The sequence below is a fragment of the Crotalus tigris genome, unplaced genomic scaffold (assembly GCF_016545835.1).
Source record: "Crotalus tigris isolate CLP2741 ecotype Arizona unplaced genomic scaffold, ASM1654583v1 scf7180000018982.274923, whole genome shotgun sequence".
Classification (NCBI taxonomy): Eukaryota; Metazoa; Chordata; class Lepidosauria; order Squamata; family Viperidae; genus Crotalus; species Crotalus tigris.
Window position 1 is genome coordinate 104,270 of NW_024097311.1, and position 72,089 is coordinate 176,358.

Genomic DNA, 72,089 nt, shown 5'->3' on the forward strand with positions numbered 1-72,089 from the left:
ATATTTCTTCACACATTTAAACTTAAGCTTAATAAACTCCATTTATTTAAAAACATTATAATCAAACTAATATCTTTCTAAAACCAATTCATTCACTAATATAACATTTCATCCAAATTATATAATTAAAAATAAACTAACATTCTCTATCTATTTATATTGTTATAGGCTCATTAAAACATTTCTAAAACAAATTTTCATTAAATATATCACTCTATATAAATTTCATTAATCAATAAAAGTTTACAAACTCATTATCCATCCCAAAGATCCTGTATCATGCTTTCTTACTTTTGTAAATATTTAATCTTAAATAACATATTCATTTACTATTCAGGCGCCCCAAGTATTTTTTTTATTTAAGCATTATTAATTCCAAAAATAAATTCTTCTCTTTCTCAACAATCTTCTATTGTTTTTCACTGTGTCTCCAAATCTCTAATAATTAATTCCATCATTTCCCATATTTCACTTCTTTTCTCATTATACCATCTCTAATATTAAAAACATATAAAGCCCTTTTAACAAAGTCTAAATCCAAATCAGTCCAGATTACTATAAGGCCTTTACTACATTACTATAATCAAATTTAATATTTGTATCTTACTCTAGGTTTCTTTCTAGTCCAAACAGGTTTCCATAATCGGGCCTTCACCTGCCACACTAAACGCTCCAAAAAGAAAACTCCCATTGTGCAATTTGTTAAATTAATACAAAAGTTATAATTAATCTGAATGGCTCATAGCAGAACATCATTTCCTCTTTCTTTTAACATTGAATAAATTTCATTTAAAATCCTTTCTTTTATATTGTCCTATTTGATCACGTGTTTCTTTTCTTCTCATGTTTTTTTCTCTATCTCAAATTCAAATGGCGTCTGCAAGCTAACTTGTCCTTCTGAAACGAAATCATCCAGTTCCTTATCATAAGTCCTTTGTTCGTTGATATCAAGTCTTTTTTCCAAAATCAATTGATTATCCAACTGTGGATTTACTTCTTCCACCTCAGTAAGTAGGGCACAAGCCTCTTGTGTATAAACTGATGTTTCATTTAGTCCTTGTCTTTTACCTTGTCGAAACAAAGAAATCTCCTTTGAACAAGCAATTATCTTCTCCATATTTTCCAAAATTTTGTCCAAAATATATTTATAAGTAATATCTACACCAATTTCCTCCATTTTTATTATCTTTCAAGTTCTTATCCTTTTAGAGGAGACTATATTTAAAAAACGATCACAATATCTATCTCCTCCCAGTTTCCTCGCCTTTTTCCTTTGTACAAAATAAAGCCTTTCCAGCGAAGAAAAGATAGCAAGTACAATGAATAAATTTGTCAGAGAGTGTCCCCCAGAAAGTAATCAAATATTCAATCCTTCCAGACACCATAAAAATAAAAGCAAACAATATTCTCCAAATATTAAAAAAAAATTCTTGAGGCTCCCAATATCCAAAAATAAAATCATCCATTAAAACAAAAATAAATTTAATCCTTTGTGCCTCTCTTCCCCCATTTAAAAAGCCGCTTCACCAGAAAAGGGAATAAATCCAAGAAAAAAAAACTTTTCACAGGCATAAAGGAAATAGAGGTGAAAGGAAAGTCTTACCTAGTTCTCCATGGTGGGTCCATTTGCTTAGCTGATCTTGTGGTTTGCAGTTGGCGTAGCTAAGTGATCAGTCATTTTACTGGCCGATCTTTATTCTGTCAGCCCAAAGGAGCTACTCGGTGCACAGAGGATGCCGCCGCTCCTCTGCAACAATCCGAGAAGTCTCCTCAATGGTAGATGCTCCTCCAGAGCATCTTTTCGACCCTCTAAGGCACAGGTCAGCAACCTACAGCTCCAGAGCCACACACGGCTCTTTGAGCCTTCCTCTGTGGCTCCCAGCCTCCTCTGCCATTTGCAGAGAAAGACAGAGACAGAGAGAGGCACTTGCGCCTCCCTGCTTCTCTCTCTCTCTCTCTCTCTCTCTCCCTCTCTCTCTCTCTCTCTGTGTGTGTGTGTGTGTGTGTGTGTGTGTGTGTGTGTGTGTAAAAGAGAATGGACTCACAGTGTTCTCTGACAAGCTGAAAAGCTTTTTGAACGGGGCTCCTCCCTTTGCTACATCTCTGCAGGAAACAGGAAGGGCAGGAGAGAGCTAGCTAGCCCAGCTATGCTGACTCAGGAATTCTGGGGGTTGAAGTCCATGAATCATAAAAGAGCCAAGGTTGCCTACCCCTGAGCTTGTTGGAGAACAGATTGAAGCCAGCTTGCCAGGTGAGCAGAAGATCAGAGAGAGAGGGGAGGGAGAGAGAGAGAGAGAGAGAGAGAAGAGAAAGAGAGACAGAAACAGAGAGGGAGAGAGAGAGGGGGAGAGAGGGAGAGAGACCCTTCTGACATCTAAAATATACTGCATATATCCTTTTTTACCTTTATGAGATATATATAATGTAAAAAAGGATATATGCAGTGTTATCTTCATTTTAGATATTAAAGGGGTTTTGCAGCTCCCAGTGTTTTGTTTTCAGTGGGAAATGGGTCCAAATGGCTCTTTGAGTGTTTTAGGTTGCCTACCCCTGCTCTAAAGGGTCTACCGGCAGGGGAAACTCGATCGCAAAGGGACAACTCCCTTCGCTTGACCGCACCGCTGCAAACTGGAACAAGCCTCTAGAGACAATATTTTATGTATTGTAACTGATGAGCCCATTTGGGCATTTGTTTTCCTTTTATTAGGCACTTAAGCTTTTAACCACCAGTGCTAACTCTATTTACTATTTTCTAAACTCATTCTTTGGCCTTTCAGAGAAATTTTGGAGAATTTCAAGCATTCAAATAATATCAAACTAACAAATGAAGTACATTGAAGTATTTAATGGTCACTCATGTGAGGAGATTATGGGTGATAATATTATTGTTCTGTGATCCTGGAAAAAAGCACACTATGTTAAGGAGTTGCAGTTACATGCTATAGTTATATTCCTGTTTGTGCCAAAATATCTTTTTGCTTTCAGATCCAGAGCACTGTACAGCTCTAATTTTTAAGTGACAGGTTTTCTATAGTGAAATAAAATGCTGCCAGGAAATAGGGTACAATGGCAAACCTTTATAGGTGGAGCTTATTTGGGATGTTGAAGGGTCAGCATGTTGATTCCAGGGTGATACTTGAAGGGCGCATGTGTCTGTATATATAGGTATTGCCAGAACCTTATTTCCCTTATTCCCCATTTCTCTTTTTTGGGTTCTGCCATTCTATTGAGGGAGGGATATGGGGGCTTTCTGCAGTGTATTTCCTTTGCTTTGTTCTTTCTCTTTGAATTGTCCTGTCGGTTTCTTGGGGTGAGAAAGGAAAATGCCTCCGGCCATCTGCCTTATCTCTGGGTGGAGGGAAGATAGCGCAAAGAGACCTGACAACCTTGAGAGCAGCACCTTATCAATTTGTTCCCAGAACAAATTGGCTCTATTTGAATTGACCGAATGGACAGTTGGGGTGGGGTTTTGGATTCCACCTTTGAATGTATTGTTTTGCATGGGAAACCCTCAGATCCTACCTTATTTCCCTGAAGTTAGCAACCCCAATGAAAGTTCTTATTGAAATAATCATTTCAAGAGTTCTGTTTTCTTGGGAGGTTTAGCTGAGGCAGGTCCTTACATTAGGCAAGATCTGCAAAGTGGTCAACCCTGCTGCAGAGACCATGTAAACAATGTCAAACCACAGAAGATAAAGAAGAAGGAGAGCGCTGGGTGGAAGCCCCCCAAAAGCTTGCCCGAGTGACAGCGGCTCAGCTCCTCCAGCTATGGAGAGGAAGCAGAGATGGGAGAAACCCTCACCAACTGAGATGGTCTATCTGCATGGAGATGAAGGAGAACTGGGAAGGAAGGTTCAATAAAATAACCCTCCAATGTGGTAGCCACCAGCTGGGGTAAAAGCAGAAGATGGAACAGTCACTCGACCTCAGCAAGGAAGAAGACGAGATACCAACCTGGTCTGACCATTTTCTCAAACAAGCAATAAACGTGATGCTGAAAGCTTTTAAAAGTCTTAAGGAGGAAGAAACAGATCCCTGCCATGGCTGGATCAAGAGAAGGCTGTAGGAGATAGAGGAAAGGGAGGAAAGGGAATCTGCCAACCCCGTCCCTTCCACCAGCGTCACTAAGACTGCAGGAGCTGTAAGCACTGCAGCAACCCTGGCCTGAGCAACCCCAGCTACAGGCAATGAACACAGGGCTAGGAGGAGGGGAGGCCACTGACCCAAATAGAAACACACACACTGTGTAAATTACAATGGGGACCTGCAGCAATTGGGATTCTTTCTGGCCCAAATCCTAAGCTACATGCATGGGTATGGCTGAGAAATTCCAGTGAGAGCAAAGATGGAGAAGCTCTATACAGTCAGTAAAAACAAGACCAGGAGCTGACTGTGGCTCAGATCTTGAGCTTCTTGTTGCAAAATTTAGGCTTAAATTGAAGAAAGTAGGGAAAAGCACTAGACCACTCAGGTATGAACTAAATCATATCCTTGATGAATATACAGTAGAGATGACAAATAGATTTAAGGAATTAGATTTGATAGACAGCGTGCCTGAAGAACTATTGTACAAGACGTAGCAACTAAAGCCATCCCAAAGAAAAAGAAATGCAAGAAAGCACAATGGCTGTTTGAGGAAGCTTTGCAAATAGCTGAAGAAAGAAGGGAAGCGAAAGGCAAGGGAGAAAGAGAAAGATACACCCAATTGAATGCAGAATTCCAGAGAATAGCTAGAACAGATAAGAATGCCTTCTTAAATGAACAGTGCAAAGAAATAGTAGAAAACAATAGAATAGGGAGAACCAGCGATCTCTTCAAGGAAATTGGAGATATGAAAGGAATGTTTCATGCAAAGATGGGCATGATAAAGGACCAAAATGGCAGGGACCTAACAGAGGCAGAAGAGATTAAGAATAGGTGGCAAAACTACACAAAATAACTATACAAGAACGAGCTTACTGTCCCAGAGAACCACAAAAGGGTGGTCACTGACCTCAAGCCAGACATCCTAGAATGTGAAGTGAAATGGGCCTTAGGAAATCTGAGCAAAAACAAAGCTAGTGAAGGTGACGGTATTCCAGCTGAGCTATTCAAAATTTTAAAAAATGATGCAGTAAAAATGCTACACTCAATTTGCCAGCAAATTTAGAAAACTCAACAGTGGCCACAGGATTGGAAAAGGTCAGTTTACATTCCAATTCCAAAGAAAAGCATTGCCAAAGAATGTTGAAACTATTGCACCATTGCACTCATTTCACATGTCAGTAAAGTTATGCTTAAAATCCTACAAGCTAGACTCCAGCAGTATGTGGATCAAGAACTACCAGAAGTACAGGCAGGATTTCGAAGAGGCAGAGGAACTAGAGATCAAATTGCCAACATATGCTGGATCATGGAGAAAGCTAGGGAGTTCCAGAAAAACATCTACTTCTGCTTCATTAACTATGCTAAAGCCTTTGATTGTGTGGATCACAATAAATTGTGGCAAGTTCTTAAAGAGATGGGAGTACCCGACCATCTTATTGTCTCTTGAGAAACCTATATGTGGGTCAAGAAGCAACAGTGAGAACTGAACACGGAACCACTGATTGGTTCAAAATTGGGAAAGGAGTCCAGCAAGGCTGTATATTGTTGCCCTGCCTATTTAATTTATATGCAGAGCACATGAGAAAGGCAGGGCTAGATGAATCAAAAGTTGGAATTAAGATTGCCAGGAGAAATATCAACAACCTAAGATATGCAGATGATACCACTCTAATGGCAGAAAGTGAAGAGGAATTAAAGAACCTCTTGATGCGGGTGAAGAAGGGGAGTGCAAAAGTTGGCTTGAAACTCAACATTAAGAAAACCAAGATCATGGCATCCGGCCCTCTTAAATCCTGGCAAATAGATGGGGAAGAAATGGAGGTAGTGACAGATTTTATCTTCCTGGGCTCCAAGATCACCGCAGATAGGGATTGCAGCCAAGAAATTAGAAGACACTTGCTCCTGGGGAGGAAAGCTATGGCAAATCTAGGCAGCATACTAAAAAGCAGAGACATCACCCTGCCAACAAAAGTACATATAGTCAAGGCCATGGTTTTCCCAGTTGCAATGTATGGCTGTGAAAGTTGGACCATAAGAAAGGCTGAGCACTAAAGAATTGAGGCCTTTGAATTATGGTACTGGAGAAGACTCCTGCAAAGCGTTGGACTTGGAGTGCAAGGCGTTCAAACTGGTCAGTCCTAAAGGAGATCAACCCTGACTGCTCTGTAGAAGGTCAGATCCTGAAGTTGAAACTCAAATACTTTGGCCACCTAATGAGAAGGAAGGACTCACTGGAAAAGAGCCTAATGCTGGGAAAGATTGAGGGCAATAGAAGAAGAGGACAACAGAGAATGAGGTGGCTTGATGGAGTCACAAGTAGTAGACATGAGCTTAAATGGACTCCAGAAGATGGCAGAGATCAAGAAGACCTGGAGGAATGTTGTCCATGGGGTCGTGATGGGTCAGACATGAATTTGCAACTAACAACAACAACAAGCAAACAAGCCCTTCAGCACCATGGAGAGAGATTTTGATGGATTTTATCACAGAACTGCTAGAGCAGTGGTTCTCAACCTTTTTAATGCCGTGACCCCCAACCGGTCGTAAGTCGAGGACTACTCAACTGGTCGTAAGTTGAGGACTACTCAACTGGTGCAGCACCATTTGCAGAATGGGACTTTTGGTGGGCTCAGCAGGGCAGAGACAGCCTGGACAATTCCTATTGGCTTTTGAAAGCCAATAGAATTAGACTCTATTCAAGATAATCTATTCTACTGGCTTTCAAAAACCAATAGAATAAAAGGGAGTAGCACAGCTAAGGAAAAGGGGGAAAAAATGGCAGACTGCGTTGTTTGGCGACCCCGGTGAAATGGTCATTTGACCCCAAATGGGGTCCCGACCCACAGGTTAAGAACCACTGTGCTAGAAAGTGCTGGAAATATTGTCATTTGGGCAGTGACAGATCTGTTCTCCAAACAGATCCACTTTATACCATGTCAAAAGATCCCCACTGAAAAAGCTTTGAGACAGGCTCATCCAGTGTTTCACTGTAGCCTGTTAAAAACTGAACTAAATTCACCTTTAAGGCCAGCTGCATCCTCACCCCCACAGCCTATTATAGTGGAAGGCGAGCAGCATTTTGAAATTAAGGAAATTTTAGACTCCAGAAAACACCATGGTTCCACCCAATATTTAGTAGCCTGGAAGGATCTCCTAGCTCCCCCAAAATGAATGGGTCTGTAAAAACCATGTGAGGGCCCCTAGATTATTAAAAAGATTCCATATATATTACCCTGACAAACCGGACTAACCACTCTGTTAATCTCCCTATTGTTGTTTTCACTTTCTCCAGGTGGATCTGTCATTTTTTTTAAGAGGGGCGGCATGTCAGAACCCTATTTCTCTTATTCCCCTTTCCCTTTTTCGGGTTCTGCCATTCTATTAGGGGAGAAGGCATGGGGGCTTTCTGCAGTGCATTTCCTTTGCTTTGTTCTTTCTCTTTGAAATGTCTCCTCCCTTTCTTGGGGTGAGAAAGGAATGTTTCTCCAGCCATCTGCCTTATCTCTGGGCAGAGGGAAGACGGTGCAAAGAGAACTGACAACCTTGAGAGCAGCACCTTATCGGTTCATTTCCAGAACATTGTGACACCTTTCGATTGGCTTTATTTGAACAGATGGGGTAGGGTTTTGGATTCCTCCTTTGAATGTATTGTTTCATGTGGGAAACCCTCAGATCCTGCCTTACTTCCCTGCAGTCAGCAACCCCAATAAAAGTTCCTATTGAAATGATGCATGTTTCAAGAGTTCTGTTTTCTTGGGAGGTTTAGCTGAGGCAGGTCATTACAGGTATGTTTAATCTTGTGACCATGCACTTCCTTTGGGAGACCTAATTTAATTAACTGTTTGTGTTTGCAGACCTTATTCTTTGATATGTGGATTATGTCTAGGTAATTTATTTGGAGGTTGAGGAAGTTTGCTAATTTTAGTTGATTAGCTTAGGTTCAGCTTGACTGTTAATGATCTAGTGGAGACATTGATTCTCAGACCATTGTGGATTCTGTTAATATTTTAAGGGAAGATGGAAACAGTATAAAAAATAAAATACATTTGGATATAAAACTTCTCACAAAACGTACAGTTTGTTCTAAATGACACATTTTGGTATGCAAATCTGCACTACAAAATTTGGAGAAGTATGGATACAGAATGATAACTATCTGGAATTGAAATCATAAATAGACTACTTATCATTTTAAAGAGATGATACTCTACAAAGTTATTGCAGTTAGGAAAAGTTCATCAAAAGAAGCTTTCTTTACAGCTTATTTTCTTTATGATTTTGAAAGTGCATCTTTCTGTCCAGTCTAATTTCTCAGCAGCAGATGCATCTAAAATTGTTTATTACAAAGAGCAAAATTATTAGATTATTATTCATATTCTTCTTGAAGATTTTATGACATTGCTTACACACAAGTTCACTCGACTTCAGCATTGACAAACAGACCAGAAAACATATTGTGCTCTGTAGTGAAAACACCCTTTAAAAAACCCTCTCTGTCACAAATGAAGGCAAAAGATTAAATGATTATTAACCAGTCCTTTTTAAAAAATCAATCCCACCCTTAGCTGATTGCTTATGAAATAGATTCATTTTTCCATTCTTTCTCAAAACCATCTTATCTCTTCAGGAGGTGCATAATTAGTCTTGATTTCTGCAATGAAATCATTCTCATGTATCATTTGCTAAATTATCTATTAGGAATCATAGCATATTAATCCATAACACTACTTGAATAAGTTATCAAACCCAGCAATTTTTCCACATTTCATGCATTATTATACCAGAAGGAAAGAGAGGGATCTGTTTGTCTTTTTGGCATCTTTCTTTTTCATTTGCTATTGTTCCATTCCCATTTTTGTTTTGTTTTCAGACTCAAAATAAATCATTTCATGATGCATGAGCTATCCTGAAACAGTCTGTGCTAAAGCAATCACAAGGCATCTGTTTATTTTTTTACAGGCATATTTAAGGAGCTGAATTATAGTCACCTCCATTTAGATTTCCACATGGCACATAGATTGCCTGAGTGCACTAGGAAAACTTGCATGGCCAAAATGGGGAAGAATGAACTGTTGATATTTCAGGAGGAGTCATAATTTTTTCATTACTTATTCTTTATTCTTCACCCACTGAACACAATACAGCTTTGAAGTTAAAATCAGGTCCACTGCCTTACTATTCAGTTTATGCTTTCTAATAAATGAATGCATCTAAATTATGGAATTCTAATTCCATAATTTAGATGTCTTCTAATAAATGAATGGCACCTATATTATGGACTTTGAAATATGACAGTGCAAAGAATGTTCCTGATATTGAATCACGTCTAATATGCCTAGGTTCATTGCACATATTGTATATTATTCTTTTATTAAGAACTGCCATTGTTCACCATATAACCTGGCTATCCTTAGTTATAGTAAAGTGGAATGAAATAGAATAACATAGAATAAAAATGAATAAAGTATAATAATAATAATAATGATAATGAAAAAAAATCACTAAAAACAAAATGATGTGTCTGCATAATTCCTGGAAGAAAGCTGTGTTAGCAAAGCTGTGTTAACTGACCTAATGCATATTGAGAAACATTGTATAAAGTGAAACCTTCTATTCATTGTATGCCTGTGAGAAACTAACTGAATGATATACAATGTAGATTCCATATACAACGTAAGATTCCATGAATACTCCCTTTGTTCCTTAGAAAGGGAGAGCTATAAAGATTGTAGTTTGGAACCGCCCCCCTCTTCAGAATTGCCTATCTCTTAATTGCTTCTGAATCTTTGCGCAAATAAACCTCTCTGTTTCACCCTTTGGAATTCGTAAAAGTCCTTTTACTTTTTCCACAAGAATAGATTCAACTGATATGAGAAATGGACAATTAATCCTGCTAAAATTAACAGTTTTAAAAAAATTGAGATTCAAACATCAATAAATTGAAGAAAATGGTTACTGACCTACTTTCAGTTTGAATTTTTTTCTTTATTTATACTCTCATATTAATAAAAGAAAGGTATATAATTTAAAATACTAAAAAGCTAATCATGAAACAGTTACTAATGTGCAGAAGATACAAACAACTCACAGCTATTGCTAGAAAATTGACAAACGTTTTAGTGCAAACCCAAGTTAAGTCTTGTGGAAGCAATTTTAATCTCTTACTTAGGAAAATAACTGTAATTTCTGACAGTTGGAATTATGACTACCAGATGGCATGAGTGGTACAATGAGCAGTATAACAATATATGTATTCTAACTTAAATAACTTCCAAAGTAGAAGCATCTTTGTAAACACAAAGCTGTGTACAATATAGCAGCAAGTCCAGAACATTTGCTTTATAAAATTTATACAATTGAAGAAGGAACATTATTATTGCCTTGATAAGCAACATGTTTTAAGGTCTGCAAATATATATATATATATATATATATATATATATATATATATATATATATATATATATATATATATATATATTGTATATTTGATTTAAAAAACCCACCCTACTAATTTGATTATACCAACAAGTGGAAGGTTGGAAGTAGATGCCTAGATATTTAAAAAATTTAACCTGATCATTTGTTTCTGTAATTTTCCATCTAATCAGGACTTTTTTTAATGGAAAACCAGACGTTTTCTTAACTTTTTTTATATTTAATTTTAAGAAATTCCCTAAAGCAATATCTTAGTAATTAAAGATCAGCTTGTCTCAGGGACAAAATATTCATGTCATCTCCATACAAAAGTATTAAAAGAGGTCAATGACCTACAGTTGGAGGGCAAAACCCTGTTTAGTATGGGCCATATTGATATAATTCACAATAAACAATGAAAAGGCAAGAATACAGCTCTACTGTATTTAAGGATAGAAATGGGGTGGTTAAATAGCTATTACAGTTGCATGTAATCTATATGTTATTTGAACAAAATTATCAAACTGGTAAAGTAATTATCAGTGGATGTTGCAGTTCATTCCTATAAGAAAGGTTGGCTTAGAACATTGAACTCTTAATATGCCTCATTTTACAAATACCTATGTGCATATAATTTGTGCAATTTTGATAGTAAATAACTTTATTAAGATCATTGTCAGCAATACATAGCATGCATCAAGTAAGGATATGAAAAATGTAGTGTATTTAGAGATGATAATACTATTTTGCTGGATAAATAAAATTCACTTATCTTGCAAGTAATAAGGCTATTTATGTTTCTTACACTTTATCACATAAAAAGCCTGCCTTGTGACTTAGTGTTGTGCAACAAAAATTAGCTCCTAAGAACTTTCCTAAGAATAGGAAAGTTAAATAAAGAGACAGAGGGGTAATTTTTGTTACACAACACCAAGCTTTAAGAATAAATGTATACAAAGCCAGAATTGAGAAGAGAGCAACAGACATCAAATGTTTCCTCGGCAAAGAAACTGAAAAAACAGTGGACCACCGTGCAAAACTGTCTACAAATAACAGCATGACAAAATGGCAACAATGGTGTAATGGAATATCTGCAAAAAGCATCATTTACCTGCAAGCAAGAACTGGCAGGACCACAAAATAGAGAAAGTAATAAAAAATGAAGAAACTAAAGTGGTCTGGCACTTTGGAATTCAGACAGATAAGCACTTGCCACTTGATTTCACAGAATTAACAATTATTTACAAGAAAGACAAAAAAAGTTGGCTAATGCACATTGCAAGTTTCAAGAGTTCTGCTTTCTTGGGAGGTTTGCTGAGACAGGTCCTTACATTAGGCAGGATTTGAAAAGCGGTCAACCCGGAGGAAGGAAAACCCCTACCATGAGGACCGTGCACATGATGTCTAATCACGGCAGTGAGAGGGAAAAGAGCAAGTGTTGGGTAGAGGTCCCCTGAAGGCTTGCCCCAGCAATAGCTCCCTCAACTCCATTGACTCGGGAGATGAGGCACCAACTGGGGAGACCCTCTCAAAGCCGAGATGGTTGATTGGCATTGGGAAAGAGGACTGGGAAGGAAAGTCCCAGAATGTGACCATCGACCGTGGCAGCCACAAGCCAGGCTGGAAATATGAAATGGGGTGTTCAATCTTAGCAAAGAAGAGGACAAAAGGCCAACCCAAGCTGATTGCTTCCTTAAGCAAGCCATAAACCTGATGGTTTTAAAACCTTAAAGAGGAAGAGATAGATGCCTGCTGAGACAAGGTCAAGGAGAGACTGGAGAAGGAAGTTGAAAGAGGGGAGAGCAAACCCTCCAACCCAGGCACTTCTGGCAGTGCAACCAACAACATGGGAGCCACAACGCAGTTATGACCCAGCTCGAGCCACACTAGCTGCTGGTGATGAGCGCAGAGCCAGAAAGAGGGGGCCCACCTCTTTCCCAAGCGTAAGACTCACCTCTTGGCATGAAATATGATGGGGATCCCCAGCAACTGGGTTTCTTCCTGGCCCACATCCTGAGCTACATGCAGGAGTATGGCTGAGAGCTCCCTAGTAGGGACACCCAGGTCAGGGTCATCACCCTGTCTCTGGAAGGCACAGCTGCCCAATGGATGTTCCCCCTGCATAATGCTGAGGAACCTGAGCTTCAAAACGTCAACCAATTAATGGCAGCACTGAGATGATGGTTCAATGATCCCTTGTCTGACCAGATAGCCAGGATTTGCGTTAAGACTGTCAGGCAGGGCCACCGCCCCATAGCAGAATACACCAAAGAATTCTGAGATCTGGCTTGCTGTCTCAACTAGCCAGAGGACATACTAGTGAGCTGCTTCAAGGATGGGCTGAACGATGACCTCTACCATGCTTCTATTGCCCAAGGAGGCCCTGCCCACCTCCATGACTGGTACACCTTAGCTGAGGAAGCAGAGATCGACCAAGCCCGAAACCAACATCGTTTCAGTCGAGCGTGGAAATGTTTCCCACCAGAGAGGAAGCAAGAGGCAATAAAAAACCCCTCAGTGATCCTGCACTCAACTGCCTGCTTTAAATGCAGGAAAGAGGGTCATTGAGCCGCACTCGAAAACTCAGGTGAAAAAAAGAGACCAGCCTTGAGGGAGAGAACTGTTAAAACCCACAGAACCCAGGGAAACAGCTGTCAACTCTGAAATGAACATGAATGTTTTGAATTGCCACTAGAATGGGAGGGGGTGGAATTTTTCTGCTAGCTTAAACAATTCTCTGTCCTGTGGGAACCAAGGTCATTGCTGTTTATTAGACTGGGAGGCTGAGTTTTCTGTTAGAAAGCCCACCAAACTAATATTTTGAGAAACATAGTTGATTGCATAGTAATGGGGTGGGAAGTTTAACTTTGTAAGCTGTAACTTTTTGGAGGGAATAATAGTCTTGGTTTCACTTTTGACAGTGCCAATACTTTGTAGATAATAAACATGTTCTTAAAGGAAACCTCAAGCCTCAGAATTCTGTTTTAGTTGGTCTCATCTATTGGAACCATGACATTAAACCAAGACTCCTTAAAATATTTGGGGTCCTGAGTGCCAGTTGTCTACCTCACTCTGAGGTTGACAAAGACTCAGGGAAGAAATGGAGAGGAGAAGAGAGTTGTCCTCTGACCTCAGCACAACAATGGCAATCATAATGCAGGCTATTGCCCAGGCAAAGAGTGGAGCTCCTGCTACTGAAGCTGCTGAAGCAGAGCTCCCACTGGTTTCATCCCATGGCCTTCATTTACCTGTACTGAGAAAGGTGAAGTGGCCAGCTGGCTAGGATGAATCAGGGGAGTGGAAGTACCTGACCACCCTTCACAGCCACTCTGTCAAGAAGTTGAGAGAGGAGTCCAACTGATTCAAAGTGGGAGTTGTGGAGCTGACTGCTCGCCACCCGATCTGCAGTGGACGAGACCACAGGAGCTACCCAATGCTCCTACCACCCTGGTGAAATCTGCACTCAGTCACAATGGCTCACCACTACCCCATCCAGTCTTGGCATTGAGTCCAGTGAGCCAGGGTTTGCATCCCTCCGACCAAAAACCTGCCAGCTGTATGAAATCTCATACTCCTCAGGAAAAGAGGTGGTGGAGATGCATAACCACAAACCTCAGTGGTCAATGGACATTGGAAAGAAAGGTGAGTGGGAAAAGAGATTGAGAAAGGTGACCCTGAGATGGGGGCCCCACCAACCAGAATGGAAGCAGGAGATGGAGAAATCCGTGCACGTTAGCAAAGAGGAAGAAATTTGGGCACAGCACTCAAACTGGATCCTGGAGAAAGCTATTGACCTGATGAAAAGAACCCTCAGCTCTCTAATGGAGGAGAATTCTGAGCCCTGCGGCTGCACCAGCACCTGGAGCTGCAGCTGGAAAGACAATGAGGGGAAATTGTAACCTGTAGTCCTGGGATGCCTGGTGATCCAGTAGCAACCATTTCAGCAACCCCCACCCCACCAACCCACAGGTGGTGATCCAGATGGAAGACAATACCACCAACAGTTGAAGGCACCTATCCATTCAAAGAATCCCGCTGCTGGACGCAAAATTCAAGAGGGAACTGACACACTTGGGGTTTTTCCTAACCCAAGTCCTCAGCTACATGGAGGAATATGGGTGGCACATCCCTAGTGACAAAGCCAGCATCCGTATCATGCAATCCGCTCTGGATGGACCAGCCACAGATTGGGTGGTGAATTTGCACGATTCCGATGCCCAAGAGTTCAACGATTTCAACCGTTTCTTGTCTTCTCTGAAAAGGTGATTTGAGGACGCCCTGGCTGATTATAAAGCTTGCAAAAGAATTAAAACAGTGAGGCAAGGCAGACGCCCGGTAGCCGAATATATGCAAGAATTCCGGGCCATTGCCAGCAAGCTGAACTGGCCGGAAGACATCTTTCTTAGTCATTTCAAAGATGGCCTAAATTATGAGTGTTTCCGGTGTCGTCGCTGGGGAGTGATTGTCCGTTCCCCAGGTCTGAATTTCCTTTGCTGGCGAGCCTGTTTGGGCTAAAAGCCACCCTGGAGGGGTGGCTGCTGAAGGGTGAACCTTTGGAGAATGGGAGCCAGCAGTAGCCAGCTCTGTGAACCCAAAGCAGCTGCTGGAACCAGCAAGAGAAAGGCGGATCGCATTTATGGGAGCCGCTACCAACAGCTGATTGATGGGAACAGAAGAAAGCTGATTTTTGAGAGCAAGTAGCCAGTCCAGTGAGATTATTTTCTGTTCTTTGTGGAAAGTGGATTTTTTTTTTGTGAAAACAGCTTATCTTTAACGGAAAGCTGGAAACTTGAAGGAGGAAGGAGGAGGAGTTTTGTCTCTTCCCCCCTCCATATAGGCGGCATTTTAAGTGATTCCATTGTTAAGGAAGAAATTTAATTGGGACTATTTTAAAGTTGTCTATGGTTGGAGAAATCTAAAAAAAACAGAGAGAATTCAATTGGAAGCCATTCTAACTATTTTTCCTTTTTTAAAAAAACTTTAAAACTGTGTTTTTACTCTGAATATTTTTTTAGGGGGGAAACCCTGGGAAATAATCAGTGCTCCCCTGGTAGTTATATTGTAGACCTTTTCCCCCCTTTTGTTTGCTGTGGTTAACCTTGTGTATTCAACTGTGGAATTTGGCTCAACGCCCAGACACTTGGCTGCATGCCCAGACATTCTTGTCTCCTTTTAAAAGTGACTGAGAGAGTCTGTTCAGCTTTTTAATCTAACTTTCTGGTTAGCTGTACATTTCCTATAACAAGGGAAAATACAAAAGAAGAAGGGAATTTTTTTGGCTTTTCTTTCATTTTGGCTGCAGATAAAGTTTAATTCGATTATAACTTGGATATTATCAATTTTTTCTTGACAAATTTTTCTTTTTTATTTTTTGGCTGTTTATTTGAAGTTTCCTCTTTTCTCTCTTTTTTTGATGGTTTGATTTTTTTTCTATCTGCCCTTTTAGAGATAAATTTATTACTATTTTTAGATTGTTTTTTCTTTTTTTTCCTCAGTTGGTTTCCTTTTCAAAAAATTTTTTTCTTCTTCTACTTTTTTATTCCTGTTTTCTCTTTGGATGGTTTTGAGATTTTTCTCTTATTTTTACTCCCTTAAAGGATTTGTTTTAAATTTTTTGCTTAAACTACCCTTGGCCTTTTCTCCTGGTAATAGGAGGGCACTGGATTATAATTGGCCATCGGGCTACTTGGTGGATTATAATTAGCCATTGGGCTTTTTGGTGGATTACAAATAAGTATAATAATTAGAAGATGAGTGTTTCAAATTTAGCTAAAGGAGCAAGGAAAGGTTCCTCAGCCCCACTTCAACTTCGGTGAATCTAGCTCCTCAGAAATCAATTACTACTTTTTTACAACAAGATTTTCAACAGAAAGACATAAAAGCAATACTCCAGGCAATTTCAGCTCAAACTAAAAATATTGATGATCTGAAAATGGAAATGAAAAATGATTTGGAAAAAACTTATAAAGATTTGAAAAGTGACCTTCTTAATATGGATCAAAAAATGGAAGCCTGTAAACAGGCAATGGCAGACACTCAACAAAGAATGCAAAAAATGGAAGATAAGTCAGTGGCAGTTGATCAGAAAATTGAAGCGTTGCAAGAGGAAAATCAGAGATTGGCGCAAGCTAATGCGGAATTGGAGGACAGCATGGCTGTGATGGAGATGGATAATGCATCACACTTTCTAAGATTTCAAAATATTGTAGAAGAAAAAGATAAGAATTTGTTGGAGTTGATGAGCGAATTATTAGCAGAATTGCTTGGAATGGAAATGGATCAAATGAAAAGAGAAATAGATCAGGTTTTTAGAATCAACTCAAGTAATGCAAGAAGAAATAAAGTTCCTAGGGAGGTCCATGTAAGATTTCTTAAAAGATTAATACGTGATGAGACCTTGAGAGCAATAAGAGATCAATCACTGAAATATAAAGATAAACAAATTGTAGTGCCATGGTTCCAAAAGAAGCAGCTTTTCAAAGAACTTTGAGGCTTTGTTTACCTTAAAGAATCCTTTTATTGCTACATAGCTTCGACACATGCATAATGAAGCCAAAAACTGAATCCCCCTCCCCCAATCATCCATAACAAAGCATAACTCACTCCTTCATTTAAAGTCATCAATCACTTTCTCCAATTAGTTTGAAGTGTGAACTTTCCCTCCCATAACTCCTCTAGTTACATCTGACCTTGGAAATACTGTACTGAGATATGGTTGTAGCTATCTATTCTCCGTTTACATAATTTCCCACCCGCTATTCTAACATTGTTTGACTTTAACTCTAGAAGTGATATACTGGTTCAATAAAACAGGTTTGATTTTTCATTTATGTCAAGCAAGAACATCCGATGTTAGCAGTCTTGACATCCGGCTCCCCTTACAAAAAGGACAGATCCTGCAGTGTAAACAAAAGCATAGGTTAAGGGTTAGATTTTGGTTTGTTGGAGTATTCCACATGAAACCTTTTGATGAGCCTGTCAGCTTTCACCTCACTGGATTTTACCCAGGTGGCTTCAGACAATGGGTATCCCTTCCATTGTACTAGGTACTGCAATTTCCCTTTAAAAATTCTAGAGTCAAGAATACGTTTCACTTCATAGTGGGTCTGTCCTGCAACTACGAGGGGCCCCGGTGCCTTCTTCAGGGGAGGTCTTAATGTGGAGCCCCAATAAGGTTTCAACAAGCTGCAATAGAAGACTGGGTGAATTCTCCCTAAAAGTTTAGGCAGTTTTAGTTCTACTGTGACTGGATTGATGATCCTTACTATGGGGAAAGGCCCCAAGAATTTTGGTCCTAATTTCTTGCTGGGCAATTTGAGGTGTAAATATTTAGTTGACAAATAAACCTTTTCCCCAACTTAGAATGTTCTTTGGGGAGCCCTCTTTCTATCAGCCTGCTTTTTATAGGTTTCAAAAGTCTTTTTTAAAGCAGTTTTTGTTTTTCTCCAAACTTCTTCCCACCCCCTCACCCTTTGGTCAAGTGTCTGGGAAGCGGAGGGCACCTGAGGGTATTCAGGTATTGGGCTGAACTCTTTTCCTGTGGCCACTCTGAAAGGTGTGTAGCCAGTGCTGCTGTGCACAGAATTGTTGTATGCCACCTCCGCAAAAGGGAGGAGGTCAGTCCAATTTGTCTGCTGGTAAGAAACATAGAATCTAAGATATTGCTCCACCATTTTGTTAGCGGATTCTGCAGCCCCATTGATGGCCAGATGAAAAGCAGATGATAGACCTTGTGATGATCCAATTAATTTGAGAAAACTCCTCCAAAACTTCATTGTAAACTGTACTCCCCTGTCCGAGATTATTTGCTGAAGGGCGCCATGCGTTTCAGGAACAATTTGGTCAGTCATTGGGCAGATGGGAGTCCTTTTCAGGTGATGAAATGAGCCTGCTATCACAGTCCAGATGATAGTATTTCCTCTACTTTCAGGAAGGTCTACTATAAAGTCCATAGCTATTTCTTCCCAGGGTTGAGAAGGGTCTGCCACTGGCTGCAGTAACCCGGGGTTTTTTCCTGGGATTGTCTTCATTGTGGCACATACAGTACAACTTTTTACATAGTTTTCCACATCCTGTTTCAGCCCCGGCCACCAAAATTAATGGCGGGTGAGGTGTAGGGTTTTCAAATATCCAAAATGTCCAGCTTGTTTCACATCATGGCTGTGCTTGAGAGCATTAAGACAGAGGGCTTCGGGCAGATATAATTTTCCCCTTTGTAAGCCAAGCCATCCCTGTATGTCAGGGAGGTTTGATTATCACCATTGATCGGTGAGGAGCTCTCATTTTATTTTCTTTACTCCAGGGTCATCAGGATTGGGGACCCTGCAAGGTGTAAGTTGAGTTGCAGTTTGTGGATTGGGGATAATAGCCTCGTTAATCTCCCCCCGTTCGCTTTTGTATTGTGGTAGCCAGGATAGCGCATCAGCTAGGAAGTTTTTTCCTCCTGGTATGTACTTTAGAGTGATGTTGAAGCGGTTGAAGTACTGTGCCCACCACACTTGCTTGGGGGACAATTTACAGGGAGTTTTCAGTGCTTCTAGATTTTTGTGATCTGTCCAGACCTCAAATGGCACCTTACTCCCTTCTAGATAGTGTTGCCAGTTTAATATCATGAAGGCTCTTTTTCCCAGATTGCCCATCTCGGCTCGCTCTCAGTAAATTTCTTAGAGGTGTAGGCACAGGATTGCAGGACCCTACTCCTGTTCTTTTGCAATAACACAGCTCCAACTGCCACATCGCTGACATTGGCTTGAATTAGAAAGGGCTCCCCGGGGCAGGGGTGCTCTAGGACCTATTCAGCCACAAATAGTCTCTTTAAATTCTCAAAAGCTATTTGACAGTCCATTGTCCATACTAGTGGTTGGCCCGGTCCTGGCTTCCCTCCTCCTTTGCCTGTTTTGAGTAGTTCTGTAAGAGATAAGGCAATCTCAGCAAAAGAGGGGATGAATTGACGACAAAAGTTGGCAAAACCCAGAAAGCTTTGGAGTTGTTTGCGAGTCTTTGAGGGCTACCATTCGATTATGGCTTTTACCTTGGCTGGATCCATTTCAGTACCTCCATTGGAAATTCTCTAGCCAAGGTAGTCTAATCGGGTCTGGTGAAATTCACATTTTGACAATTTGGCATAAACCTTGGCATTCAATAGTTTCTTTAACACTTCTCTCACCAGCTTTATGTGATCAGTCATATTTGTGCTATATATCAGGATGTCATCAAGATACCCCAAAACCCGTTTGTACAAGTGATCGTGTAGGATCTCATTAATCAACTACATGAATACGGCTGGGGCTCCCTGTAGTCCAAATGGCATGACCTTGAATTGATAGCTCTCCATGGGGCAGTTGAAGGCAGTTTTCCACTCGTCTCCATCCTTTATTCTCACCCGGTAATATGCCTCTCTCAGGTCTAATTTAGTGAAAACACTCCCCTTAGCCAGATGGGTTAACAAGTCCTTTAGGAGGGGAAGGGGGTATTTATTTTCCACACTCACAGCGTTCAGACCCTTATAGTTTACACAGAGATGAAGAGATCCATCTTTTTTCTCTTTGAACAACACAGGAGCTCCCATGATAGATTTGGCCCATTCAATGAACCCCCTTGCTAGGTTTTTGTTTACGTATCGCTGCATCTCCTCCATTTCAAGGGGGGACATAGCATACATTCTTGATCTTGGGATTTTGGCTCCTGGCACCAGTTCAATGGAGCAGTCATTGGGTGTGTGAGGGGGTAGGGCATCACATTCCTTTTCACTAAATGCCTCCGCCAGGTCCCAGTCGTCATTGGGGATGAGTGGTTCATCTGGTGGCAGTGAGGCAGCTATATGTGCTCGTTCATTGGGTGGCCTAAGGTGCCCCGCAACATCTGTTGAATCAATGGGGAGATTAGGCCCTATAGGTAGTCTCACACTTCTCATTCCTTTCTCCCACCAGATAAAAGGCTTCCATTTGTCTAACCAGGTTAGTCCTAGGATCACAGTCTCAGTTATTTTTGGAGCCACTAGGAAGCGAATAAACTCCCTTTCTAGGCGTAGGGGCTCAGTTAATTGTGTGACAAGAGTCCCTCCCATGAGGGAGCCATCAGCTTGCTCAAATCTCATGGGTTTGGAGAGCAATTTTGCTCGTATGCCCAATTTCATGGCAAAGGGTAAGCTAATAATACATCGGGTGTATCCAGAATCAATTCGTACATTTAAGTTCATTTGTACCCCCGATTTAGGGATTATAAATTTGGCAGCTAGCGAAAAAGGTGGGATTTGTCGACTCACCATTGGGTCATTCTCTCCTTCGTCATCGCTGTCAAAAGATGGTAGAGTGGGGATGGATCTAACCTTAGTCTCCACGTCCTCCTGTGGGGGGGATGTGACTTGGGCAACCAGTTCTTGCTTAATCCAATTGGATTTTTCTCTCGCTGGCTGCTGATCAGACGACTTCTTCGCTGCAGGTCTCGGTCTGCTCTGCTACTGGGGGTAGGGAACTGGGCAGTTCGCTGCTCGATGTCCCTGTTGTCCACATTGGAAGCATGTGAGTGGTGGCCCTGCAGGTGGCCTGGGTCTTTCGATAGACATAGTTATTGGGGGTTTCCAGGGGGGTAGTTTTCGTCTGGGTCGTTCTGGTTTCGGTTCAATTTCAGGTGAGGGAGGCTTCTTATAGTGAGTGAGCTTAACATCTAGCTTCACTGCTGTCTGGTACCACTCTTTTAGCTGATCAGGTACTGCCCAAATGATGCAAGCCTGAGAAAGGTTATCGTCTAATCCCTCAATGAAGTAATGGATTAGGGATTGCTCAGGCCACCCCTCTATTTGACCTGCTATCTTGAGGAACTCTTGCATGTACTCAGGGCAGGCCTGCCGGCTTGTTTTATTTTGTGGATCTGATCTGCTGCTTTGAGGCCTATGGATGGGTCCTCAAATCTTTCTCTCAGTCCTAGGAGAAAATGGTGGGGATTTCCCAGTTTGGGGGCTTGCTCACTATATAGATTGTTCAGCCATTCAGATGCTTCTCCCTCTAGGTTGGACGCAATGACATCAGCCATGGCACCTGGTTCCAGGTAGAGATAGGCCCAGCGATTCAAGTGAGAACGCACTTGGTTAAGAAAAAATATCAGCTTCTCTTGGTCCCCATCGAAGGTTGCTCTGAAGGGTGGTGCAATTACAGGCTGTTGTGGCCCACACTGGGGTTGTTGCTGTGGGCCCCACCCTGGCTGCCGATGTCATGGCTGCTGGACTCCCCTCTGCACTTGTGGCCCTCCCAGTTGCTGTTGGCCCCATCCTGCCTGCTGATCCAATGGCTGCTGAGCCCTCCGCTGTCAACGTGGCACCCCAAGTTGCAGTTGGCCCCACCCTGGCTGTTGTTGCAATACTGGTAGTACTGGCCTCTCAAGTCATGGGGGGGGTCTTCCAAATGTTGCCATCTGGGGAGGTTTGCTGCTGTCTTCTCTGCTGCTGGCCAGCAGGGGCTGGTGGTGCCCTCTGCTGCTGCAGGCCCCTCAATGGCTGCTGGATGAGTGGGGGTTGTTGCTGGGCCTCCCTCATCTGTGGGCCCACCGGCTGTTGCTCTCCTGGCTTTTGTACCACCCCAAGCTGCTGCAGGGCCTCTATGGCTGTAAGCTCAGGGATGGCTGTGGAGGTTGCCAAATTTTCCATTGTTGTAGGGGGCCCAGACTGGGGTTTCCTCTCTCTGTGGGGCTGGAGACCCTGGCAGGGGACCCCAGGGTTTGAAATGCTGTTTGATCTGTGAGGGAGGGGCTGGGGGTCTCTCTCAATGGGAGCTGCTCTTCGCTTCTAATTCTTCAAATCTTTCTGCCAAGTATTCTGCTGACCCACTGCGAGCTGCAGATATGTATTTCCACTCACCTGAGTCTTCAGTGACAAATGGCTGGGCAGCTCTCCACTGGTGTGGGGATGCAATATGTAAGAATCCCTTTGTCGTGACTCACGTTCATCTGCTGGCAGAGCTGTATGGAAGCCTCCAGAGCCTCCGCTCGGCTTATCCCAGTCTGATGACCAAATCAGCTCTCCTGATAGTTTTGGCTTTGCTCCCAGCTGGGGGATCTGCAAGAATCTCTTCTCCATTGGCTGGCTAGCTATCGCTCCCCTCCCTGGGGAAGCTGCTGCTGCTGTCGCTCCCCCCTGCAGGCATTTCTTCCTCTTCCATGATGAGATCTTCCCCAAATCTTTGTCAAACTATCCCCTAAGTTTAGGGATAGTGACTGAGGTAAGGGACCCCTAAATGGTTTTAAAATTTTGTGGGTTTTGGCTTGATGTCATGTTCCAAAAGAAGCAGCTTTTTAAAGAATGTTGAAGCTTTGTTTACCTTAAAGAATCCTTTTATTGCTACATAGCATCGGCACGTACATAATGAAGCCAAAAACTGAATCCTCCCTCCCCTAATTATCCATAACAAAGCATAACTCACTCCTTCATTTAACAGTCATCAATCAAGTTCTCCAATTAGTTTGAAGTGCGAACTTTCCCTCTCATAACTCCTCTAGTTACATCTGATCTTGGAATACTGTACTGAGATATGGTTGTGGCTATCTATTCCCCGATTACATAATTTCCCACTCACTATTCTAACATTGTTTGACTTTAACTCTAGAAGTGATATACTGGTTAAATAAACAGGTTGATTCTTCATTTATGTCAAGCAAGAACATCCAATGTTAGCAATCTTGACATGTAGTTCTTAAATAGATTCCCAAAACGATAAGAGAAGTGTGAAGAGAATATCATTTTTAATGAGGAAACTCTTTAATAAGGGAGTGAACTTTAGATGGTTGGTCCCAGAAGGATTATTAATCTTCTGGGACTCGAAAAGATACAGAGGAATTTTTTAACAATCACAGAGCTTTTTAGAAAAAGGCGATGCTGAACCCAAGAAACCAGAAGAGAGGATAGGCGCAGGAGCACTGAAACAATTGGAGGACAGGGAATCAAAAAAGATGCAATCAAAGGAAGATGTAAGATCAAAAGACCAGAGACAGATAAGCTCCCCTAGAAGACTGAGGTCTAGATATAATTGAAATTATGGAGGAGATTGGAATTTTTTCAATAAATATAAATGGTCTTAACTCCCCATCAAAAAGGAGTAAAATATTTAATAGACTACAAAAATTGAAAATGGATATAATTTGTCTTCAGAAGACACATATTAAAAGACAACATTCCAGAATTTTAATACAACCAAAGATAGGTAAACTTTATTTTTCTTTAGCACGGCAAAAGAAAAGAGGAGTAGCATTTTATATAAAAGAAAAGATGAACCCAAAACAAATTTATGTGGATGAAGAAGGGAGAATATTAATGGTGGAAATTACATGGGATCAAAAACAAATTCTGATAGTTGAGATATATGCTTCCAATGAGAAGCAGGAACAGTTTTTTCAGCAATTATATGATAAACTAGTGGAGTTAAATTATATTTTTTTGCATACTTGATGATTTTAATGTAATATGGGACTATAAAAGCTACAAGCAAGGGAAAAAGGGGGAAATATCTTACCTAAGTCTTTTTTAAAGATGAAAGATGAATTGTGTATAAAAGATATATGGAGAGAAATGAATCCAGAGAAAGCACAATACACATTTTATTCAAATAGGCATAAATCCTGGTCAAGAATTGATATGATATGGACTACATTTGATTTAAAGACTATGATACAAGAGGTGGAAATTGAACCCAATATTTGGGCTGACCATAATCCAATTAAAATGACTTTGAAGGGAGCTAGGAAAAAATTAAGATGGTCATTGAATAAATCTATATTGAAAGAAAAAAGAATTTCTACAGTTTGCAACGAAAGAAACAGAAATCTTTTTTAAAATAAAGAAGAAAGAAGAAACCTCTTTCAAAATGTTTGGGATACTGTAAAAGCTTATTTTAAAGGTCTGTCTATAACTTACCTTGTTAAAAAGAACAAAGAAAAGAGACAAACAGTTTAATTTGAAAGAACATTTTAGGAATTTGGAACTTGAGTTACAAAATGATCCACAAAAGAAAAAGCTGAAGACACAAAGGAAATTAATAAAACATAAATTAAATTTATTGGAGATGGAGACAAGGGCACAACAGATAAAACATTCTAAACAGAATTTTTTTGAAAATGCTAATAAACCAGGAAGATGGCTTGCATATCAATTGAAAAAAGAAAGAGAAAAAAATTGATAAGTAAATTACAAAATTCAAAAGGCGAAATACATTATCATAATGATGCACTGAAAAAAATTGCTAAAGCTTATTATGAGACACTTTATAAGGCAGAGGTGGCTTCCAAGGAGGCAATACAGGAGTATTTAAGAAAAGCGAACCTCCCAAAGATATCAGAGAACATGCAACATATGCTGAATGAGAAAATAACAATGATAGAAATTACAGAGGCAATAAAAAGACAAAAAAAGGATAAAACTCCGGGACCTGATGGTCTCCCAGCGGAATTTTATGTAGCCCTACAAGACATAATAAGCCTGATATTGAAAGATCTTTGTAATGAAACATTTTTGGGGATGAAAATACCAAATTCTTGGATAGAAGCTAACATCTCCCTTATGCCCAAAGATGATACTGATCTTACACAAATTAAAAACTACAGGCCAATATCATTACTAAATGTGGAATATAAAATATTTACAGCAATAATAGTGGAAAGAATGAAGAAATTTTTGAATGAATTTATTCATTCAGATCAAAATGGTTTAAGGATTATTTTAAATGTGCTGGAATATTATGAAAAACATCCAGGGAAACAAATGGTACTTATATTTTTAGACGCACAAAAAGCTTTTGATAATCTTAATTGGCAATTTATGTTTCAACAGTTGTGAGTGATGGACTTCGGCGAAAATTTTATAAATGCAATTCAAGCAATTTACAATAAACAACCAACAAAGATATTTTTAAACGGAGACTATATAGACAACTTCGATATTAAAAAAGTCACAAGACAGGGATGTCCATTGTCCCCCTTGTTATTTATCCTTACATTGGAAGTGCTGGCCAGGAATATTAGACAAGATCTGGAGATTAAAGGGCTGGAGATAAAAGATCAGAAATATAAATTACAGGACTTTGCAGATGATTTCATCTTTATCTTGGAGGAGCCTTTGGAAACAGCCACTAAATTGTTGCAGAAAATAGAGGAATTCAGAGAAGTGGCTAGGCTGCAAATGAATAAGGAAAAGACTAAAGTACTTACAAAAAATCCAACAGAAAAACAAAAAGTTCAACTTGCTAAAAAAACAAATCTTCAGATAGTAAAAAAAATCAAATACTTAGGTATTTACTTAACATCAAAATACACAACAGTAAAAGAAGACAATTATGATAGACTATTGAAACAAATAAAAATAGATTTGGAAAAATGGAAAAATTTCCAATTATCATTGTTAGGAAGGATAGCGACTATTAAGATGGATATTCTACCTAAACTACTATTTTTATTTCAGATGGTTCCTGTCAAATTAAGCCAGAATTTTTTTGATGATTTAAATGAAACAATAATGAGATTTATACGGCAAGGGAAAAAAGCAAGAATTAAAATTAAACTGTTACAAGAATCAAAAGATAGAGGGGGTTTTGGCCTTCCAGACTGGAGACTTTACTATCAAGCCACTATTTTGCTTTGGCTTAAAGAATGGATTACACTGAGAAATAAATGACTTCTTCATTTAGAGGAACATGATTTGCAACTGGGTTGGCATGCTTTCTTGTGGTACGAGAAAAATAAAGTACATAAATACTTTCAAACTCATGCTATAAGGAATGTATTACTCTCAGAGTGGGAGAGAATAAAAAATAAAATTTATATGAAAATACCTGAGTGGCTTTCAACAATGAAGCATTTGTGTATCCAAACTTAATTAATTATGACAAACTTGTGGCATATAAAGACATTTTAGATAAAGAAGGAAAACTTAAAGATAGGCAAGAGCTTCAACAACATGGTATCAATTTAACATGGTGGTCATATCTGCAAATTCAAACAAGATATGAAAAAGATGTAAAACTAATGGGATTCTACAATGAACAGATACCACTAGACAAAATACTTTTGAAAACAGATGAAAATTTAATTAAAAAACTTTATAAATTTTTGTTAAATTGGAAAATGGAAGAAGAACAAGTGAAAAAAACAATGATAGTGTGGGCAAAGAACTTTGGTCACTCCATAGACATAGAAGAATGGCAAAAACTATGGGACTGAAATATTAAATTTACCAAAGCAGCTGCATATAAGGAAAACTTATATAAAATGTTTTATAGATGCATATGACACCAGTTAGATTAGAGAAAATGTTTTAAAATGTTTCAAATACGTGTTGGAAATGTAAACAACAACCAGGCCCTTACTACCACCTTTGGTGGATTGCCCTAACGCTAAGAAAGTTTGGTTTAAGATTCATATATGGCTAGAAAAGATGATTAAAATACAGATAGAATTTAAACTAGAATTGTGTTTGTTAGGAATATTAGGTTTGCATTATGGAAAAGAGAATGAGTATTTAATTTTACATGTGTTAACAGCTGCGAGAATAGCATTTGCTCAATTCTGGAAAAAGTGAAAATTTACCATCTGACCAGATTATAATAACAAAAATACTCAAATGTGCAGAAATGGATAGATTAACTTTAGAAATGAAAGAGAAAGAAGACACAATTTATTTTAAAACATGAGACAAATTTTACCAGTGGTTAGCAACACAATAGAATGAGAAAAGGTTATGAAACTTAAAGGGATAATTGATAATTTGTACTCATATTTCATGTTAAGTCCTCGAGTTAATGGTGAAAGAAGAGCATGCATTCTGTAGCCAACAGTTATTTATTCTTCTTTTTCTCACTCCAACAACAACAACAAGACAGAGGCTCGCAGGCCTCTCCCCTAATATATGGATTCCCGGGTAAAAAGGTTACAAAGAGAAAATGGCGCGCTTTTCGCGCCTTGCGCATGCACGCAGGCTGGCGCCGCTTAGTCTGGTCCTGGGCAGCTTGCAACAGCCTGGGACCGTAGCTTTTGCAGGCTCAGGACACAACACCTCTTCCCCCCAGATAAAACTTACTCTATACATATATGCGACCTCTCTGAAGGGACGTGGTATTGAAATGCATGGACTGTGGATGTTACTCTGGGATCACATTCTTGTATGGTACTGTGCTATCATTTTGGAATTATGTGCCTGACACTCACAATTCCAACTACACCATTCAGTATGGTATAGCTGCTTTATTTTTCCCTTAGCTTGACAGCAACATCACAAACTCTTTAAGGTATTTGGGTGGGTGTTTAACCCATTGTGACCTCCTTGGACCTTGGGAACACCCTTGGCTTCCCTGTGCAATTACTGGAGTTAGGTTGCCCCCTCTTTGTTGCCCTGGTGGTCCCCGTGACCTGGGTTCTGGTGCCTGGTCTGCTTGCTCACCCACTGGGCTTGGCAGACCAGGACTTTGCTCCATCCCGTACCCGGTTAATCTGCCTGAGTGTAGGCTGCCTGGACCCTCTGAGCCCCACCCAGTATTTCGTGGACTTCTGGTATTCTCCAGGTCCACAATGGACCTATCTTGGGAACACAGTCCCTCACTCCCAAGCCCAGTTGTCCGGAGTAGTTGCAGTGCCCCAATACCCTATCGCGCGCCCCCCACACATTCTGTGCCTGAAGTACCAGAATCAGGATTCCCCTCTCTGACTACTCCCTTTTCCTTTGATTTCCTTCTGGGAGCAATTGCAGAATTTGGCCAGTTTTGTTGGTAGATGCCAGTTCTTCTGTAGATTTTGAGTTGTTTGGATGCCAACAGTTATTCTCCCTGTCTGGAGTGCTGTAGTGTGTTTGTGAATAGTGTGGGTACCCCCTGTGTGACTCCCTGGCTGGAGTAAGTAATGGTGTGTGCATTGTTCCTTGTTCCCATGAATTCCTGTTGGGCACACTTGTGGAACCTTGGGAGAGGCCTTCCCCTGCCTCTTCATCTGCCCTTGACTGGTGACAGCGACCTTCCCTCTGCACACTATAACCCTCCTCCCCCCCCCAGAGAAAAACCAGGAGTGGAAGAGGAAGAGTCCAGTCTCGTACGCAGCTGATCTATGTGCCGCCGGAGAACGCGGCTGTTGTCCAAGGACACCTCATAGGACAAGGGATCAGTGACCTTGCAGACCACAGCTGGAATCCAAAGATGACCGGGCCTGTAGTTCTGGGTCCAAACTGGAGCACCCACTTGTAGACACCTTGGTGCCCGTGGCTATGAAACCAGAGGCGCCACCCTATAAGGGTGCAATCTGTCAAGCTTAGTGATTAGTCTGCGACCCCAGCGGAGTTCGGCTGGGCTCTTCCCAGTGGATGTGCAAGGTATGGTGTGATGAGCAAGAAGAAAGTCTGCTAACCTGTGATGCCAGTCACAGTAAGTCAGTTTCTTGAGAGCATCCTTGGTGATGCGCACCATTCATTCAGCCATACCATTGGTGGAAGCGTGAAAGGGGGCCGAAGTTGCATGATGGATCATGTTGACCTGAAGGAAAGCCTGGAATTCAGAAGAAGTGAATTGAGGACCATTATCTGAAACCAGAACATCTGAAAAGCTGTGTGCTGCTCTCAACACCTGGATGGTCCTGGCAGTAGTAGTGGAGGAAACAGGAACAACCTCTAGCCACTTTGAATGGCTATCAACAAGTACCAAGAAGAATTGCCCCTGAAAGGGCCCAGCGTAATCTATATGCACTCTGGACCAAGGTGATTGGGTTTCATCCCACCTATGCATAGGGGCCTGAGGCATTTCTGACCATGAGTGCTGGCACATGTGACACCCATGCACCTGGGCCTCCATAGCCTTGTCTAGCCCAGGCCACCACAGATGGCTGCACGCAAGCGCTTTCATCCTGACAATGCCAAGATGACCTTCATGGAGAGAGACCAAGAGCCCCTCAGCACAACCCAGACCGAACACTGACCAGGAAATACGGAAAGTCCCCAGCCAAGCCAAAAGAAACTGCCATGAGAGTAATAGAGGCTATGGAGTCCCCAAGCTCTGCCCAATGTGGGGAGGGAACTCCAGCCTACACCACAGAGCCAGTGGACACTTCAGATGACAGCTCAGAGGATGTACCCCTGGTAAGTGGACCCATCACAACCCATCCTCAGGACAGTGACTATATTAGTTCCCTCCATGCCTGAAACTGTAAAAGTGAAAGACTTAATAGACTCTGGCTGCACCCACTGTCTCATTAGCCCGACACTAGTGGGGAATTTGGGCATTCTGGTGAGGAGGCTAAAACAACCAATCTCATTTGGTCAGTTAGATGGGTCCATTGCAGGGGGAGTGCCAGCTACCCTAGTCACTTTACCAGTCCACCTATGCCTGGGAACTCATAGAAAGATATAATATTTGTAGTGACCACAGGCATGGAATGCCCAGTGATCGTAGGGCTGGAATGGTTAAGGAAATGGAACCCCTGGATAAATTGGAGGATGGCAGAAATCAATTTCCTGAAGGGGGACCCTACAGACTTAAAACCCCAAGGGGACCTACCAAAATTAAGAATGGAAAAATCATGGGAGAAGAAAAAGGGTTACCCAAAATACCAGAGGAATACTGAGATCTTGCTGAAGTTTTCAGTGAGGAGAAGGCGGATGAGCTCCCCCCTCGCTGACCCACAGATTGCACCATAGAATTCAAGCCAGGGGCAAAACTCCCAAAGCCCAGACTATATTCCATGAGCCCTAAGGAGAAGAAGGAAATGGAAAGATTCATAAATAAAAACCTAGAAAAGGGATTCATTGAACCTGCCACACCTAAAGTAGCTGCCCTGCACCTCTTTAGAGAGAAGGACGGCACTTTAGGCTTGTGCATAGATTGCTGCCTATTGAATGCAATCAGTGAAAGCAACCTATACCCCCTACCCCTCATGAAGGACATGTTATCCTACCTCTCGAAAGGAAGAATTTTCACTAAACTAGATTTAAGGGAAGCGTATTACTGCATTAGAATTAAGGAAGTGGATGAATGGAAAACCACATTTAATTGCCCAGTGGGGTGCTACCAATTCAAGGTTTTGCCATTTGGACTGCAAGGAGGCCCAGCAGTATTTATGCAATTAATCCATGAGGTACTAAGGGAGCACCTATTTCAGGGGGTTCTGGTTTACTTAGACGACACCGTTATCTTCACCGAATCCAAAGAGGAACATGTCAACCTAGTCAGAGCGGTTTTAAAGAAACTACGAGCTGCCCACCTATATGCCAAATTATTGAAATGCGAATTCCACCAGAAAAAAATAGACTACCTGGGTTATCACATATCCCGACAGGGAATTGAAATGGACCCAGAGAAAGTCAGAGCAGTATTAGAATTGGCATCACCTCGCACAAGAAAGCAGCTGCAAAGTTTCCTGCATTTTGCAAACTTTTACTGCCAATTCATTCCCTCATTTGCCCAGATAGCCCTGCCCCTCACAAACTTACTAAAAACAAAGGGAGAATCCTCAGTGAAACCTAGCCAGCCACTAAAAGGACAATGGAATGCCAAGAGGCATTTGAGAGATTAAAGACTCTTTTCTACCGAACCCATACTAAGGCATCCAGACATGGATAAGCCCTTTGTAATACAGGCAGATGCAAGTGATGTGGCAGTGGGGGCTATACTATTACAAGAAAATGATGAAGGGGTATTGCAACCCTGCGAGTATATGTCCAAGAAACTCACAGAAACAGAACAGCTCTGGCCTGTGTGGGAGAAAGAGGTGTACGGGATACGTTAGTCATTACGTATGTGGCACCAGTTCCTTGAAGGGAATAAAATCCTTTTTCAGGTGTGGACAGACCACAAAAACCTGGAAGCCTTGAAAACACCCAGGAAGCTCAACCCCAAGCAAGCCTGCTGGTCCCAGCATTTTCACCAATTCCACTTTACACTCAAGCACTTGCCGAGGGGGGATGCACTATCTCACATGGCCCAATATAATAGCAGGCAAGCCACTGATTCTAAACCACTTATGGCAGAACCACAACTGGCAGCACCAGTAACTACCAGAATCCAGGCTAAATTAAAACCGCAACTGGGTAGCCAAACTGGAATCAAATTCCAGAAAACTTTGGAAACAGATGAATGGTTCCAGAAAAATAGACACATGTGCACAATTAAAGATGGATTGCCTTGGGGAGGGGAAATTATATATACAAACCACCCAGAGGGGCATTTTCATGCAGCTTTGCCATGACACAAAATCAGCAGGGCATTTTGGATTTGTAAAAACATTACACTTAATTAAAAGGCAATTTTGGTGGCCATCCATGAAAAAGGACATAGAAATAACATGGCCAGCTGTCCAATGTGCTCGACTGCTAAGAAGTTGCAAGGGAAATCACCTGGACTGTTACAACCACTGGTGACTCCCTCAGTCCCGTGGAGGGAAATAGCCATGGATTTTATAGTGGAATTACCAGAAATTGGAATATTGTTTTCTGGACGGTCACGGATTTGTTTTCAAAAAAGGTGCACTTTATCCCTTACCAAAAGATTCCCACTGCAAAAGCATTAGTGAAACCTTTCGTGCAGCTTATTTACAGGTTGCATGGGGCACCCCAACACATCATATCTTATAGGGGAATGCAATTTACGTCTGCATTTTGGAAGGAAATTTTATCCCTTTTAGGGACCACTCAGGGACTGACATCTAGTCATCTAGTCATCATCCTCAAGGGAACAGCCAAGCAGAGAAAGCTAACTCAGTACTTGAGCAATACTTAAAATGCTTCATCTATTTCCAGCAAACAAATTGGACAGACCTACTCCCCTTCACAGAAGTTGCCTACAATAACGCAATCCACTCCAGCACAGGCTACACTCCTTTCCAAATAGCCAAAGACCAAAGTTTAAACCCCATGCCAGAATTAATCTCAAATGAACCAGCAATCCCATCACTGAAAGAGTGGATAGAACAATTACAAAACACCTGGCCAATAAGTTAGAAAAGCCTTAGACGAAGCTAGGCAAACATACAAAGCACAAGCAAATTAAAAAAGAGCTGAACCCACACCATTCATTGTAGTTGAAATGATATATTTGTCTACAAAATACCTAAAATCCCTACAACCTTGTAAAAAACTTGGGCCAAAATATATAGGACCTTTTCCAATTAAAAGAATCATAAACCCAGTAACAGTAGAATTAGAATTACCAAAAAATCTCAGGCAAATACACCCAATTTTTCACTGCAGTTTGCTGAAAAGAGAACAACAGTCAACCTTATGGCCAAAAATTCCCCACCACCACCACCTCCAATCATGGTGGAAGGAGAACAACACTTTGAGATAAAGGAAATCCTAGACTCTAGAAGATATCATGGGACAACTCAATACCTAGTAGCATGGAAACACCTCCCTTCCTCACAAAATGAGTGGGTCCATAAATGGCATGTCAGAGCCCTGAAGCTGTTAAAGAAGTTTCATCCTATGCCCCTCTGAACATCTCCTTACTGGCTAGCAAGAAAAAGGAGTGTGTAAAAAGATGCAGCCTTCAGGATTTGTGTGAATGATCATGCCAACAGAACCAGATTGATGTTATCTTTCCTGGATTTAACACCTAGAAATCTGTCAGTCTGAATTGCCCGGAAGAACTGCAGGGTGGTGATTGCTTAGGGACACTTTAAAACATCGATTTGTAAGGAAATACCTCAGATCTTGTCTATCATGCCTGATATCAATTTCTCTTAATAAAAGTTCCTTTGGAAGAGACCGTTTCCAAGAGTTCTGAAGATGTGGATTGAAGTGGTTCCTTATAGCACTCCCATTTGGGCTACAGGGAACACCCACAGTATTTATGCAGCTAACTAACAAGTTCCTCCATGAGTATTTGTACAAGGGGTTTTGGTGTACCTGCCCAACATATTAATCTACATTGAAATGAAAGCCGAACATGTCAAATTAGTCAGAGCAGTTTTAAATAAGCTTCACGCAGCCAAACTGTATGCCAAACTTTCAAAATGTAAATTTCACAAAGAAAAGATTGACTATTTGGGCTACCAGATTTCTCACAAAGGGGTGGAAATGGACCCAGAAAAGGTGCTAGCTGTTTTGGAGTGCATGCATTTAGAAGCACATGCAAAGTTTTCTGAGCCTCACAAACTTCTATCGGCAATTCATCCCCTCCTTTGCTCAGATCGGATTCCCCATTACGAACTGACTAAAAACAAAGGAGGAGGGCAAGCCAAACCTAGCCAGCCGCTAAAATGGACTATGGAATACCAAGCGGCATTTGAGAAATTAAAGATACTTTTCTCCACAGACCAGTACTAAAACACCTAGATCCAGAGAAACCATTTGTCATCCAGCAACATAGCAGTGGATGCAGTACTACTCCAGGAAAACAAGGAAGGCCAATTGCAACCTTGCGCTTACACATCAAAGAAACTCACAGAAACTGAGCAGAGATCACCTGTCTGGGAGAAGAAAGCTTACACTGTGCATTGGGCTCTCCTCACCTGGAGGCACTTCCTGGTACGGAACAAGATCCCTTTCCAAGTATGGACTGATAATAAAAACCTTGAAGCATTAAAGACCCCCAGGAAGCTGTCCCCTAAACAAGCTCGATGGGCCCAGAAGTTCCACCAATTCAATTTTTACTCTCTGGTACTTACCAGGGGAGAGACATTTTGGCAAACGCCCTGTCACGGATGCCACAATACAAGAGCAAAAAAGCTGAAATAGTCAAACTGCTGTTGCCTGCAAGGCAGTTAGCAGCCCCTGTCACTACAAGGGTGGAAGCAAAAAGCGCCCCACCACTGGACAGCATGGTGGCCATTGAATTCAAACAAGCCCTAGATAAGGACGAGTGGTTCCTCGGTCACAAAAACCTTTGTTCGATGTGAGATGGTTTACCTTGGGTAGGGGGAAAATTATACAACCCTACAACCCAGAGTTTAAAGTTCATGCAGTTCTGCCATGATTCAAAACTAGTGGGGCACTTTGGGTTCGTGAAAATCCTCCACCTGATAAAGAGAGAGTTTTGGTGGGCATCTTTTAAAAAAGGAGATTGAGAGTTATGTAGCCAGTTGCCCATTTGCACAGCAGCTAAATGGAGGCAGGGAAAAATGCTTGGCCTCCTACAGGCAGTTGCAAACCCTTCAGCATCTTGGAGAGAGATTTCAATGGACTTTATTGTAGAGCTACCAGAAAGTGCAGGAAACACTGTTATTTGGGTAATAACAGATTTGTTCTCCAAAGAAGTCCATTTCACCCCTTGCCAAAGAATTCCCACTGTTAAAGCCTTGGCTAAGATGCTTGTGCAACACATCTATTGGCTACGTGGAGCTCCGCAATGTATAGTTTTAGATAGGGGGTCCAATTCACCGCCAAGTTCTGGAGACCCTTTTTGGACCTACTAGGCACAGATCCAGGCCTGTCATTCAGTCATTATCCTCAAATGAATGGGAGGACAGAATGAATGAACTCTACTAGAACAATCTCCTTCATGGATTACTGCCTTGTCATGGCAAAGGGGCTTGCGTAACTCAATGAAGCTATGAGCTATGTCGTGCAAGGCCACCCAAGATGGACAGGTCATAGCAGAGAGTTCTGAGAAAATGTGATCCACTGGAGAAGGAGATGGCAAGCCTCTCCAGTATCTTTGCCATGAAAACCCCATGGACAGTACCAAAAGGCAAAAAGATATGATGCTGGAAGATGAGCCCCTCAGATCAGAAGGTGTCCAATATGCTACTGGGGAAGAGCAGAGGGCTAGTACTCGTAGCGCCAGAAAGATGAAGTGACTGGGCCAAAGCCAAAAGGATGCTCAGCTATGGAAGCATCTGGTGGTGAAAGGAAAGTCCGATGCTGTAAAGATCTTTTCTCCATAGGAACCTGGAATGTAAGATCCATGAATCAAGGCAAACTGGACGTGGTCAAATAAGAAATGACAAGACTGAACATCGACATCTTAGGAATCAGTGAATAAAATGGACAGGAATGAGTGAATTTAATTCAGAGGACCATCAGGTATACTACTGTGGGCAAGAATCCCTCAGAAGAAATGGAGTAGCCTTCATAGTCAATAAAAGAGTAGGAAAAGCAATACTGGGATACAATCCCCAAAATGACAGAATGATCTCAGTGCGAATCCAAGGCAAACCATTCAATATCACAGTAGTCTATGCCCCAACCACTGATGCTGAAGAGGATGAAATTGACTGGTTCTATGAAGCCCTACAGCACCTTATAGAATCAACACCAAAAATTGATGTCTTTATCATCATGGGGGATTGGAATGCTAAAGTAGGAAGCCAAAAGATAACTGGAATAACAGGCAAGTTTGGCCTTGGAGTACAAAATGAAGCAGGGCACAGGCTGATAGAATTTTGTCAAGAGAATACGATGGTCATAGCAAAAACTCTTTTCCAACAACCCAAGAGATGGCTCTACACATGGACATCACCAGATGGTCAACACAGAAATCAGATTGACCATGTGCTCTGCACATGGAGAAGCTCTATACAGTCAGTAAAAACAAGACCGCGAGCTGACTGAGGCTCAGATCATGAACTTTTTGTTGCAAAAATTAGGCTTAAATTGAAGAAAGTAGGGAAAAACACTAGACCACTCAAGTATGAACTAAATCATATCCCTGATGAACATACAGTAGAGGTGACAAATAGATTTAAGGAATTAGATCTGATAGAAAGAGTGCCTGAAGAACTATGGATGGAGGTTCGCAACATTGTACAAGAGGTAGCAACTAAAACCATCCCAAAGAAAAAGAAATGCAAGAAAGCACAATGGCTGTTTGAGGAAGCTTTGCAAATAGCTGAGGAAAGAAGGGAAGCAAAAGGCAAGGAAGAAAAAGAAAGATTCACCCCATTGAATGCAGAATTCCAGAGAATAGCTAGAACAGATAAGAATGCCTTCTTAAATGAACAGTGCAAAGAAATAGAAGAAAACAATAGAATAGGGAGAACCAGAGATCTCTTCAAGAAAACTGGAGATATGAAAGGAACGTTTCATGCGAAGATGGGCATGATAAAGGACCAAAATGGCAGCAACCTAACAGAGGCAGAAGAGATTAAGAAGAGGTGGCAAAACTACACAGAAGAACTATACAAGAATGAGCTTAGCATCCCTGATAACCACGATGGGATGATCACTGACCTCGAGCCAGACATCCTAGAATGTGAAGTGAAATGGGCCTTAGGAAATCTGAGCAACAACAAAGCTAGTGGAGGCAACAGTATTACAGCTGAGCTATTCAATATCTTAAAAGACGATGTAGTAAAAGTGCTACACTCAATTTGCCAGCAAATTTGGCCACAGGATTGGAAAAGGTCAGTTTACATTCCAATTCCAAAGAAAGGCATTGCCAAAGAATGTTGAAACTATCGCACCATTGCACTCATTTCACATGCCAGTAAAGTTATGCTTAAAATCCTACAAGCTAGACTCCAGCAGTATGTGGATTGAGAACTTCCAGAAGTACAGGCAGAATTTTGAAGAGGCAGAAGAACTAGAGATCAAATTGCCAACATATGCTGGATCAAGGAGAAAGCTAGGGAGTTCCAGAAAAATATCTACTTCTGCTTCATCGACTATGCTAAAGCCTTTGATTGTGTGGATCACAACAAATTGTGGCAAGTTCTTAAAGAGATGGGAGTACCAGACCATCTTATCTGTCTCTTGAGAAACCTATATACAGGTCAAGAAGCAACAGTGAGAACTGAACACGGAATCACTAATTGATTCAAAATTGAGAAAAGAGTCCAGCAAGGCTATATTCTGTTACCCTGCCTATTTAACTTATATGCAGAGCACATCATGAGAAAGGCAGGGCTAGATTAATCAAAAGTTGGAATTAAGATTGCTGGGAGAAATATTAACAACATAAGTTATGCAGATGATACCACTCTAATGGCAGAAAATGGAGGAACTAAAGAGCCTCTTGATGCTGGTGAAGAAGGAGAGTGGAAAAGTTGGCTTGAAACTCAACATTAAGAAAACCAAGATCATGGCATCCAGCCCTCTCAATTCCTGGCAAATAGATGGAGAAGAAATAGAGGTTGTGACAGATTTTATCTTCCTGGGCTCCAAAATCACCACAGATGGGGACTGCAACCAAGAAATTAAAAGACACTTGCTCCTGGGGAGGAAAGCTATGGCAAATCTAGATAGCATACTAAAAAAGCAGAGATATCACCCTGCCAACAGTATAATCAGGGCCATGGTTTTCCCAGTTTCAATGTATGGCTGTGAAAGTTGGACCATAAGAAAGGCTGAGCGCAAAAGAATTGAGGCCTTTGAACTATGGTGCTGGAGAAGATTCCTGCAAGTCCCCTGGATTGCAAGGTGATCAAACTGGTCAGTCCTAAAAGAGATCAACTTTGACTGCTCTTTAGAAGGTCAGATCCTGAAGTTGAAATTCAAATACTTTGGCCACCTAATGAGAAGGAAGGATTCACTGGAGAAGGGCCTAATGCTGGGAAAGATTGAGGGCAATAGAAGAAGGGGATGACAGAGAATGAGGTGGCTGGATGGAGTCACTGAAGTAGTAGGCGTGAGCTTAAATGGACTCCAGAAGATGGTAGAGGACAGGAAGGCCTGGAGGAACATTGTCCATGAGGTCGCAATGGGTCAGACACGACTTCACAACTAACAATAGAACAATACATGAGGTGCTTCATAAACTATCAACAAGACAATTGGTCTGACCTGCTACCATTCGCTGAAGTAGCCTATAACAATGCAGTGCATTCCAGTACTGGTTATACACCTTTCCAAGTGGTTACAGGACAGAGTTTCAACCCGATGCCTGAACTAACTGCCAATGAACTTACCATCCCTTTCCTTAAAGAATGGATCTCACAATTGCAAAATACATGAGTTGTTGTCTGAAAAGCCTTAGAAGAAGCTAGAGAAGCCTATAAAGCCCAAGCAGATAAAAAAGGATGGAGCCTAAGTCTTTTAGGGTGGGGGACAGGTTATACCTCTCCACTAGGTTCCTGCAGTCCTTGTGGCCCTCCAAGAAATTAGGGCCAAAATTCATTGGACCCTTCCCTATTAAACACATCATCAACCCAGTCACAGTAGAGCTTGAACTCCCCAAGACATTAAGACAGATCCATCCAGTATTCCAAAATAGCTTGCTAAAGCCAGAGACAAATTCACCCTTAAGGCCAGCAATGGCCTCTCCACCGCAACCTATCATGGTGGAAGGTGAACAACATTTTGAAATCAGGGAAATCCTAGATTCCAGGAAGCACCATGGGGCCACCCAATATTTACTGGCATGGAAGGACCTCCCAGCTTCCCAGAATGAGTACACAAGAAACACATGAGGGGCCCTAGACTGCTTTTTTTTCTAAACATTTTTATTGGTTTTTCCATTGTTGCACCAAGAAGCTTAAGAACCTATGTGGAGATAGGGTAATCAGTTGAATACAATAACATCATAAATATATGGCTCAAATAATACTCCTTAAAATTTCCCTCTCTATCAATTAACATAATATAGTCAAATTAATACATTTCTAAATAAAATTCATTAATTAATACATTCCTAAATAAAAATTCCATTAATCAACAAAAGTTATCAGCAACCCATTACCTATGTAAATCAAACTCCTGTTTTCAACTATTATTAATTTCCAAATACCATATCCAACTTAGCCTTAAACAGACATATTATTTACCATTTGGATGTCCCTAACTTCTCTTATTTAAACATATTATTTCCATCATTACATTCTTACATTTCTTAACTATATTCTGTTTCTTATTCAGTAATTCTTCATTTGTTAATTTCATCTCTTCCATTATTGCAATCTTTTTCTCATTATACCTGCACACATTAATTATCATGCCTAATAATAAAAAAAGCATAAGAAAATAGAAAAAATAGTAAAAAAGACAGAAACAGACCAAGAGGAAGAAAGAGAAAAGAAGGAAGATCTATTATTCCAAAAAGTGTATTATTACTATATTTCAATACTAAATTCTAAATCTTATCCTAATAACACCTCTTAAAAATCCAAATCCAAATCAACCCGCAACTCTATGAAGCCTTTACAACCCATATTAATATCTTATTCTAGCTTTCTTTCTATTCCAAACAGGTTTCCATAATAAAGATTCTAGATCTGCAAATAAGTCTCCCTTCATCTCTAGCCAGAATACATAAACCAAAGGAAAGTCTCCCATTGTCCATTTTAATAGGCTGGTAACAAAGTTGTAGCTATTCTCGATAGCTCGTAATTGGGCCTCAATCCCCATCCTTTTTGAAGTTGCATATAGTTTAATTGCAATCACCTTTGAATCATCCAAAATCTGAATGGATTGTATATAAGATGATGTATAATCCTCTTTAGTGTTACCTTGTTCTTCTTCTGTTGATTTTTTATCTGTCAAGAAATCAATTGAATTCTGTACATCAGCTTGCCCTTCTGGTGTAACATCCTTAGTTTCTGTGCTAAAAATCATTTGTTCATTAGCATCAAAGTTTTTTTCCAATGTAGGTTGATAATCCAGATGTGAATTTAATTCCTCCATCTCAGTAAGTTGTAAACAAAGTTGAAAACAGGTCTCTTGGGTATATATCCCCTCTACTGTTTCTTGGCCTGCAAAGTGTTCCCTTACACCTTGTGCTTTAATTTGTCATTGAAAAATAATCTCTTTTGTACAGACAACTATTAGCTCAGTATTTTCAAGAATTTTATCCAATATATACTTTTAATTAAAGTCTAGGCAAGGTTCCTCCATTTCAGTAATGTTTAGAGCCATTATTCTTTTGGTGGAGGCTGTATTTAATAACAATCAGTCAATACCCGTCTCCACCCAGCTGTACAGCTTCTATATCTTTTCCTTTTTGTGATAATTTGAAGGTGAAAGTCAAACCTGACTAACCACTATGTTTCATTTTCTCTCCCTATTATTTTCTCTTCTTCAGATGGATCTCTTTTTTCAAGGGGGACAGCATGTCAGACCTTCAATGTATTTCTTTCTTATGCTTTCATTTTTGGATTCTGCCATTCTATTGTGGGGAGGATGCTTGTGCTGTGAAAGGAAGAGAATAACCTATGGGTCTTCTGCAGTGTACTTCGGACTGTGAAAGGAATGTCCTCCGGCCATCTGTTTTATCTCAAGTCGGATGGGAAGAAGCCATGGAGAGACCTAGCAGCCTTAAGAATGGTGCCTTATCAGTTCTTTCCCACAACAGTTTAATACCTATGGATTGGCTCAGTTCAAACTGGCCAGTTGGACATTTTGGGTAGGGTTTAAAAGGATTCTTTTAATGTAATGTTTCGTGCAGGGAATCCTCAGATCCTGCCTTACTATCCTGATATCAATACCTTACAATACATATTCCTGTTGAGACAATGCAAGTTTCAAGAGTTCTGCTTTCTTGGGAGGTTTAACTGTGGCAGATCCTTACACACCCAGTATGTATAATATATCAAAAAACTTCAAGACATTTTTAAATAAAATTGCAACCAGAGTCAGCTTCCATATTTTTCCCAATGTTCCTTAATATTGCTGGGCAGATCAATACAAGATTCTCTTGCACAAATAATATACAGTAACTAAATGTCTCAGTAGCAATCCTGCTTTTTCCGACATGTGCATAATGAGAACAGACTTAACTGGCAGGATACAGTAAGTGCATTTTAAAAAAATAAATCTGTCTTTGAAATAGTATAGTTTTCAATTGTAATTTGATCGCATCTTTTATCTTTTGATAGATTTTTAATGCTCTATTACTGCAATATAAGTGTCTGAGTTTTGATTTTTTTTTTGTGGGCCAAGGTGGAAATATTCCTACTTCCCTACCATGAATAAATAAAAATGTTCCAAAGCTTCCTTCTTCAGTATGGCAGTCAATGATAAAATGTTTTATTCATTGAAAAAGCACTGAACACAGGAATGGATTTTTTAAATAATTATTAGCTGTAAGGACCCACCCCACTTTGCATCTTAAGAAGACAGAACTCTTGGAATAATTCTTCCAACAGGAATCCTTTATTAAGAGAAAATGGTTGCAGGCATGCTAGACAGGACTTGGGGTCCAAGCTCTCCCATTCAAGGTTTTAAGGGTTTCCCCAGTAGTCCCACCCAATCAACCCCCCTTCCAGTGATAGTTTCAAGTATCACAATTCCACCCCTTTTCTTCTTTCTTCCGTCTGGATGGAGACTTCAGATAACTACATGAAAGGCAATTACTCTCCTTTGGTATGCTAACACTTCGAGGTTACAATAAACACACATTCAGCATTCAGCTCTTTGAAGTGTACTGAAGGAAGTGAGGGCCATAAAGCCCCCTTGTTCTCCCCCTTCTCTCCCTCTTATGGCAGAATCCAGAGAAGGCAGAATTGGGAGTTTCTATATTTGATAATTAAAGATGAAATATAATTGGATTCTGACATCCGGCCCCTCTTAAAAATAAGAGATCCACCTGAAAGAAAACACAACAAGTATAAAATTTAGTCAGGCTTGTTAGGATACTCTGTGTGAAACTTCTTCAATAGCTTCGGGGCTCTGACATGACGTTTATGGACCCACTCATTTTGAGAGGGAGGGAGGTGTTTCCAGGCAACTAGGTACTGAGTTGCTCCATGATATCTCCTAGAGTCAAGGACTTCCTTTATTTCGAAGTGTTGTTCACCCTCCACCATGATTGGAGGTGGTGGGGGGGGGATTTTGGGCCGTAGAGGTGACTGATGCTCTCTTTTCAGCAAGCTGCAATGAAAAATTGGGTGTATTTGCCTGAGATTTTTTGGTAATTCTAATTCTACTGTTACTGGATTTATGATTCTTTTAATTGGAAAAGGTCCTATGTATTTTGGTCCAAGTTTTTTACAGGGCTGTAGGGACTTGAGGTATTTTGTAGATAAGTACACCATCTCTCCTATAATGAATGGTGTAGGCTCAACCCTTTTTTTATCGGCTTGTGTTTTGTAAGCCTGCCTAGCTTCATCTAGTGCTTTTCTGACTATTGGCCAGGTGTTTTGGAATTTTTCCATCCATTCTTTCAGCGAGGGGATCGTTGGTTCGTTTGGGGTTAATTCTGGCATGGGGTTGAAACTTTGACCGGTGGCTATTTGAAAAGGAGTGTAACCTGTGCTGGAGTGGACTGCATTATTGTAGGCAACTTCTGCAAAGGGGAGTAAGTCCGCCCACTCGGTCTGCTGGAAACTAAGAAAACATCTTAAATATTTCTTAAGTACTGAGTTCATTTTTTCAGCCCCCCCATTTCCTTGAGGGTGGTGGCTAGATGTCAGTCCCTGAGTGGTTCCTAAGAGGGATAAAAATTCCTTCCAAAATGCAGACGTAAATTGCACCCCCCTGTCAGAGATGATGCGTTTGGGTGCCCCATGCAATCTGTAAATGTGTTGGATGAAAAGTTTTGCTAAGGCTTTTGCAGTGGGAATCTTTTGGCAAGGGATAAAGTGCACCTGTTTGGAAAACAAGTCCGTGACCGTTCAGACCACAGTATTCCCATTGCTTTCTGGCAATTCCACTATAAAATCCATGGCTATTTCTCTCCAGGGGGCTGAGGGACTTGCCACTGTTTGCAATAGTCCTGGCACTATCCCTTGCAACCTCTTTGCCGTGGCACATTTTGGACAACTGGCTATATAACTTTCAATGTCCTTTTTCATGGATGGCCACCAAAATTGCCGTTTAATTAAATGTAAAGTTTTTAAGGACCCACCCCACTTTGCATCTTAAGAAGACAGAACTCTTGGAATAATTCTTCCAACAGGAATCCTTTATTAAGAGAAAATGGTTGCAGGCATGCTAGACAGGACTTGGGGTCCAAGCTCTCGCATTCAAGGTTTTAAGGGGTTCCCCAGTAGTCCCACCCAATCAACCCCCCTTCCAGTGATAGTTTCAAGTATCACAATTCCACTCCCTTTCTTCTTTCTTCCGTCTGGATGGGGACTTCAGATAACTACATGAAAGGCAATTACTCTCCTTTGGTATGCTAACACTTCGAGGTTACAATAAACACACATTCAGCATTTAGCTCTTTGAAGTGTAAAGAAGGAAGTGAGGGCCATAAAGCCCCTTTGGTCTCCCCCTTCTCTCCCTCTTATGGCAGAATCCAGAGAAGGCAGAATTGGGAGTTTCTATATTTGATAATTTAAAGATGAAATATAATTGGATTCTGACATTAGCTATATTTTTGGTGTATATTTCATATTCTAGAGGAACTAGACATTGCTGTTTTAAAAAGAAGAATTAAACATGGTTCTGATGCTTCATTCATTCAACTGACCTCTTTCTTTGATGTTTTTATATCAGATATATTTCTCAGCATACTCATTATGTTCAACACAGTGTTAATTTGCATATTTCATAGAAGTAGTAGAAAATGAACATCTTTTATTATCAGGGGCATGAAGAGTTCAGGGCCATATAAGCAGTAAGAGTGTGGTCAGTCAACAGAACAAAAAGTCAGTAACTCTAAATGCATTAAACACTTTCTATCCCTGCTTAAGGAGGTAATATAGATTGCATTAAAAACTACAGAAGTAAGGAGCAGGTGTAACTAAATGGTTGCACAGTAAATTGCTTCCAGGTGCAATTGAAGGTACTATTCATTATCTATGAAGCTCTACATCACAGGTGTCAAACTCGCCATGTCATGTGTCGTGTCATGATGTATCACGACTCTTTTTGCATTGCCAGCAATGGGGTGGGTGTGGCTTCGGTATGAGGAAACTGGCGCGCAGGCCGGCATTTGACACCCCTGCTCTACATGGCATAAGGACTGGCTTCTTGTGAGACCAGCTGTCTTTCTTAGCTTCTGTTTAGCTAATTTGATCCAGCAGGGGTTGTGCATTCTAGGTTCTTTTGATTAACTATTGTTCCTAGTGGGACCACAGATGTGCACCTTATCTGTAGTAGTGCTTCTGCTCTGGAACAGGGTTCCCCTAAAATCTGGATTTTTCCTCCCACAGCTGTTATTTAGAATAGCTGTGAAGACCTGGGTCTTCACCTTGTCTTTGCTAAGACTAAGACTTCTATTCTATCTGGTCTTAAAGCACAAATTCATTTATTTTCTCTATTTTTTTATTTATGTATAACTTTTACTCATTTCATTTTCCTTGCCCTATAACAATTTATGTTCAACAGTGGCCACTAAAATATCTTATATTGAAGACTAAAGCATATCAAAAATTCCAAAGACTAAAGCATATCAAAAATTCCAAATAAAAATGGAGAACATAGACATTCATGATTGTTGTATGTCTGTGTTGCATTCTAATAGGTGAAGAGATAATTGCATTTATGAATAGTTAATGGATTAGAATATTTTAAATAAATATAATCAACAAAATTGAAAGAAGAATAAATTTTGACTACTATATGTTGCAAAAATTTAATCTCCAGCATGTCAAATTTAATATATTTAATTGCATATCAAGTATATGTCAAATGGCCAGCTAGCGAATCCAAGAAAAGAACTCCTGAGACATTGCTCTCCCCAAAAGTAACACTTTTATCGAATATACTACATTGGCACACAAGAAGCAAAACCAGCTTTGGATTTCCCTCTCAAAATCCACATAGTTAAACTTGAATGTCCTTTTGGTTGTTCCCCTCAGTCCATTGCACTGTCCAATTGAATAAGCTCCTTTTGTTATGAGAACTGCCTGGATCAGTCAAACATCTGTGCAGCATGACCTTGAAGGGAGAAACAGAGTCTCATGGCATACAGATGGAGTCTTGGCATTCCATTCCCACCCCAGACATTACAATCATCCTCTTCCCAACTGTTATCAAGTTGAGAGAAAAGAAGAAACTAATGAAAAAGTGAATTACTCTTGACAGTATACTCATTATTCTAATATTATCCACTGCTTCATACTCTTTAGTAAAACCAAATTATGCAGGATAATGTATTAAGGATAATATAGTTTGCAATCTTCAAGCCAAATTGGCAAAAATCTTGGCATCTAGATTTTTAACAAAGAGATCAAACAAAATTTAAACATGCTGCAAGAGCTTAACCATTTTAATATATTCTTGATATGTTTATTTTGCATAGGAGAATAATAACTATATTCAAATTGAAAAACTTAGATGAAAATCATCATAAACAAACACATCAGCCACAATTTGATTTACTTCTTTATTCATATGAATAGATTTTTGCTTATTTTATTTATTTGTTAGATTTATAACTTCTTATCCACCAAGAATTAGACTACTTTACAAAGAGATCTTCTTCATTTTTTCCCTTTAAGAACATCCATATGCATTAGATTGAGCTAAGACTGAGTGACAAAGTCATCAGATGAGTTTCTTTGGATAAAGATGGACTTGAACTGGGTCTCCTTTGTCCAAGATCGAAACATCCAGTATATCACACTGATTATAAAGCACATTCTCAAAAGTATTTTTTTCTAAGAAGATATGCACCAAAATTCATCATATTCATAACAACTTTGTCTGTGCTGAGGGACTTCCGGTTTGGTTGAGGATGAGACAGATGGAAGAAGCTGGAGTTCCAGCTTCTCAATCCGGTTTCGCTTCGCCCAGCATCCCTTAAAGGGATAGAAAGTTGCCTCGGAGGGGCAACGAAGAAAGAGGGACACTCCAGGAGCTTAAATCAGGTGGCAACTGATCTGAGCAGACTGAAGAACCCCTCTAAAGGGTTGGAAGAAAGGCAGCTGGGAGAGCTGAGGCAGCCCAAATCATCTCCAGCCAGAAGGGAAGCTCCGCAAAACAGCTGATCTTCAACAATGAGCTGAGTCTGGGTGAGCTGAAGTCTTTTCTTTATTCTTGTGGATTGAAAAATGTTGAGACCCTGATGGGGAGAAGCTGAAAGAGTAAAGACCCCCAGAAAGACTAATTCAAAAGCAGCAAGTAATCATCAAGGGGAAAGTAGTTTAAGAGTATCGAAGATTGATAAATAAGCTGAGGAAGACATCTAGTGGCGAAAAAAGAAACGACAGTATGAAGAAAAGGGGGGGGGAGAAAAAAGTGTTCTTATTACAAATGACCTTGACAGATACTTGTGAAGAATATAGTGCCTTGGTTTGAGATTATAAGCAAAAAGACTGTTTACAGTTATAACTGTTGATGCTGGCTAAAACTAAACAGACACTATCAGGATAAAGAGAACATTTTAAATTCAAGACGTGATGGAGGAGGTGGACTTGCCTTACAACAGCTGGCTCCTGTTTATACTTTGGATATTGGTTTAAGACTGTGAGCTGCAAAATAAGTACATCAAATATTACCAGACTTGAAAAGAAAACCTCTTCTGTGCCCTCTGTGGGACAATCTAGTCCAATCACTCAGGGATCTGTTGGGACAATGTTGAATGTGAGAAAGCAAGCACTGCTCAAGATGAAATGCAGGCCTCATTAAAACTGATTCAAGAGATAATGCAAAAAAGTCTGGAAGTAACACAGAAAAATCATGAGAAAGTAAGTGAAGAAATTCTGAACATAAAGGCATAATTTGAAGTCCAAAATCAAAAATTATTAAAAATGAACAGAAAATCCAGGAAATGGAAAACAAAACTGAGGACATTGATAAAAAGGTGGAAATGTTATTGAAAAAAAATGAAGAATTAGAACAAGCAAATCAAGAGCTAGAGTGAGCAATGGTAATGGTGGAAATGGGAAAAGCAGAACACTATTTGAGATTCCAAAATATTCCTGAGAATAGAGAAGAAAACATAGCAATTGTGATCATTGAGCTGTTGGCAGAGGCTTTAAATGCAGATAGAGCAGAAATGCAAAATGAGATTGATGAAATATTTTGCATGAATTCGAGCTATGCAAGAAAAAATAGACTACCAAGAGAAGTACACGTGAGTTTCATAAAGAAAACAACAAGAGATGAAGTACTGAGAAAAATGAGAGAGGAATCATTACAATACAAAAATAAAGAAATTGTGGTCCTAAAGCAGATACCCAAGAGAGTAAGAGATACTCAGAGACACTACCATTTCTTAACCACAAAGTTGATTGCCAAAGGCATAAATTTCAGATGGTTAATGCCAGAAGGCATTCTAATAAACTGGAACAACACAAGATATCGACTGGATTCAATTTGGAAAGCAGAGGACTTCAAAGTAAGAAACAGAGCAACTCTGGATGAAGGACTGCACCAACAACAAGGGGAGAAGCAAACAGGAGAGATGGCCCAAGGAGCAACTGCACAAGCAAAACAACAGAAGGAGAAAGATGAGCAAGAAGGGGAAGGGGAAGGAATTGCCAGAGAACAAAGGATTACAAGATCAACTAGACCAAAATATAAATAATGGAAATGGAAATGGAGAAAAAAATGGAATTTTTTTGGTAAATGTAAATGGACTAAACTCCCCATCAAAAAGAAATAAAATCTTTAGGAAACTTCAGAAATTAAATATAGATATAATTTGTCTGCAAGAGACACACATAAAAAAACAACATCATAAACTATTGGAACACTCAAAAATTGGGAAGATTTATTATACATCAGCACAACAGAAAAAAAGAGTGGTTGCTGTATATGTTAAAGAGACAATAAATTCTGAATTAGTGTACTCAGATGAAGAAGGATGAATTGTAATGGTTGAAATATATCTACATGAAAAACAAACATTGTTAGTGGCAATCTATGCTCCAAATAACAATCAAGAACAATTTTATCAAAGCCTACATAGGAAACTAATAGAAATGGAATACCAAAATATTTATTTACTAGGAGACTTCAATATAGTAGATGGAACAACGGATTACAAAAGTAACAAAACAGGAAAATCTGCAAGAAGAAGATCACCTAAGACATTTTTTGATATGGTAAAGGAAATTGGATTTCAAGATGCCTGGAGAGAAATTAATTCACAAAACCGAAAATATACTTTTTAATCAAATAGCCATAAATCCTGGTCAAGAACTGATATGATTTGGATGACTTCTGAATTGAGGATGGATATATAGGGAATTGAGATAGCTATATAGGTTTATGGACAGACCATTGATATGCAGGTTCTGAGGTTTTGCTGGTTAAAGAAATACAGGAAACCAGAAAGTGCCTTTAAGTTTTACGTTTTTATTCAGCTGAATAGAGATGGACTCTTCTAAATGAGGTGAGCAACAAATGACAAGAAATCCTTGTATTTATTCTGTATAATTACATAAGCAACCCATCCAGCAAAACAGACACACATAAGATAAAGATTGCACCCAGTAAGTCTGGCACACTGTAGATAAGAAGGGAGAAAGCAGAAGTAGCTAAACATGTTCCCATTTGAGTGTTCCTTAAAGATATCATATGTTCTTGGGTGGATTAGGATATTGGGTGGTGTCTTTGCTGTCCTTTCCTGACCCTGCATCCAGGATTCTGCAAGTGACCAAAGAGAGAGGGGCCATCTGTATGTATTCACAATTAATACTGTCCCCTAATTCCTGGTCATCAATCCCCACTTTCATGCTTCGAGCGTAGGAGCGTAGGAGCATGACAGCCCAATTGACGAGACGGAGGATAAGCTTTTGTAGTAAGTTGCCCACATCATTTAGGACAAGCAGAGGTGATTAGGAGCAAGCAGTGAAGGACACAGTAGGAAACAATAAGAAATACTACAAGGAATAATTCCCTAAACCATCCCCATCCTGGGAGCCAACTAGTAAGAAAGAGAATATACCATTGAAGACCTCCCATACAGTATCAGTAGAAACCTTCAGATCTTTAGGGCAATTCCTAATTCCCAGGGTACATGTACCAGACCAATAAGCCAGTAAAGATTCATAGGCAAATTGACCACAAAGGAACCATCAGTCCAGGTGGACAGCAAGATAAATGCTTGGTTTGCCTTCCAAACCCTCAGGCATATAAGCCTTAACACCAGACATATAAGCCATGAGCCTCATCACTGTAAACAAACTACAGAGAACAGAGGGGTCCTTCTTGTAGACAAGGCCAAAAGACTGATGACATCTATGCCAATCATCCCACATGCTAGTACTGACCTTCCATGTGACGGTACAAGGTGCATAGATCCTAACTTATATCTGGAAGAAGAATTAAAATGACTAAGGCAAGCTGCTGTAGGGTGCTGCTATAGTGTCCCTAGTTTAGTAATCTGCAGTTTGCCCACCCCAAACACAAGAAGTGTCCAGACCCTTGCTGCATTTTTCATGCTGAACATAAAGGCTCCTAAGGGTGTAGCTTCCATGACCAATCCATGTGTACCAGTGGGGGTATATGTATGCAGATCCAGCAATTTGTTACATTCAAAAGCTTAACCCATGCTTGCATTTTTTATATATGGGTGTTGGAACCCTAAATTCTTAAAGAGGTACTGGGAAATTGGGGACCATCTCAGCCTTCTATGATGTCTGTAATTCCTCAGACAATTCAGGTACAGAATCAGAAGGAGGTGACTGTTGTGCCAAGATATGATCAACTGAAAATGGTAGGACCCCTTCCCGATGTCTGGTCTCCTAGAGGCAGCATATCAGATGTCTTACTTTGAGCTTTATCATGCAAAGTACCCCACTTAAGTCCAACCTCAGTGTTATGGGAAGCATCTGGCTGAGATCCTGGTACTAACATTCCAAGGTGAATATTCTGACACAAACTTAAAGTGATCTCTTTTAAATCCTGTCAGATAGTTAACTCAAAAGAAACGATCTTATAATAAACAAAATATATTTTAATGAGAAAGATTACTTGCGTTCACATTGTGATTGGTGCTGCTGGAAATACATCTTTGTTCATCTTTTAGATCATCCCTTTAGGTAAGAAAGTGTTATTGCTCTTCACACCATCTTTATGTTTATAGGGAGACCTTCCATGGCCCATGCTTCTTACAGACAAAGAGATTCCCATGTGGCTTGTGTCCAGGAAGTCTCCCAAAGACCTTGGAACTCCTCCCACTGACCCATCCACATACCTAGCATTTAACCCAATAACTGCCAGACCTTCCAACATAGAGCTGAGCCATAGAGCTATATGGGCCATAGAGCTATATGGGACAGAACACTCCCCACTTGGAAATTTATATTTCCACTACTAAAATAGTAAAAACGTAGCATCAAGGCATGCAATACTCATTGTGGTTAACTTGTGACTAAATAGGTAAAAACTTGGTATCAAACATGCATAACTATAAGGTAAACATAAAACATGCACAATTATGAAAAAGGCAAGTGTTACATCAAACAATGCATAAAACAATACATAATTTGAGGTTTAATCTTGTGGTTCAGTCTTCATCAGCAATGGACCAAATCGGTGATCAGCCTGGTCATGACCTGACTCACGTGGCTTCACGATCTGGATCTCAGCTGGGTAAACTAGTTCATCAAGTGGGTGGGCCCAGTGCGCAAGTCCCCTGGGCCAACAGTTCTGGTATGCAGTCTTGTCTCCCAGTGAGACAAGGTCTTCTTCTTCCTGTGAAGGAAGCTGGAACCAAATCTGGAAGAGAAAAAACTGGAACCCAAGCTTCTCAGGAATGAGGGGAACTGGATTCACAGGATACTCAGGAACTGAAAAACCTGGAAAGACATAAACAGCTGGATCTGGAAACTCAGGAACAGCTGGGGCTGAAGAATCAAGAACAACAGCTGGAACTGAAGAGGTTCAATTGTCTAAGCTGGTCTTCCTTAGCAACAGGACTCGGTCAGTGATTAGTCTGGTGTAGAGCTAGTTGCTTGTCATGATTCCTTAGACAGCATCTTAGGTTCTAGGTGTAAGGCTGCTGGGTACCTGTCGCTGTTGCACAGGTGGCATTTCACCTTAGCTGTGCAGTCCTTGGCCTTGTGATCCATAGAGTCACAGCATGTGAAACATATCCTATTCTCTTTGAGTAGGGTCTTTCGGTCATCTAGGGATTTCTTCCTAAATTCTCTGCAATCATTTAGAGAGTGAGAGAACTTGTGTATCGGGCAAGTTAGGCCTTTGGTAGTTGGATGAGGGTTCGAAAGAGCGCTTCTTGGTGTTTGTTCATCTGGAGACTTCTTTGGGGAAGGCGTGATGTCTGTTTTATACACCAAAGGTGTGGTTCTGTCCGTAGCTTGGGAAGAACTTCGGTTGGGGCTGAAGTTGTCATTTGTTGGCTCGAAGTTGCTGGCATTATGACGTAGTTTTCCTTGGTCGGTCACAAATTCAGCGAGTACAGCGAAGGCGGGTGGTGCGTCAGGGTCTTGGTTCCTGTGGGTTTCTGATATTTTGGCCCATTCATCCCTTGACTGCTTTGGTAGTTTTCTAACTATGATCCTTTGCTTCTCAAACTGATCGAAGCAGGTAAGTTTCGGCATGTTGGGTTGCTTGCGAACTGAATGTAGCATTGAGAGCGTGTCTGCGAATTCCAACATCTGGGTGTGATCATTGATATTGATGTTAGGGAAGGTGTAAATGCAATCCAAGAGTGACTTTTCTGTCAGTTCATGTCTGCCATACCGCTCATCGAGCCTTTCCCAAGCTTTGAGAAGGGCGGTAGCTGGGTTGCCTAGGTGGGCTAGTTGAGTGTTCTCTACTAATCGTGTGGAAGCTGGTCCCAGCCATGTTTTCATGTGTCCGAGCACTTCGCTCGATGTTATAGCTTCATCTTGGATGGCGGTTTGGAACGTGAGCTTCCACAATACGTAGTCCTTTCCCGGTTTATCGGGGAATTTGTGTACACCCTTGGATGCCAGATTTAGTTTGCTTCTGTAAAGTCTCATAGGGGTGTAACCAGGTAGTGATGGTACCTCGCTTCCAGGAATAGGGGCGTGTGCCATGTTTGGCTGGTAATTTCCTTCGGCATATTGGTGGCTGGGTGTATTTTGCCATGTCACGTGCAAAGGACCTTGTTGGCTTGGTCTGAACTCTGCTGCACTGGCGCTGAGCTGAGGGAGCCCAGGCTCCTGCTTGCTTACATGTTGGAAGGTCTGTGTTTCTGGTAGAGTGTAGCTAGCTCCCTGGTAGGCTGTCAGAGCTGATGCTCGAGGCTGTCCTCTGTAGTCAGGATTGGTGGCAGTTCCTTGGGGTGCTGCCTCCTGTTGGTGCAGCAGGGACTCTAGTGACTCTAGTGTGGCTCTAACTCTTTCAACCTCATCCCTGAGCGTCGCTGGTTCTGCTGTAGGGCCGTTGGTGCTACAGGTGGATCCATCTGATTGCCATTAGTGGTATGGTTTGGCGGGTTCTGTGGGGTAATAATGGTGGAAAGATCTTGTGGCACTCCCCGCTGTGCAGTCATTGCCATTGCTGGTAATCCCATCAGGTTCGATGTGGCAGCAACGGCGGGAGGATCTCGTGACCTAGGTGTTGTGACATCAACTTTGCGGTTGACCAGCGAATCAGGTCGGTGAGATTCCTCTGTTCGTCTACTCGGTCTTGGGGGGCTTGTGGCTGGCTGTGGTGCTCTCATCTGTGCATTCTGGAGTGCGCTTTGGTTGTCCACATAGGCCTGTACACGGCTGTGAGAACTTTCCCTTCCTAGACTTTCCAAATTGGGTGTTGACATGGCATCTTCTAACTCTCTCTGCAGGATCGCTTCTATTGCGGCTGCCTTTTTTGCTCTCTGTTGTCGCTGGAAAATCTCAAAGTTGGCCTGAGCTTTGGCCAAGTCTTCTCTATGTAGCTTGTCGTCTACTGCTGCTTCTGCAGCAACGTTGGCCATTGCGGTATTGATCCGTGCTTCCCTGAGACGGGCGGCAATACTCTCTGCATGGCTCTGGCGAGAAGATGCCTTTGAATGGCAGAAGGGTCCTGTGATATGCGAGTGTTGGGACACGCTGGAGTGTGCCTTGGACATGTGGTGAAAAGATGAGGCCTTTCCAGACACATGGGATGGATCTGCATGCGACCATTGTGATGGTGCATGTGAATAGCGGGAAACTTCGGACTCGGCTCTGTTGACCGGTCTGCCTTTCTGGTGAGGTTTGGGCTGTGGGGAACCATGTGAGCTCACTAGAAGCTTCTTACGTTCCTCGTTTATTAGCCTGAGGCTTTGCATCTCGCTGTCAACTCTTAGGTCTCTTAACTGTTCTTGAATGTCCTTGAGTTGATGTTCAGAGTCCGTCCATTGCACGTAAGCGTCTTCCTTATCTCCTTCCACTGCGTGTGCTCGTTCTGGGGAGAGTTCCTCCTTCTGTTCATGGTAGAGTTTGTATAATCTCTCCCAGCTTCGTTCATGGCGCCTGTGGATGATGTGCCATTTCTCCATCAGATGTGAATGCATGGCGTCTGTGAGCTTTCTGCGTTGTCTAAAATCGTATTGACCCTGAGACATTATTGGCTTTGTTGAGGCTTGAGTTTCAACCTCTGCGTACTGGTCAAGGTTGGCTGTTTGCAGCATCTCTCCTTGATTGACTGGTTGGGGTGTCTCAACTAGGCTGGTTAATTGAACCCCTTTGTCCAAATTAATAAGACACTCCTCCATGGTTAGGGTAGGTTCCGTGTCCTTCTCAGCTATTTTGAAGAGAATTTGAATAACTTCTCTCTTTGACCACTAGGGGTCGCTACTTGTAGATCAGCTTTTGAGGTGCTGTCTGTGGGTGGAGATGCCACTGGGTGCGTTCTCCTGTGTTTGTGGGTACTTCAGTGCAGTTCACCCTTTCACCACTAGGGGTCCCTTGCTGTGGGTGAGCTACCAGGGTGCGCTGGCTTCGAGGTTCACCCTTTGTCCACTAGAGGGGCTTCTCTGGGTACGGTTAAAGGCTTGCGTGTAGAGCTTCCTTTAACCACTAGGGGACGTCTGGAGAAAGTCTAGCCAAATTCTTCCTATTGCCACGTTACTGCTAGTGAGCCACTGAGAGAATGTAGAGGTACAAACTCCCACCTGGCGTGTTGCAGGCTGGAACTCCGGGTCATCAGCTGTGATCATAGGCGAAGGCAATTGGCTCTTGCTTCCTTTCTCTCAAGCTGGAACAGCTTAGCCTTCAGCTTGAGTGAGTGAGTACTTTTGGTAAGTTCACTCTGTGCCCTCTAGGGGGTGTTAAAAAGGCTAGCCAAATTCTTCCTATTACCACGTTACTGCTAGTGAGCCACTGAGAGAATGTAGAGGTACAAACTCTCACCTGGCGAGTTGCAGCCTGGAACTCCGGGTCATCAGCTGTGATAATAAGCAAAGAGACTTGGCTTTGATTTCTTCTGCCTAAGTTCCCTCAAGCTGGAACAGCTTAGTGCTCAGCTTGGGTGAGTGAGTGAATGCTTCTGGTAAGATCACTCTGTGCCCTCTGGGGGGGTTGGTAGCTTGGGATAACTTTAAGTAGCTTGCACTTTAACTAACAGATTTGCTCTGTTGTGTGCTGAATTAATTGTGGCTGTTGTGACTCAGCTAGAAAAAAAATTGCATGACCACCAGGGGGTGCTTCTGCGATGATTCCTCCTTATAACATTGGCTGAAATTCCGAGCATACCTAGGGCTGTCACTATGGCAACAGATGAGTTCATTGAAAGGCAATAAACCTTGCTTTTGTCTGAACTTTAGAGGCAGTCATTAAACAGTTCTTTGTTTCAGGCTGTGTGATTCACTGGCAAAGAGGGGAGGGGGAAAAGCCCAAGCTCCTTTTGGTGTTAAAATTCAAACTTTTCATGCAAGGAACAAAAGTGTAGATTTTTTGTTTTTCTTTCTCCCCGCTATAAACATTAATTTGAGAACAGGTCCAAGGTACTTTTTACTTTGAAGGTTAGCTAGCAAGCGAATTAGCATAACAAAACCTCTGAATCACTCCTTGAAAGCTGTTTTTTACACAGACATGCTGGCTTGGCTTTGCAGGCTTTTAAAGGCATCAAGAGAATCTTTACTTCCTTGAAGGTTAATGTAGAGAAAGGGCTAACCAATTTGATTCTCTTTCTTCAAACTGTTGCAGCTTTGAGAGGAGAATTAATCTTTGCCAATTTACTATTTGCTTTCAAAAGATGGCACAAATTATGAAAACACTTTCTTACTATTCTGACACAAACTTAAAGTGATCTCTTTTAAATCCTGTCAGATAGTTAACTCAAAAGAAACGATCTTATAATAAACAAAATATATTTTAATGAGAAAGATTACTTGCGTTCACATTGTGATTGGTGCTGCTGGAAATACATCTTTGTTCATCTTTTAGATCATCCCTTTAGGTAAGAAAGTTTTATTGCTCTTCACACCATCTTTATGTTTATAGGGAGACCTTCCATGGCCAATGCTTTTTACAGACAAAGAGATTCCCATGTGGCTTGTGTCCAGGAAGTCTCCCAAAGACCTTTGGAACTCCTCCCACTGACCCATCCACATATCTAGCATTTAACCCAATAACTGCCAGACCTTCCAACATAGAGCTGGGCCATAGAGCTATATGGGCCATAGAGCTATATGGGCCAGAACAGTGAACTTGGCCAGCATCTGGACCCATCCAATCATGTGTAAGAAGAAACCGTCCTTGCCAAAATATGTGAGGGGGGGCAATGCAACAAGAGAATTCATGCTTGGAGGGTGTGTTAGATTGTACATCCTAGTCCACCCTGTCCTTGACCACGTCACATACCTTGACCATGACCAGAACCTGACCTCCAACTTGACCACCCTTCCTACAATCCCCCCTGTAAGGGTACATCAGGCAAAAAAGAAAGAAAGCATGGAGAAAACAAGACAGAGTAACAAAAAAAGAAAAGATGAACAACCCAAACAAAAAAAACCCAGGTGTCAGCCAAGAGAGAGAGAAACGATGCCTGCGGTGTGAGTAAGCAGGAAACTGGTGACAGGAAACTGCCCATGTAGAAGCCTGGCAGGCACAGGTAGCACACTGACCAAAATGTCCCGGCATACAGATCAGATCAGCCCTCATCAGCCCAAGGTCTTCCTTGGCACCAGGGGCCATAGTCCAAGCAACGTGGTCTTCAGCATCAGAAGGTGATGAAGAAAAGTGAAGGTGAATCTAAGCACGAATCCCAGCAACCATGATTGCTGTGCAAGTAGTGAGAAGAACAATGAAGGGTCCTTTCCAGCATCCAGCTAAAGGGCCAGAATCAGTCCAGGATCCGACAAACACCTAATCATCAGGAAGGAAAGGATGGAGTGGATGATCCAAGTCTGGATGATGGAGGGCCTGAACAGCTTGAGAAATGGAAAAAACATTAGTAGTAAGTACATATTCCCTGAGGCCTGGTCTTCAAAACAGATAGGGAAGCAGACAAGGAAGAGTGATAAAGAAAGGGCTGACCAGACATGGTCGCAAAGAGGAACAGGCCAAGTAAGATGTGTCTCCTGAACAAGCTTTAAGATGTCTAAGAAGGCCATTAGCCTTCTCCACGAGGATGGGGGCCTGTAAGCTGAATGAAGCTGCCAAGCAATCCCCAGGGCCCGTAACACCTGCTGGGTAATATCAGAGATAAAGTGGGGCCCATTGTCAGAGCCAATGTCTTGGTAGGGAAAGGAAAAAAACAGAACAATTCTCTTCAGGAGGGCCTCAACCACCGCACATGCCCCGTTAGTATGACAGGAAAGGCCTCATGCTATCCAGAGAAAGCAGCCACAAAAACAAGCAAGTACCTGAAACCCGGCATCCATGGCAACCCAGTAAAATCAACCTCCCAAAAACCAGCAGGATCCTGGTCAACCTCAAGCCTCCCCAAGGGGAAACTTAATAATTTCCACAGGATATTACATCAACAAATCACACATTGCTTGAACATTGTGAGGGTCTTGTTATAGATCCTAGGACAAATATAGCCCTTCATAAGAAACTCAGCCATGGCCTCATAAGTCCAATGAGTGCTAGCATTCAAGTTTTGCAAGAGGGCCCATAATCCATGTCCTGGGAGAAGGCATTTTCTGTCCTTCTCCAGCCTATGTCCAAGAGAAACAGTTGTCATGGTTCCAACTAATGAAACACTTCAAAGAACTTCCAGGCCTTGTTTATCCTAAAAGCCTTTATTAACAGTGTAACAGATTGATGACACATCATGGGTGGATGCCAGAACCTGAGTTTCCCTTGCTTGCATCTAACTTTTCTTGCTAAACCCCTCCCTTATTTTGCAGTCATAAGTCACATCTTCCAATTAGCCCAGAGGGCAAAGATTCACTTCCGTTCCTTTTCCCAGGCTTTCCTTATAAATCTCCTCCCTTTCTCTGTCATCTGAATTAACTCTAAAAATACCAGACAGTTCTGTATATCTTGTCAAAGCAATAATATCCTATATTAATAGCATTGACATCCGGCCCCCCTTACAAAAAGGACAGATCCTGTAATGTAAACAAAAGCATATGTTAATGACTAGTTTTCAGTTTGTTGGGGTATTTCGCATGAAACCTTTTGATGAGCCTGTCAGCTTTCACCTCACTGGATTTCACTCAGGTGGCTTCAGACAACAGGTATCCCTTCCATTGTACTAGGTACTGCAATTTCCCTTTAAAAATTCTAGAGTCAAGAATACATTTCACTTCATAGTGGGTCTGTCCCACAACTACGAGGGGCCCAGGTGCCTTCTTTGGGGGAGGTCTTAAAGTGGAGCCCCAATAAGGTTTCAACAAGCTGCAATGGAAGACTGGGTGAATTCTCCCTAAAGATCTAGGGAGTTTTAGTTCTACAGTGACTGGATTGATGATCCTTACTATGTGGAAAGGCCCCAAGAATTTTAGTCCCAATTTCTTGCTGGGCAATTTGAGGCATAAATATTTAGTTGACAAATAAACCTTTTCCCCAATTTGGAATGTTCTTTGGGGAGCCCTCTTTCTATCAGCCTGCTTTTTATAAGTTTCAAAAGTCTTTTTAAAGCAGTTTTTGTGTTTCTTCAAACTTCTTCCCACCCCTCATCCATTGGTCAAGTGTCTGAGAAGCGGAGGGCACCCGAGGATATTCAGGTATTGGGCTGAACTCTTTTCCTGTGGCCACTCTGAAAGGCATGTAGCCGGTACTGCTGTGCACAGAATTATTGTACGCCACCTCTGCAAAAGGGAGGAGTTAGTCCAGTTCATCTGTTAGTAAGAAATGTAGCATCTAAGTTATTGCTCCATCATTTTATTAGCAGATTCTATTGCCCCATTGGTGGCCAGATGAAAAGCAGATGATAAACCTTGAGATGATCGTCATGGGTGGATGCCAGAATCTGAATTTCTCTTGCTTGCATCTAACTTTTCTTGCTAAACCCCTCCCTTATTTTGCAGTCATAAGTCACATCTTCCAATTAGCTCGGAGGGCAAAGATTCATTTCCATTCCTTTTCCCGGGCTTTCCTTATAAATCTCCTCCCTTTTTCTGTCATCTGAATTAACTCTAAAAATACCAGACAGTTCTGTATATCTTGTCAAAGCATTAATATCCTATATTAACAGCGTTGACAACAGCACCCAGTCTATAAGCTCTGTGACCATCCTGTGAAATATATGATGGAGCCAGCACAGGCAAATGTGAGGGTACAAACACACCCATATACCAAGGTGACAAGGGACCTAATGTGGCAGACTTTTCCAATGTGGTCGGCCAAGGCATTTCTCCTTCCATGTTCAATATCAACCCCAACATAGGCCCTCACATGCATGGCAGCTATCGTATGCGGGAACAAAACAACATTGAATAGCCTTAAAATGTCCCACCCATATTTAACAGGAGCAGTGAGTGAACCACACTCCATCTATAATGCCCCATGTGCATGTATAACACAAACTTCTCCATATATGTACTGTCTATAAATATAGGAACTGCACCATCTGATTTCTCTAAGGCCCTCGCCAAGGCAATGAGTTCAGCTTCCTGAGCTGAGGTATCTGCAGGGAGAGAGCTGCTTCCACTACCTGGTCCAATGTGACCATGGCATAACCATCCCTGACCCATAAAATTGCTGCCATCCATATACAGGTCCCTGTCCACCTCCTCCTGGCTGTCAATTAGATCCAGCCAGCCAGAAAATACTTCTGTAATAGTCTATACACAATCATGATCACCATCCTGTTCCAATTGGGGGAAAAAGGTTGCTGGATTGAACCTGCTACTGTGCTTAATAAAAACTTGTGGGTTGTCAAGGAGTTCAATCTGATACTGCTCTAGTCAGGAGGCTATAAACCAATAGCCACCCCTTAGATGCTAACAAAGTCTGGATAGAATGAGGTGATGCCACTGTGATAGGAGCCCAAAAGGTTAATTGTCCAACAGCCTCCAAAAGAAGAACAACAGCTGCACCAGCCCAAGGCATGCTGGCCATCCCTAAGAGCAATTGGAGCCAGTTGTTTAGAAAAATAGGCAACGGGGTGAGACCAAGTACCAAAGGTTTGAGTAGGGACCCCAGCAACCACCGCTTTACTTTCAGCCACATATAAGGTGAATGGTTTCTTTATCTATGCCTGTAGTGGCCTGATACAAGGGTATAGCCATGACAGCAAAGATGGTGGCTTGTAACTTTAGTAAGCAAATACATCCTAAAAGGCACAGGGCAGTCTGGAATGTAAAGAAATGAATGAGTAAGGCGAATACTGCCCATAAAGCATTCCAAAGGGTTGAGTATTGCAGCTGACACAGAATGGCCATTGGCCCCAAAGACCTGGAGCGTTTGTGAGGAAGGACTTCGAAGGGGCTTATTTAGTACTAAATGTGATGCTCCTGTACCAATTAAAAAAGGGAGGGGAGTAGATCCCCTTATAGGGTGGTGGAGCAGAAGCTAAAGCAGGAAAAGGTGGTGCTATGGAGGGTCACCACAACCCACAGTCTTGAAGCACTTGCTTATTATCGTGTAAGGTCCCACCCAAAAAAAGGAGCATATCAAGCATGCTGATCATGATCTATGCTTCTTTAAGCATAATTTCCCATGGTTTCAAAAACTCCCAATGTTATGGATCACCCTGTGGACCAAACAGTGGGTATGTCTTGGTGACAGAAGGCATTGTACTTAATTAGAGTTTCAATTTCATATCCCAATGGGTTTTAAGCTTATCAAAGTTCCTTATGACACACTCAAGGGGGCTGATGGCATATTCCTTCCTTTTTATTCATTCTAACTGGTCTTCTTGGGCTGAGCCCATGTGTTCAAGTCACTCACACCACTTACACAGCCTGTTGGGCCACAAGAGATCCACTGACCTTCAGCTAAGATTAGTATCACGTCTAGGCCTGGTCAACAGTGAGAGATATATAAGGAGCAACCACAAACCACAAACCACACACCATTCACAATCTGTTGGAGCACAAGAGTACAAGGTTAGCACCCCTTGCTTTCTAAGCCCCCCAGAACCCCCAAAAGAGGGAACCCCCAAAAGAGGAATCCCCCAAAAAGAGGGGGGCTAGGTGCAGCCAGCACAAACCCTTCTGCCCAGCTCTGGTCAACAGTGGGAAATAATTCAAAGAAACAAACATACTTTTACACACATACACATTCCCCCAGGCAAACTGGTGCAACAAAGTAACATATATCTGTGTGTCCTACTTTATCTTCAGCCCTCCTGAGTATGCAGGAATAAGTAAAAGGCAACCAAAAAGAAGAAAAAACTGGTTCCTGTTAAAAACCACAGTGAAAAGTTAAGAAGGGGGGGGGCACCTCCAGGAAATCCCGGAGCACGCTCAGTGCCTTTCCATTTCCTGAGCCTCCCTAGGACTAACCAAGCCCTCTCCTGCGCGAGAGCTCACCAAAAATGATATGCAGGTTCTGAGGTTTTGCTGATTAAAGAAATACAGGAAACCAGAAAGTACCTTTAAGTTTTACATTTTTATTCAGCTGAATAGAGACGGACTCCTCTAAATGAGGCAAGCAACAAATGACAAGAAAGCCTTGTATTTATTCTGTATAATTACATAAGCAACCCATCCAGCAAAGCTGACACACATAAGATAAAGATTGCACCCAGTAAGTCTGGCACACTGTAGATAAGAAGGGAGAAAGCAGAAGTAGCTAAACATGTTCCCATTTGAGTGTTCCTTAAAGATATCATATGCTCTTGGGTGGGTTAGGACATTGGGTGGTGTCTTTGCTGTCCTTTCCTGACCCTGCATCCAGGACTGTGCAAGTGACCAAAGAGAGAGGGGCCATCTGTATGTATTCACAATTAATACTGTCCCCTAATTCCTGGTCATCACCATAATCCTCTAAAAGTGACATGGGAAGGAATACAAAAACAAAAAAAAAACAAAAAAAACCCAAGATGGACTTTAAACCAATCTATACTAAAAGAAAAAGAATTTATAGAGTTAGCAAAAAAAGAAATGGAATTCTTCTTTAAAGAAAATAAAGGAGAAGACACATCATTACAAAACCTATGGGACACAGCCAAAGTGTACTTCAGAAGCATAGCTATAATGTATACGGCAAAGAAAAATAAACAGAGAAGACAGCAATATCTATTACTAAAAGCAAAATTTGGAAAGTTAGAAATAGAACTACAAAAAACCCCACAGAAAAAGACTTTGAAAAGAGAAATGGAAATAATAAAACACAAGCTAAATCTGTTGGTCTCAGAAAAACTGGCAGAACAGATAAAGAAAGCAAAACAAAACTTTTTTGAAAATGCTAATAAACCAGGAAGATGGTTAGCTTATAAACTTAAAAAACAGAAAGAGAAGAAAATAATACATAACTTAGTAAATGGAAAAGCTTGTCTATAATTCAAAAATGAAGAAATAAAAAAGATAATTAAGGAATATTATAAGGAATTGTATGATAAAGAGGAGATTTCAAGAGAGATAAATATTTATTGGAGATAGATTTGGAGGAAGAAATAGTGAAAGGGCCAATGATAGCATGGGCACGAAATGTGGGCCGAAATATAAAACTGGAAGAATGGGGAAGATTATGGAACAGAAATTGTAAACTGACATTGTCAACTGCATATAGGGAAAATCAATATAAAATGTTCTATAGATGGCATTTCACACTGGCAAGATTGGCTAAAATGTACAAAAATGTGAATCCGGAGTGCTGGAAACGTAAAAATAAGGAGGTAACATTCTATCATATGTGGTGGCTATGCCCTAAAGCAAAGATCTATTGGGAACGGATAAAGAACTGGATACAGGAGATAACAAAGGCACAAAATGAACTCAAACCTGAACTATTTCTTTTGGGTATAATAAATTTAAAGATGGAGAAACAACTCCAATACATCATTGTACATATATTAACAGCAGCCCACATAGTATATGCCCAGTGTTGGAAAGGTGAAAATATACCTACAAATGATATGATTATATGTAAAATACTAGAATGCGTGGAAATGAACAAACTTACGCTAGAATTAAAAGACAAGGAGGCAACAGAATTCTATGAAATATGGAACAAGTGTTATGATTTGGTAGAACATGATTACTAATGTAAATAATTGTAAATAATATATATGAGATAACTGTAAATAATATATATGAGATGTATAACACAGTACTGTTAAGAAAAAAAAGTATTTTTACTTTTATTTTTGTTGTATAGTGAAAAAGGAATAAATAAAAATTAAAAAAAAAACAATGATGGAGATATCAGAGGCTATAAAATGCAAAAAAATGGGAAGACACCGGGCCCAGATGGGCTTCTGGCAGAGCTCTATAAAAATTTACAAGACATATTAAGCGAACCGCTGAAAGATGTTTTTAATGGACTTTTGTTAGAGGTTAAGCTTCCAAATACATGGATAGAAGCAAATATTACTTTAATACCAAAAGAAGATTCAGATTTGACGTATATTAAGAATTATAGACTGATTTCATTACTTAATGTGGATTATAAAATTTTAAGTTCAATAATGGCAGAGAGACTGAAAAAATACTTAGTTGAATTCATACATCCAGATCAAAATGGCTTTTTACCTTATTGAATGTTGATTATAAGATCTTTACAAAAATTTTGGCAAATAGATTAATGCAGGTTATGAAAGACTTGATTCATAGTGATCAAGCAGGATTTATAACAGGGAGATATATGAAACATAATGTTAGACAAATTATTAACTTAATTGAGTACTTGGATAAGAATAATCAGATTCCTGTGGCTTTTATCTTTTTGGACGCTGAAAAAGCTTTTGATCAATTGGACTGGCAATTTTTATTTTCTTTGGTAGAGAAAATGAATTTTGGGGATAATTTTTTACATGCACTTAAAGCTATATATCAGCAGCAATCTGCACAAATTGTTGTAAATGGGGGATTGACTGAGAATTTTAATATTCAAAAAGGGACAAGACAAGGATGTCCATTATCCCCATTGTTATTTGTTTTAACATTGGAAATTTTATTGACTCAGATTCGGGAATCGAAGTTAATTAAGGGTGTAAAGATAAGGAAGAATGAGTATAAATTGCGGGCATTTGCGGATGATTTGGTTTTAATTTTGGAACAACCGAATCAGGCGATTGATGGTTTATTAGAACTTATAACACAGTATGGGAATGTTTCTGGTTTTAAAGTTAATAATTATAAGACTAAGATATTATCTAAGAATATGTCAGTTAAAGAAAGGGAAAGTTTGATTAAAGCCACAGGTTTTCAGATGGTAAAAAAGGTTAAATACTTGGGAGTATATCTAACTGCTTCAAATGGAAAATTGTATAAGAACAATTACGAACCACTATGGGCAAAAGTCCAAAAGGATTTAAGAGATTGGAAAAAATTGCAATTGTCATTGTTGGGGAGAATTTCAGCTGTAAAAATGAATGTTCTACCAAAGTTTCTTTTTTTGTTTCAGATGATACCTATTCTTAAAAAAGAGGCAAATTTGGAGGAATGGCAAAAGGGTATCAATAATTTTATATGGGCCGGGAAGAAACCAAGGGTTAAATTTAAGATATTACAGGATGCTCGAGAAAGAGGGGGACTTAAGGCACCTAATTTGAAATTATATTATGATGCAGCCGCCCTAACTTGGTTAAGTGATTGGCTTAATTTAACAAATATGGATATTCTTTTTTTGGAAGGTTGGGATTTAATATATGGTTGGCATGCATATTTAATTTTTAATAAGAAAGTTGATCGGACTTTTAAATCACATATTTTGAGGAATGCCTTACTTCGTGTTTGGAAGAAGTATTATTATAGATTAAATTATAAAATACCTATCTGGGGGATTCCCAGACATGCAATTGAGGGAACTTCTAAGGGGACAAATTTTGATAAAATCTCGTACAAAGAATTGTTAATTTGTTCTGGTTCGAATTGGCATTTGAAATCCCTAGATGTATTAAGGCAGCAAAATATTCTACAGTCATGGTTTCAATATTTACAAATAATGGATAGATGGACTGTAGACAAGAAAGAGGGAATAACACTAGAAGATAGACAATTGGTTATTCAGATTAAAAACCAAGGTCCGGCTCATATAAAAAGAATATACAATGTTTTATTAGAGTTAGATTCGGAAACAGAATTGGTTAAAGACTGTATGATTAAATGGGCTCAGAATATACAGGAGCCGATCTCATTGGATTTATGGGAGACAATTTGGATAAGAAATGTTAAATTTACACAAGCTCAAAATTTGAGAGAAAATTTTTATAAAATGTTTTATAGATGGCACTTAGATCCTAAAAAATTATCTTGTATGTATTCCAACATACAGCCCAAATGTTGGAGATGTGGCAATAATGATGCGACATACTTTCATATTTGGTGGAACTGTAAAAAAGTAAAGGCTTTTTGGATTATGATTTGGTGGAACATTCAAAAGATTTTTAGAAAAAAGATAAAGTTTACTCCTCAACTATTTTTACTTGGTATTTTTGTTGACTTAAATGAAAAAGAAACTACTTTGATGTTGAATTTATTAACTGCAGCAAGGTTACTAGTAGGTTTATATTGGAAGAAAGATTCCTTGCCTACTTTAGAAGAATGGATATTTAAAGTATCTAGTTTTGCAGAAATGGCAAAAATTTCTGCTTATTTAAAGGATCATACACAAGAAAGATATATTATTGTATGGGGAAGGTGGATAGATTATATTCAGAAAAAGTATGGAATTAAAAAGTTTCATTTATTTTATGAATGAATATCAAATATTATAGAGAATTGTTTTATAGGTTATGGAGTTAAAGGTTAATTATGATATTTTTTTCTCTTTTTTTTTCTTTTTTCTTAATTATTATAATTTTCTTTTTTTTTAACCCTGTATTCTGCTCTGGGAAGTGAAGGGAGGGGGGTTGGGGGTGGGAGGGAGGGTAAGGGGGGGGGTTTCTCTATTTTAAAATTTTATTGTATTTTTATAAATGATTGTATGTTTTAAAAAATAAAAAAAAAATTCAATAAAAAAATGGCTTTTTACCAAAGAGACAAATCAAAAACAACTTAAGAGTGATAATGGACGTATTAGAATACTGTGAACTACATCCAGGGAAACAATTAGCATTAATATTTTTAGACGCCCAAAAGGCATTTGATAATGTTTCTTGGCAATTCATGATTCAGCAACTACAAACAATGGACTTTGGAAAGAACTTTACAAATATGATAAAAACAATATACAGCAACCAGGCAGCAAAAGTGATCATGAATGGAGACTGTCCTGAGAGCTTTGAGATAAGAAAAAGCACGAGGCAAGGATGTCCACTGTCCCCACTATTATTTATTTTTACTTTGGAAGTTTTAAATAGAAGGATTAGACAGGATATAGAAATTAAAGGACTGAAGATAAAAGATGAAACAATATAAGTTACAAGCATTTGCTGATGATCTAGTATTTATTCTAGAAGAAACTTTAGAGATGATTCCTAAGTTATGGGGAATGAATAATGCTTAGAAATAAAAGGTTGTTATATCTAGAGGGGCATGATTTACAATTGGGGTGGCATGCTTTCTTAGGGTATGGAAAAAACAGAGCTCATAAGTATTTTCAAAATCACTATATAAGAAATGACTTGTTAACAGTATGGGAAAAAATTAAAGCTAAAATATACTTAAAAATTCCAGGGTGGCTATCAACGATGGAGGCATTTATACATCCGAACTTGGTAGATATTGAAAAAATACAGGCATATAGAGATATTCTAAATATCAATGGGAATTTAAAATCTAAGCAAGAACTGGAAAATCAGGGGATCAACCTGTCGTGGTGGGCACACTTACAGATGCAAAATAGATATGAAAAAGATGTGAAAATGTATGGATTCTATAAAAATCAAACTGTTTTTATAAGATTTTGTTAACCTCAGATGAGAAATTAAGAAAATGTATAATTTTTTGTTAATTTTGGAAATGGAAAGTGAACAAGTTAAAGTAATAATAAGATGGGCGAAAAACTTTGGCTACAATATAGAACTAAAAAAGTGGCAAAAGCTATGGGAGAGAAATTACAAATTAACAATGTCAACTTCATATAAAGAAAACTTATATAAAATGTTTTATAGATGGCACTTGCCACCAGCAAGATTAGCAAAAATGTTTTAAAATATGTCAGATAGATGCTGGAAATGTAAGCACAACCCAGTTACGTACTATCACATTTGGTGGACATGTGGCAAAGTAAAGGCTTATTGGAAAAAAGATACATGCATGGTTAGAAAAAATATTAAGTGAACATGTTGATTTTAAACCTGAACTTTTCTTACTAGGTATAATGCCTGAAAGGATTAATAAGCAAAGCCTATATTTGATTTTATTTATTTATTTATTTATTATTTAATTTTATTTATATGCCGCCCAATCCCAAGGGACTCAGGGCGGCGTACAAAATTAAAACAATAATCTAACAATAAAACAATAAAATAATACAACCATACAATGTGTCCGATTTTACACGTCACCACAGCAGCGAGAATAATCTTTCTGCAATATTGGAAGAGCGAAGGACTGCCATTAGAGGAAGAAATAATCAGAAAAACATTGGAATGCACAGAGATGGACAGATTAACTATGAGACTGAAAGATAAAGAAGACAGAGATTACTACCAAACTTGGGACTTATTTTATTGTTGATTAGAAGAAAGAATGAAGGATTAGGAATCGAATATGTATTAGCATAGCTAACCTCAGACAGCTCATTGGTTGGAAAATTAAAGTATGTATGTAAAAGAAAATCAATAAAATCTCTATTAAAAAAAACTTTGTCTGTGCTCTTTCATGTCTCTCCATCCTATCCATTCATTTTATCCAGTGCTTTTTTTCTATAAAAAAAAAAAAGGTGCCGGAACTCACACACATCATACAACCTGCCTTGCCTACCCTACAAGGTTCCATCCAAAAAAGGTGCCGGAACTCCGTTCTGGGTTTCTATGAGAAAAAAAAAGCCCTGATTTTATCTAACATAGTATTTATGGAACAAATGGGACACAGTTTTCCCCTAAATGTATCCCTAGTTCTTTCACTAGTAACATACAGTGGAGCAAGACATGCAACTTTTACCAAGCTAAAAATTCCTATTTTTATACACACAACAATCAAGATGACAACAGTTCATATATTTTAACCCTTTCATTTGTATTTACATCAATATCTTTAATTCACCTCATGTATTAATCAATTCTACACTAACATCCTTTCATTTTTCTTACTTTCACTAAATACATAGTATATTTATTTTTCTTCAATTTCTTTCTTTAATTTCTATACATATACTATTTACAAGGTCTTATTTTCCAAGTCACCAACACAGTGATGTAGTAATGTCACAAATCATTACCACTCATCATGATTTAACTATCATTTAGTTAACCAATACTTTCAAATGGCACTTTTTCACAAGAAAGGGAAAAAATAGGCTAGATTATATTATTTAAATATATCAATGTTACAAATATCATGCCTTCCTATTGGTGAAGACATAGTACCAGTTAATTCTGGCACATCTTGGTGAGCAAGTGACAAATGCAAGCAAAGACCAGTTTAATCTCAACATTTACACTATTCTATGCAAGCTAGGATCTTTCACTGGAAGACTATTGTGCAAGTTGCCATGCTATTGTCCTCATCTAGCAAGTTTATGCAGAGCTACAAGAAATGATATTTGAGATATGTAAAAAATGACCTATCTCTGGTTTTAAAAAAACTGAAAAACTAGTTTCTCCATACTCCTTGCTGTTGTCTATATCATACACATATGCATATGTACGTAAGTGGTGTGTATATGCTATAAACCCAATAGGCCAGTTTTCATATGGAATTCAGCATTGTTCAGTTGCTATTAAACAATTTCTGTTAATAAAATGATGTCAATTGAAAGCTGATATCAAAATACAGAACATGTGCATAATGGTTAGAACAGAACAGAACAGAACAGAATGGAATAGAGCTAGAAGGGATCTTGGAGGCCTTCTATTCCTACGCCTTGCTCAAACAGGAGAACCTATATCATCTCAGATAAGTGACTGTCTAGCCTCTTTTTAAAAATCTCCAGTGATGGAGCACCCACAATTTCTGGAGGCAAGCTATTTCACTAGTTAATTGTCCTCACTGTCAGGAAGTTTCTCCTTAATTCTTCTCTCTTTGCTTCTCTCTTTGATCAGTTTCCAACAATTGTTTCTTGTCCTGGCCTCTGCTTTCGTGAATAACATGATCCCCTCTTCTTTGTGGCAGCCCCTCAAATACTGGAATACTGCTCTCATGTCTCCCCTAATTCTTCTTTTCTTTAGACTAGCCAAACCCAAATCCTACAGCCATTCTTTGTATGTTTTAGTCAGTGTTTTTTTTTTGTAAAAAAAAAAAAAAAGTTGCCAGAATTCACATGCATTATACAACCTGCCTTGCCTACCCTACAAGGTTCCATCCCAAAAAAGTGCTGAAACTCTGTTCTGGGCGTTCTATGACAAAAAAAAAAAAAAAGCCCTGGTTTTAGTCTCCAGGCCTTTGATCATCTTAGTTGCTCTTTGAATTTTTTCCAAACTCTCAACATCTTTTTTCTGATATGGTGACCAAAACTGGCTGCAGTATTCTAGGTGTGGTCTTACTAGGGTTTTATAAAGCAGTACTAATACTTCAAGTGTGCTTGATTCTATGCCTCTGTTTATACAACCCAGGATTGTATTAGCTTTTTTGGCTGCTGCTGTACACTGTTGGCTCATAGTCAAGTGGTCATCCATTAAGACTCCAAGGTCCCTCTCACAGTTACTATTTTTAAGCTAGGTCTCACCTAATCTGTACTTTTACCTTTGATTTTTCCTGCCTAAATGTAAGACTTTGCTTTTCTCCACACTGAAACTCATTTTGTTGGATAAGGCCCATTGTTCAAGTTTGTCAAGATCTTTTTGGATCCTGAGTTTGTCTTCTGGGGTGTTGGCTACTGCTGTCAGTTTGGTGTCATCTGCAAATTTGATAAGTTCCCCTTCTATTCTCTAATCTAAGTCATTGATGAAGATATTGAAGAGTACTGGGCCTAACAAGGAACCTTTTGGTACCCCACTGCTAATTTCTCTTGTAACGATGCTAAGAAAAAGACTCAGGCATTTCTTGAGCAGAGGTTTGAAGCTGAATGACACAGCTTCACACAGCTTCTCAAACTCTGAGTTTATTGTTTCTTATATACTTTTTACATACATAGGCTTTACCTTTAACTGCTGACATTTTACATTTAGAAGTTTAACCTTTAGTTGTTGACATAAAGTAATTGAAAAATTCCTTCATATAAGCAATTATTTTCTAGTAACACATTACCTATTGAGAGCAGGTAAAAATACAGGTAAATTAGAAAAGGAGAAAGAACTGATAAAGACAAGAAGAGATAAAGACAGGAAGAGATAAGGGGGAACTTAAAGCATATTATTTAGGTAGGTAAGATATTAAGTCAAAAGGGGGTGATCTTTTGGCTGCTTCCTTGGGACAAAGAGTATCAAAAGGTTATGAGGTTTGTGGGGGGCAATGCATGGCAGTTTGCTGCACGTGCAAATTCCTCCACAACTCACTTTCCTTTATTTTATTAATGAAGACATTCCAAGCAGGAGTAGTTAATAGGTCTTAGCTTAGTATGGAAGATTGCAAGACATCTTATTAAGTAAAGAAAAAAGACATTGAAATAAACAACAACAGCTGATAAGGATAGCAACTATTATAATGAGATATTGAACAATCTTTCCAAGAAGGCCAATGGGAAGCCATGACCATACAGCACTCCACCAATTTCCTAAGGTATCAATTTTTAAATCAGAAGCCAAGTTATGTAAAACATTAATTTGCTTTTGAATAACGCCAGATCAGAAAAATTGAAACAACACAAAAAACTGAAGTTGGGACACACACAGGTATAAGACAGGTAGAGAGTAGATTTTCCATGTCATATGATTCAGAAATACAAAAGTCTGTCACTTGTGTTACATTAGTTAATTGCACCCAAATATTATATTTCATCCGTGATTCTAAAGGATGAGGTGGGAGAGCTTCAGCCCCCACACAGCACTTAAGAAGGAAAGAGAGGCAAAGAATGACTAAGGAATTTGCAGTCAAAACCGCAAATATGGCAACGCATAAATTCTCTGGTGTAGGTTCTTTTCCCTGTTGTCTCAGGACCTCCTGCGCTTTGGATGTTAGGTTCTTCACATCGCCCCAGGTTTTTGGTCAACTGTGATGGCAAGAGCGAAAGGGATGTTGTGCTGTCTGAAGAGTCACCTGCTTCATTTCCAGTATTGGGTTCTGGACTTGATGCCATGACATCTTTGGCTGGTTGCACACACTGGGCTGGAATCCAGAGAGAGCCTGTAGGAGCAAGCACAGCTGCATAGCCTCGCCCCCAAGTTAGTAAGGGAATTGGATCTAACCAGGTTTTATCAGGCAATTGCTGATAATATACCAATGGATTAGGAAGCACAGCTTTCTGCTGAAAGTGACACTGGTAGGCAGTAGTTTTTGGAAAAGAAATATTTAGTTGGTTTAAAGTTATTAAGACTTTATTGATTTGACACAAATTAGGTACCTGGATCCCTCCTTTTTTAATTGTTTATGAAGGGAGTCCTTAAAGGACCGATACATATGTGAGAAACAAAGGATAGCTGCTGTAAAGTTAAAAACAAAGTCATAAGATTGGAGTTGATCCTAGGCATGATGTAAGTACCTGTAAGATTAAATATAAGTTGGCTCACATAATGAGAGTCTGAGATTAAGTTAAAAGCCTGTTGAGAAAAGGTGTGGAAAGCTAAAATAGCAGCAGAAGAGATAAGTTATTCTGAAAATAAAATTGAAAATCAAATTTTGGAATAGAAATAACAATATTAATTAAATCAGTCCCATTTCAAGGACAAGCTTGATTGTGTCCTGAGGTTATTTCAGCAACAGCCTGGATAAAAGATAACACATTTTGGGATGGGATAAGTAAAGCCATTCAATACAATATACTTTTTGCGCTTCTAATACAGCTAATACTCCCGTAAGTAGCTTACTAGTAAGAAATATCAAAAGTGTTAAGTGACAATTTTTATATGGAATTCTGTCCACAAATTGAGTACTCAAGTACTTAATTTGCTCAACTGTGGTAAATGCTGCAAGTGGAACTACAAATGAGATCTCCAGGTTGTTTTCCTTTGGTCAATAAGTTAAATTCCAAGTTAATCAAAGATGCAAACAAATTTCTATTAAGTAGGTAAAATATGTACAAAACTTAAGTTTTGCTAGCTGAAACTGCAAGAGCAGGGATTAAATTTCATCTCCATTCACAAACTGGAATTCTAAGCAGAGAAGGAAAAAAAAGTTTAAAATGAACAGTTCCCTCCCCCCTTCTTTCTTTTGGTCTCTCTTGCTCTTAAAGCAACACAGCCAGTTGAAAAACAAAAGAGACAGGAAAAAAATTTTGTTACAAACTTCTCACTACTTCTTTTTGATAACAAGAACTGGAGTATTCCATGGACTAGT